The sequence below is a fragment of the Alosa sapidissima genome, chromosome 1 (genome assembly GCF_018492685.1).
Source record: "Alosa sapidissima isolate fAloSap1 chromosome 1, fAloSap1.pri, whole genome shotgun sequence".
NCBI lineage: Eukaryota > Metazoa > Chordata > Actinopteri > Clupeiformes > Clupeidae > Alosa > Alosa sapidissima.
In genome coordinates this window covers 8923442-8992890 of record NC_055957.1, presented here as the reverse complement: position 1 = coordinate 8992890, position 69449 = coordinate 8923442, and the positions used below count along the sequence as shown (strand labels likewise).

General features: G+C 44.9%; 2 protein-coding genes across 24 annotated transcripts in view; both read right to left on the bottom strand.

The window, feature by feature from the left end:
• Positions 1 to 14378: 14378 nt before the first annotated feature.
• LOC121705604 (FERM and PDZ domain-containing protein 1) lies at positions 14379 to 44580 on the bottom strand. Its single transcript, XM_042086678.1, has 16 exons — positions 44452 to 44580; positions 30744 to 30848; positions 29520 to 29683; positions 26739 to 26841; positions 26580 to 26625; positions 25886 to 25990; positions 23627 to 23722; positions 23373 to 23498; positions 23072 to 23191; positions 22347 to 22483; positions 21654 to 21777; positions 21238 to 21330; positions 20903 to 21085; positions 20615 to 20759; positions 19316 to 20389; positions 14379 to 17916 (listed from the first exon to the last, which is right to left on the bottom strand). The coding sequence occupies exons 2-16, from the start codon at positions 30842 to 30844 to the stop codon at positions 15389 to 15391; spliced, it is 5145 nt and encodes a 1714-aa protein (XP_041942612.1). The 5' UTR covers positions 30845 to 30848; positions 44452 to 44580; the 3' UTR covers positions 14379 to 15388.
• Positions 44581 to 47715: 3135 nt separating this feature from the next.
• LOC121705503 (receptor-type tyrosine-protein phosphatase delta-like) overlaps positions 47716 to 69449 on the bottom strand; it is a 98546-nt gene continuing 76812 nt past the window's right edge. For 8 of the 23 annotated variants that reach the window (XM_042086504.1, XM_042086524.1, XM_042086556.1 and 5 more), the window contains 23 exons: positions 69092 to 69112; positions 68889 to 69006; positions 67610 to 68209; positions 67002 to 67099; positions 66640 to 66896; positions 64926 to 65019; positions 64555 to 64764; positions 63899 to 64059; positions 63702 to 63713; positions 63244 to 63356; positions 62858 to 62890; positions 61210 to 61307; positions 59631 to 59754; positions 56815 to 56990; positions 55522 to 55641; positions 54412 to 54566; positions 53651 to 53936; positions 52900 to 53078; positions 52041 to 52167; positions 51755 to 51880; positions 51390 to 51544; positions 51160 to 51295; positions 47716 to 50463 (listed from right to left, as the gene is read on the bottom strand). In XM_042086504.1, the coding sequence (XP_041942438.1) occupies positions 50395 to 50463; positions 51160 to 51295; positions 51390 to 51544; positions 51755 to 51880; positions 52041 to 52167; positions 52900 to 53078; positions 53651 to 53936; positions 54412 to 54566; positions 55522 to 55641; positions 56815 to 56990; positions 59631 to 59754; positions 61210 to 61307; positions 62858 to 62890; positions 63244 to 63356; positions 63702 to 63713; positions 63899 to 64059; positions 64555 to 64764; positions 64926 to 65019; positions 66640 to 66896; positions 67002 to 67099; positions 67610 to 68209; positions 68889 to 69006; positions 69092 to 69112 (3468 nt within the window). In that variant the 3' untranslated portion in view covers positions 47716 to 50394. The remainder of the gene's footprint in view (positions 50464 to 51159; positions 51296 to 51389; positions 51545 to 51754; positions 51881 to 52040; positions 52168 to 52899; positions 53079 to 53650; positions 53937 to 54411; positions 54567 to 55521; positions 55642 to 56814; positions 56991 to 59630; positions 59755 to 61209; positions 61308 to 62857; positions 62891 to 63243; positions 63357 to 63701; positions 63714 to 63898; positions 64060 to 64554; positions 64765 to 64925; positions 65020 to 66639; positions 66897 to 67001; positions 67100 to 67609; positions 68210 to 68888; positions 69007 to 69091; positions 69113 to 69449) is intronic. The other 15 variants (XM_042086595.1, XM_042086603.1, XM_042086663.1 and 12 more) reach the window with 7 other exon arrangements.

Below are 69449 nucleotides of genomic sequence, written 5' to 3'. Positions count from 1 at the left end.
CAACAGTAGTACCAGACACCACTAGTGTGTTTTAATTCTAAGCACAACTGCTGCTACAGGCCAAAAGGCATGTTTCTTAATTACAGCGCCCCCTAGAGGTCAAAGGTCACCAAATTTCTTGAGCGTCCCCCTGATTGGGTCCTGAGTACATGTACTAAGTTTGGTTATGACAGATGAATGGGTTGCTGAGATATGAACTCACTTCCTGTTTGGCGGCTTTGCCGCAAATTTCGATTGGATATTACGGGTGAACGGTCATAGTTCCGAAGACAAACCACCACAACTTTTGTGAGGCTTGGTCTGAAGATCATGTATGTCAAGTTTGGTGACGATCGGACAAAATTTGTGACCTGTGAAAAATTAGTTTCACTTTCACTTAAATCCAATATGGCGGAAAATCCATCATGGCGGAAAATGACGTCATAGGGTGCGTTGAACTCGGCCTGGTCCAAGGATTCCAATGGTACCTCATTTTTCAAAATCGGGCCAACGGGTCAGAAGTTACATGCATGAACGCATGTCCAAATTTGGCCTGTTGGTGGCGCTAGAGCGCTCGTGGTGCGGACTCGAAACTTGGTGAAATTAATTCTGGGACGCAGCCTAATTAGTGTGCCAAATTTCACAACTTTTCACCAGACGGTTCTATGGGCTGCCATAGACTTCAATGGCAGAGGAATAATAATAATAAGAAAACTGACAATAACAATGGGTGCCTTCGCAGCTTCGCTGCTTGGCCCCCAATAAGAAAACTAACAAACACAATGGGTGCCTTCGCAGCTTCGCTGCTTGGCCCCCAAATATAGCTGCAAGCAGCAATGTGGGGGCCAAGCAGAGAGATCAGCAGGCCAGATTTGCCATGCAACTCAATGCTGTGGCATCAGGCATATAGCATTAAGCAGTCACAGCAAGTTCCATGCCAAACAACCCAAGATTGGCTGAGTTACAAGGTCAAGTTTCACATCAAAACATAACTGATTTTGTGGGGCTGAACCAGGGCTGAGTGTCGCCGCCCCCTCCCCCAGCCAGCCCACCGCCGCAACCACCCCTGCCCATCCCACCCCGTCCCACCCTTGCACGCACACATTAGAATGAACTAGATGGAACTTGCTGTCATCAGTTTCACATCAAAAATAAAAGATCGATTGAGATATGATCATGCTTGCTGTGATTTCAATGCCCCCATAGAGGTCAAAGGTCAACAAATTATTTGTGCATCATCAGGATGAACCAGACGGTTTTATGGGCTGCCATTGACCTCCATTGCAGAATAATGCAGCAACTACAGGCCAAAATACATTTTTGCCAATTCCAGAGCCCCCTAGAGGTCAAAGGTCACCAAATTTATTGAGCGTCCTCCTGATGGGTCCTGAGGACCATGTACTAAGTTTGGTTTTGATACATGAAAGCGTTGCTGAGATATGAGCTCACTTCCTGTTTGGCGGCTTTGCCGCAAATTTCGATTGGCTGTTACAGGCGAACGCTTCTATCAATTGTTCCAGAAAAAAATACACTGATAAGGCATGGTCTAAAGATGGTCTCTGCCAATTTTGGTGAGGATCCGCTGAAATTTGTGATCTGCGAAAACTTGTACGTGTTTTTGATTTAATCCAATATGGCGGCCGAATCAATAACGATGATATCACACGTTGGCTTGGGTCGGCCTAAGGACCTCCAACAGTATTACCCGACACCACTAGTGCATTTTAATTCTAAGCACAACAGCAGCTACAGGCCAAAAGGCATGTTTTTAAATTACAGCGCCCCCTAGAGGTCAAAGGTCACCAGATTTCTTGAGCGTCCCCCTGATTGGGTCCTGAGTCCATGTACAAAGTTTGGTTATAATAGATCAATGGGTTGCTGAGATATGAGCTCACTTCCTGTTTGGCGTCTTCGCCGTAAATTTTGATTGGCTGTTACGGGTGAACGGTTTTAGTTCCAAAGACGAAAAGGAGTATCTTTTGTGAGGCTTGGTCTGAAGATCATGTGTGTCAGATTTGGTGTCGATCGGACAAAATTTGTGACCTGTGAAAACTTTTTAGTGTTTTTGATTAAATCCAAAATGGCGGAAAATCCATCATGGCGGAAATTGACGTCATAGGGTGCGTTGGACTCGGATTGGCCCAAGGATTCCAACGATACCTCATTTTTGACAATTGGGCCTACGGGTCAAAAGTTTCGTACGTGAACGCATGTCCAACTTTGGCCTGTTGGTGGCGCTAGAGCGCTCGAGGTGCCGGCATGAAACTTGGTGACATTAATCATGGGACTGTCCCTAATCAGTGTGCCAAATTTCAGAACTTTTCACCAGACGGTTCTATGGGCTGCCATTGACTTCAATGACGGAAGCGTAATAATAAATATAGCTGCAAGCAGCAATGTGGGGGCCAAGCAGAGAGTTCAGCAGTCCAAATTTGTCATGCAACTCAATGCGGTTACATAAGCAGTCACAGCAAGTTCCATGCCAAACAACCCAAGATTGGCTGAGTTACAAGGTAATTTCCTGTTTGGCGGCTTCGCCACCAATTTCGATTGGCTGTTACGGGCGAATGCTTTTGTCAATCGTTGTAGAAAATTAAACACTGATAAGGCATGGTCTGAAGATGGTCTGAGCCAATTTTGGTGAAAATCAGATGAAATTTGTGACCTGCGAAAACTTGTACGTGTTTTTGATTAAATCCAATATGGCGGCCGAATCAATTACGATGACATCACAAGTTGGCTTGGGTCGGCCTAAGGACCTCCAACAGCATTACTAGACACCACTAGTGTGTTTTAATTCTAAGCACAACAGCAGCTACAGGCCAAAAGGCATGTTTCTAAATTACAGCGCCCCCTAGAGGTCAAAGGTCACCAGATTTCTTGAGCGTCCCCCTGATTGGGTCCTGAGTCAATGTACAAAGTTTGGTTATGATAGATTAATGGGTTGCTGAGATATGAGCTCACTTCCTGTTTGGCGGCTTCGCCACAAGTTTTGATTGGCTGTTACGCGCGAACGGTTTTACTTCCGAAGACGAAAAGGAGTATCTTTTGTGAGGCTTGGTCTGAAGATCATGTGTGTCAGGTTTGGTGTCGATTGGACACAATTTGTGACCTCTGAAAACTTTTTAGTGTTTTTGATTAAATCCAAAATGGTGGAAAATCCATCATGGCGGAAAATGACGTCATAGGGTGCGTTGAACTCGGCTTGGTCCAAGGATTCCAACGATATCTCATTTTTGACAATCGGCCATACGGGTCAAAAGTTACGTGCGTGAACGCATGTCCAACTTTGGCCTGATGGTGGCGCTAGAGCGCTCAAGGTGCCAGTATGAAACTTGGTGAAATTATTCATGAGACTGTCCTCAATCAGTGTGCCAAATTTCACAACTTTTCACCAGATGGTTCTATGGGCTGCCATAGACTCCAATGGCGGAGGAAAGATGTTAAATAATAATAAGAAATCATAGAAACACAATGGGTGCCTTCGCAGCTTCGCTGCTTGGCCCCCAATAATAATAAGAAAACATAGAAACACAATGGGTGCCTTCGCAGCTTCGCTGCTTGGCCCCCAACAACATAACAAGTCTATTTCACAGTGTTTTAGTGGCAGTCTACACCACCCTATGCACGCCACCTAAATCTATACCTTCTTCCTCCATCCTCACATGGTCTTCAACATTGTGAGCGCAAGCTCATCAGCAGTCAGCTACCTCTTCAGGCCTGCAACGAGGTCTGTGTAGGTCTTTTTATCCTTCATCTGAAACAGTAAAATCATACAAATGTAATACCTTTATTAATTTACAAAATAAAATCAAAACTACAGATGTATGTGTGTGTTGATTGCCTGGCTGGCATCAAGATAAAGACAGATTACATTTCACCTAGTAACTAACTGCTGAAAATCCAATAATGTAATTTCTGACATAATTATGTGATTTCACATCATGTTTTCTATAACTACATATTGAGAGGACTAGAAAAGCTATCAAGTCATGTCATTTTAGAAAATGTTGAGACAAGCACGTCTGATGTTTGTCATTTAGAAGTTAGCAAGCTAAATCAGTTCACTACAAACTGCCTAGCGAGGTAACAACTCGAGGACAGGCAATAAGTTAATTAGCACTACATTTCTGACAGAATATGTGATTTCACATCTTGTTTTCTACAACTACAGATTGGGAGGAGAACAAATATCGCTCAACTTATTTCATGTAGAACTGACGCAAACAAATGCAGCGCCCATTGATTTATCCAGCTTTGATGTGCTAACGTTATACTGACTTGCCAATAATGCTTACCTAACAAGCAAATTGGTACTAGAAAACAAACTTACTTACAGGTTATATACTAACAGGTTTTTAAATGAAATTGTCAAATAAAAATAACTGACATCAAAAGCAAACGAGAGTACTGCAAGCAGTTCAGAGTAATGCAGCTAGCTAAAGTTACATGACGATACACTTAGCCCCCGCTATGCCATAATGTTGACGTTGATGAGAAAGCATATTTCTGTCAAATAACATGATTTTAGGACTACAAATTAAGATTAACCATAACTACAACCAATGTAAAAACATATATTACCTCAGTTTATCAAGCTGTGTGTTGTAAACTCCAACGAAGTGCAGGTGGCATCTGGCTGTCCATATCAATATATATGACTGAAGTAAAACGTTTTTTTTTTTTTACGACTGATCTTCAAGTATCCAAAACATTTTCCCTTAACCAATCATATCAAATTGAAGCTTATGTTGTCAGCATTACGGGAAAGATTTCAGAAATAAAATCAGTCATTGGACAGAGATATTAAATGATTGGTCATCGTTAAAATTTTAACGAAATTAGAACGTACGGGCTTGTAAGGGTTAAAGATAAGAAGAAAGCACCACTTAAGAAGTATTTTTGTCTTAAGAAGGCTTTGTGAATACGGTCCCTGTAGTCTTAGAGAATGAGATTGTATGCTTAAATCCTGAGAAACTGACAGTTGGTGCAGGTGGCCTGGCCACCTGGGCCAGGATTCTAATTGCTTAATGACCCTATTGTGATGTCATCAGCCCAATGTTAAGTCTATGGGGAAATTTAGAATAGTTTTTAATTAATAGTTTAAAAAGTATAAAAGTTAGATGAAAAGTACAAAGCACACATGTCCTAAGAAAGACCTATGTAACATAGTTTGAATGAAGTTTCTACGTTCTACGTCTAAGCTGTATTAGCTGTGTTAGTAGATAAGAAGACGAAGCCTAGGAAGAACAGTGCAGTGCATTTTCATGCACTGTAATAATAAGAAGCCCAGGAAGAACAGGCACTGTAATTAATTATACACCAATCCGGCGAAACTACCGGAAGTAAGCCGGCGCCATTACTGAGCTGCTGCTGGGTAGCGTTGTGCCAGTGCTTCCTATGGGATTAATTGCGTCCACTGGGATAACAGCCCGCGATATACGACTATCTCACTAATTATTTTATAATGTCGAGTGGGAAAACATGTTCCGTTTTCAATTGTTCGAATAGCACCAAAAAAAGTACTAGTTGGAAGAAGAAACCATGTGAAATACACCAAATACCCCGGGTCGACTGCCCCTGTCTGGTACCATACGGTTTGCACAGATTTCCTGGGCGAGCACAAGATGAGGACATTCGCCAGAAGTGGGTGAAAAATATCAACAGACAGGGATGGGTTCCTAATAACAACAGCAGGGTAAGTTTTGGCTTGTATTGAATCCCATTTCCCTTTCAAATTGTGACAATATAAATGTGGGTAACCTAGCTGGTCAACCTCAGCTTGCTAGCTAGCTAGTGCTAGCTAGCTGCTAACTTGAACTTGGCTCAGATGTTGTTGGAAAGCTAGGCTGTGTTGTCAGTGACAAGAAACACTGTTATTTGTGTAAAATATGGACAGTACTGTTAGATAGTACCCTATTTTTGTGTACTGCTGTATTCATTATACTTCACTGTCCAACTAGGCATGCCCGCTTATTATTTTTATTTGTTATGTTTATGTTTAAGGTGTATGGCATAGCAGCTAAGCTTATGTGTGTGTTTCTAAGATACTTAAGGTAGCTAATGGTAAGCTACTTACCATTATTCTTATCTGAGGGCAAGGAACATTTGTGAGATGGGGGTATTGTAGCTGTATCTTGCAGGGAAGAGGGTGCTAATTGGTGTGAATACCATGGGGTTATCCATCTATGCTGGTAAGAACTATTGCTTTCTGACATTTTATCCTTGTTTTTCATTTATTCTGTGATAATGTTTTGCAGAATAGATCCTAATTAAAAATATTTTCTTATTACCTCTCTGTGTCTAACCATTTCCAATAATACTGTGTATTATATGTTACATAATAATGTGAGCAAATTTTCGTTGTTTTCCTGTCCTTCCACAGGGACTTCTGCCACCTGGTCGAGCCCCCCCAAAAAGAAGATGTGTTGAGCCCCTTACTGTCAACGCCCTGCAAATCAACAGATTTGCTGCTGAACCTGCTGATGTAGAGGTTGATGTGGATAATCTGGAGAACATTCCTCTGCAGAAGTGTGACGTTGGCGTCCAGTGGCCAGAGATTTCAGAGCACAACTATTGTTCAAGCAAGTCAACAAAAGACAGTTCAACACAAACGGATGCTACACCATCAATCTCAGCCTATGACTTGGATGACAAAGACAGTAGGTTTTTCACAGGCATACATATCGCCAGTTTTTGGCAGCTTTTGTTTGCCCTCACAGATTTTTTAACGCTCCCAAGGACCATTAAGTTGGCAGTGCATCACCAATTGTTGCTTGTTCTGATGAGGCTCCGCCTTGGCTTGATGTTCACAGATCTAGGAAAGCGGTTTGGAATAAGTAGGACTACAGCTTGTGAGATCTTTGCGGTCTGGAGACCTATACTCGCAAGGTTTATGAAAGAAAAAATAATAGCTTGGTTGCCTAGAGATACTCTGGAGAGAATAAGGCCTCAGAGCTTCAGTGTACATTATCCCAAAGCAACATGCATTATAGACTGTACAGAGATATTTGTACAAAGGCCAAAGAACTTAAGGAAACGAGCCCAAACATACAGTAATTACAAGCACCATAACACATACAAAGCCCTATATTGCATAGCTCCCAATGGCTTTGTGATGTTTGTGTCCAAATTGTTTGGTGGGAGGGCTAGTGATACTGATCCTGGTGATCAAGTTTTGGCAGACCGTGGATTCACCATCACAGATGTTTTGCCTCCAGGAGTGACGTTGGCCATACCAGCGTTTACACGTGGCTGTAAAGAACTTCCGGAGCATGAAGTTACACGGACACGTCGCTTGGCAAATGTCAGAATTCACGTAGAGCGTGCTATTAGACGATTGAAAGGTTTTAAAATTTTTAGTAATATTATCCCAGGTAGAATACAACATGTTGATGACATTGTAACTATTTGTGCGGGGCTTTGTAACTTGCAACCTCAGTTAATTCGAGGAAATTGAGGGAGAAGCATCTGATCTGGATGAAGATGAGCAACAAGAAGGTGATGAATACTCATGGGACATGGCAGAGGACATTGAGGGAAACCACTTGTTTTAGTATTATTGTGTACTGTATAGTTACATATGTGATGTGAAGAGCTGCCTGCCACACACACACACACACACAGAGATACACACATAGACTCGAGTCTAGACAGTCTCCTACAGTTCTATTTTAATCTTAATCTTTCATTGCTCTGAAAATCATTAATTTCATGTTTATTTCATTTTGTTGTGGCCTCATTTAACAACTTAACAAGAGGCAGTTTTAATCACATACAGTATGTACTATGAATAAATGTATGTACTATGAAAAAGATCGTACCAACATGTGTTGACTTTTGATTCAGTTGATTATTACTAAAATACAGAGTCCACGCACTGTCATTACACCATGTGAAATTCTGGTAGCTATTGCAGGTAAGAGATGCTCGAAGTAAACCTTCTTCAGGTGGGAGATGTGTTCTTCAGTCCACTCTTGGTTGTATGGTACATCTAGGATAATCTGTTCTTTTGGGGTCCATACCAGGAACTTGCATTTATTTTTTTTTGCACAATACATTGCTACTTGAATCTGATAGAAGTAGCCTAATCCTGACGCAGTTTGCCTAAGGGCATACATTCCGTTTACATATTTCACATCATATGTGTTTGATTCAATCATTTTTTTCAGACTGCCATCGTGTGCCTCAAGTTTCTTTGGTGTAGGACACTTAATCTCAAGGATGGTATCTTTGTCAACTACTCCATCTAGACTAGCACCAAGCCAGTTTTCCTTCTCATGTACAATAAGACCTGTGGTCTCAACTGTCTGTCCTGTGGCCTCTTCAAACCATTTTCTAGCTAAAGGCTCAGCTGATTGACCATATCTCGTAGCTGTGCATCCAGCAAACACAGCATTTAATTTTCTTTCCACCCAGTTGCTTGGGTCTGTTTTTTTAGGGACGTCTGATGCCTCACAACTTTTCTCTGGTCTAGCCAAAATTGACAATCCTGGCCCTTTGATTTTGTTTCAATTTTCTCTCTCTGATCTTTCCCACATTTTACATATTTTTCAAACACTACATTGCAGAGGTTACATTTATGTTCAGCACACTGTTCATGCTCTCTGGGTAGCTCATTGGTGGCTTTTTTCTGTGGGTGTGCAGTCAGCACCTGATGCAAAATGCTCCCAGGTATCATGGCTAAGACGGCCAACTCAGGGGATGAGAAGTGTTGAATGACCTCTGCATCAGTCTCAAATGCCATGGAGGTAGCTTTCATACTTTTACCCTGTTCATGGTCTGGCCCTTGAATGTTCTCAATCGTGTCTGGTACTACATTCCTCCAAGTTGATTGGTTCCAGGCACACGGTTGGTCCGTGCAGGCTGTACCTGTGAAGCCTCGAGTCACAGCATCTTTCAGCTTGTAAAGTAGACCTGCTGTATGACTGCAACACTTCCCTCTGTTAGCCATGCAATCACAGTGCACATCTACAACTTTTCCATCCTTCCTCTGCAGAGTTATTTGTACAGTATGAGTGTTGTTAATGGTCTGTGAAAAACGGACAGGTCCTTTTAGAACTATATGTTTATCATCTGGTAGAGTGTGCATTATTTGACCAACCCATCCAGAGCTCAGGTAATTTTGACCCTCTATCAGTGACCTGTAGTTGGCATTTTGTTGATCATCGGATGCCAGGCGATGGAGAAAATACTCTTGAATACCTTTAAAACAACAGAAGGGGCGCGTTGGGGCAGTCGTAACATTACTGTTATGTCTGTTGTTAACGTTTGATTTGCTTGACTCCAACTCTCACTCTGAGAACCAACAACGCTTAGCTGTACCTTACTCTTTCCTTTTGAAATGTGAAAATTAGATAAGCAATGGTCACAAATGAAACACATGAATACGTTTATTTGATATCCATTTATTTATTATTTATTTATTGTTGCCAAATGGACAGATATTTTTATAGTTTCCTCGTTAGCTAGCCTAGCTAGCATAGTTATTGCTAACGTTAGCTAGCTACAGTAGTTAAGTAGATATAATATCAACCTAGTCCCAATTATGTCGTTATTTCCCTATTCTCTACTCTAAGCTATTTTCATAAATAATCTGTAAAATCGCTTGTACCTTCATTTGTGACTGGAGGCCACTGTCTAACATCATCAACCCAAGAAGCCATACTGCCTGGCTGTAGCTGTCATTGAGGGTGCGTTGTCACAGAGGTTTGTTTACATACCAGTGACAGCTCAGTAATGGCGTCGCCACAAGATGGCAGCCTACACAAAACGCTCGCCGGATTCGTGTATAAGAAAAATCTCAATGCAGTGTAAAAAAGAGCATCATGGATGAACAAAGATCTTGCAAAGGAGCTTCCTATATTTTCCAACTGTATTGTCATTGCAACACATTTCTCATCTGAACTAATGCACCTTACATTTACTCATAGGCTTTGGTAAATATTTACCTTTGGTATGACTGGTGAACTGTAACAAAAGGGCATCTGTCTCATTGAAAACAGGATACTCTAATTTACAGTGTTGGGGAGTAACGGAATACATGTACCGGCGTTACGTATTCAGAATACAAATTATGAACTGTATTCCGATACAGTTACAAGTTAAATAGTTGGTATTTAGAATACAGTTACATTGTTGAAATCAATGGATTACATGACGATACTTCTCTGTTTCATAAGTTTATTCACTCTCTAAATAAATTAAGGCAACTCCATTTCCCAGAAGCTCCTGAAAGCAATCAATTAAATCGTTTCCATGTTTAAATCCAAGCCCCGCCGTCTTGCACTAGCCTCAAAACGCAGCGCGCATTATGGATGCGTCATGGGAGACCCTAAAATGACTGTTTGCACAGCAAATTAGGAGTAAAGTAAGTGGAGGTAACTCCTGTTCCTCACTGATCGTGGTTCCTGATGTCTGTTCAAAGGATATTTTCCCAAGTATTAATAGCTCAGGCTACTTCGGCCAATCGGTTACACAGTTTGCTAATCAATAAACAAAGCCTAGTTCACGTGTTGATTTAGACCTACAATAAAACCAATCTCTAAAATAGGCACTGCATTCTAAGTTTTTTATTCTAACTTAAAATAGCTTTATGGATGGATTTTTTTCTAATTAGATCTACATTTAAGTTTTAAAATATATTATATGGTGCAGCCTCTGAAGAATTATTCTTGCGAGTAGGCCTAGCATATTTTAACGTGCGGTTTTTGATTGTCATTACGCGATCACATTCATTTTGAGAGCCCTGATATACAGTAGCCTATAGTGTTTACATTTACATGGTCATTTGCGTTCCACCTGTCATATGCGCCCCTCACTTGTAGGTTGATGCCACCGAAAAATCTCACAGGCACACCTTAATTATAATTTCTGGCTACGCCCTTAAAGTAGCCTATTTATTTTGTTTGTTTTAATTTGCCTAGTCGCCTGCTGTAGTTTTAGTGGTCACCTTGCTATTTTAAAGTTGTATCAGGTAGCTTAGTTGACTTTACATTCTCCTATGTGGGCCTAACACTTCAGCCATTTGGAACAGAAGAACACCAGAACAGGCCTGGGCCCACTTCCCCGAAAGCATCTTAAGAAGAGCGTCGTAAAGTCCCTCTTACGAACGTCTTAAGATTTGCCGACTGTTTCCCGAAACCATCGTAGCTTAAGAGCATCGTGAAAACACTCGTAGATCTACGAGTGCTCCAGAGTACTCGTTACCGGCTAAGAGCGTCTTAACAGTACTTCTCACTGAGGTCACCAACAGGACAGGAATTACAACTTAGAATACATAATCCAATTTACGTTCCCATTCTTTATTGTGTTTACCTGTGATGAATCAGATTTTAGCGTGCAAAATAGCCTAGATTTAATGGTCATAATAATGTGATGAAAAGCGGACAAAAATGCAATCAAGTTATGAAACGAGACGTTGCCAGAATAGTTTGACATTATCTTTGCTAAGTGAATATTTTATTAGGCCTATGAGGTAAAAAGCAGAGAAAGCAACATGTGGTTTAGTCTGTAGCCTACTGCATCAAAATCTAAGTCTACACATTTCCTCTCTTTCTTACTCGACTTCTTTCTTATCTTCAAACGTGTTCTTAAGTGGCACCGCGAAAAATTATTGCATGGTGCAACAATCTAATCTTAAAATAATTACAATTATTTATGTCTCTGTGTGGTATATAACCTACTTGGGATGCTTACATGTAGATGTCAAAGTGTTTCTATTTTCGTATTGATGTGAATTAATGTGTAGATCCGAAGTTTAAATGGTACTGTAGGCCTATAGCTGTGACGTGCAGTCACCTGACATCACCGTCAAATCAGAGGATATTTCAGAACTATTAACGTGGACAGCTCCTCTTAAGAGCAGTGCATGCGCGTTCACGCTACGAGCATGTTCGGGAAACAGTCGGAAAAACCAAACGAACGATCGTAAGATGAATCGTAGAAAACCCTCTTAAGAGCGTGTCTCCGTCGTTATCGGGGAAGTGGGCCCTGTTTAGTAGGCCTAAGCAGGATTTGATGGCCGCATTCCTACACTGCAATTCAATGCGGAAGTAATCTAAGTATTCAGAATACGTTACTCAGATTGAGTAACGTAACGGAATACTTTACAAATTACATTTTTGGGCATGTATTCTGTATTCTGTAACGGAATACGCTTTGAAAGTAACCCTCCTTACACTGCTCATTTATGTATCTCTCGCTGTGTGTAAGACAGAGAAAGAGAGAGAGAGAGAGATTATAAAAGCGTGTCAGTTCTTATATTTTTAACATTCTGTAAAACTGCACTGAAAATGAATGTAAACACATCACAGACGAGAAGCCTATATAATATCTTGCTCTGGAATAGAGCTAGGCTGTGAAGATGCAATATTCTCATTTGACCACCAGAGAGCACTGACAATAGAGTGCTAACAGAGACATGACTGCAAGGATGATCAGGCCTTTGGTGTTTTATGCTTATAAGGGGCAGCCGTGGCGCTTCTGGAGGGTTGCCGGTTCGAACCCCGACCAGAAGGGACGGCTGAAGTGCCCTTGAGCAAGGCACCTAACCCCTCACTGCCCGAGTGCTGCTGTAGCAGGCAGCTCACTGCGTCGGGATTAGTGTGTGCTTCACCTCACTGTGTGTTCACTGTGTGCTGTGTGTGTTTTACTAATTCACGGATTGGGATAAATGCAGAGACCAAATTTCCCTCACAGGATCAAAAGCAAGGATCCCTCACAGGATCAAAAGTTCCCTATCTGAGGCAAAAATTAGGGCGGTAGTTTCCAGGCTGCCCTAGCAGCGTGAATCAAATCGCGCGCAAGGCAGCATGGGAACACCCAGGCTATAATACATGTATAACCAGCTAACTAATCTTAAGTAATTGTATTGTTCTAAATTCTGTAATGATATTATTATTATTATTCAAACAGTAGGCCTATAACTACAAGTCCATCACACCGCATGCAGCCACGTTCTTAGAACGCACCTTTGTTATTGTTCGTTTAATGCTGTTATTTCATTTGAGGGCTTTACAAGTACAGAGCAACACAGTTTTCTTACCGTAGTGTAGCGTATTAGTTTTGAGAAATAACAATCAGTTCTTTTTATGTACTGTGGTGATTACTACATAGGACAACTGGAATAAACTCCTTCCTGTTGATACGGAATTCTGTGGACCTATTTCCTTAACGCTGCACATGAGTGAAGAAATTGCTTCTGTTTAGAAACATCAGCATAGCCCTCACATTAGTATGAAAACTTCCTCCAAGTGGAAGGACTCAACAATACTTATTGTGCATGGATTAATAGACAAAGCACTACTCATCTGCAGACAACTCATTCAAAAGTTCTTTTAATAGTGTGAGTATACCATTGTCAAGCATTAACTGCTCATCATTCATACTGTACATCCATCCCTTCATTCATACGCACACAAGGAGACAACACTGCAGACATTACATGGCTTTCCCACATGCCTGATAACAATTCTGTGCACAGCCGCTCAGCCTTGCCTGTATTTAAATAACATAAATATACTGAACATACTCAAGCAGTGTCAGTTATGTCACCCCAGGAAAGTGATGCAGTTGAAATACAAATGTAGTTCTCTCAAAGCAGCACTGGTTCATGTCCACCAGCAAGGTGGGTTTGGAGTGGCTTGTGGTGTCACTAGTCTTCCTGTAAAACACGGTTGTACCTCCAGCAGCTTTGATGGACATGCAGAGAGAGACAGCGAGAGAAAGAAAGAGAAATGGACAGTGGCAGGTGATCTTGATCAGTGTATTGTTTTTGGTGGGCAGTGTCTTTTTGGGTGAAGGCAGTCAAAGGTGTTCTTATGTAAATGATTCAAAAGATGAATGTTTATCATGTGCTCTGTCAGTGTTGGGAATAGAGGGCGTCACATTTTCCATTGATACCCCTAAAATTAAATACATAAATTAAATAACATCAATGGTGTTTTCCAGTTTCTTGACCAGGTGAATCATCTCTGAGGCCTGAGCCCTTTCATATGATAGATGCACATTACATAACTCAGGGACTTCCCAAGTCCCGTCAGTGGACACCATTCGGCCTCCATTTCCATAGCGAAGCAGCACTGAAGTAACCTGACTCTCGCCAGATGAATTTCGTTCTGCCTAGCTCCACTCATCCATCTGGGATCGATCCATTGGAGTGGTGCTTCAGAAGGCTGGGCCTTATCAAAAAATCCTTGCATATGATTGGATAAGCCACTTGTCCGTCATCTATTGACGTGCTACTTCAACCACTCACATCGAAGCCAACCCGTGACGCTGAGAACAGTCTCACAATCGCTTCTATGCTACGTCACATCTATGAAACTCCCACCCTGCATCCTGATTGGCTCTACCATACAATCTGGTGCCGAAATCACTCTCAACGGAACCGATCCCAGATGGATGTGAGTGGAGCTAGGCGGAACGAAATTCATCTGGCGAGAGTCAGGTTAGCACTGAAGTGATTCTGCATAACATGGACTTGAATCAAACGCATTCCATGTTCAGTGGGTATGCTTCAGTCTGCCTCCAGGTCATATTTACACAAGCCCAACCATGACCTTTGGTACCATTATGCCAGTATAAATAACAAAATTACACAAGTTTAGATAAACAGTTGTAAACAGTTATTCAAACTTGTGTTCAGAACCATATGAAAAATAAAATTATAATCAAATCATTACGATAAGTATGTGTTTCTAAATTATGCTTAAAAATGTGTGTTTGGAATGACCCAAAGCATCTGTGCATCTCTCAGCATCTGTTCACAGAACAATAGTTGTTGATGAGACTGGGAATGTAATCTCTGTGAAGCAAACTCATGAATAAATGAATACATTCGAATATGAGAACTAACACATAAACATGAATATTCTAGGACGAGCAGGTACTGTATGCTTTCAGTTGTCATTGTCACTGAGTGTGTAATACTGCACTCATGGCCTGCTTGGTAGCCATGCATTTGACCTGTCTTTGGTGTGTGTGTGTGTGTATGCATGCTCACTGTTTGTAAACCTGTGCTTGGGCACAACAGGTGTAAAGCACATTCACTATAGTCTCTAGGCAGGAAATCATTGGGAGGGGGTTGAAGAGTGTGGTCCTTCCCCTTCCCCCTACAGGCTCAAGAGGAACCATCTTCTCCTCTGTTCCACGTAGCCAATACTGAAAGCCAGCATTAAGACGTCCAAACAGACCCCCACCTTCCTGAAGAACAAGAGTTCTCAAACGCCCTTAATCCTCAACCTCAGAAAAAGCTTTCTTTGTCTCCAGCACCGTTGACTCAAAGTGCTTCGCCATGGAGTGCCGGCCCTGCCACAGGTGTGGATGGCATGGCCACTGAGAGGGGTTTGCTCTGCTCATGGATTCTTGAGTGGAGATCAGAGGGCAGCTCAGGTCGTGGGGTTAAAGGTCAGAGTGCGGTGAGTGTGCGGAAGAGCTGCGTGAGGCAGAAGACGGAGGTGGTGAGGGCGGTGCACTGGCGTGCCAGCAGCTTGATGCTGAGGTCGTGGCAGCTGCTGCGCTTGCCCGTGGCCGCTGCCGCGCTGCCCACGCACTCGGCGGTGCGGGCGAACTCCCGGTAGGTCCGCGCCACGTCGGCCAGCCCCGCTAGCGCTTGGCCGTGCCGCTGACGGCAACGCGGGCAGCTGGAGAAGCACAGGCAGACGGAGGCCAGCTGCACCAGCGCGCGGAAGCTGAGCGCCAGCGCCTGCAGGGTGTCCTCGGCCGTCTGGCCGGCGCGCACCACACGCTGGCAGCCCGCCAGCAGACCCCGCGCCTCCTCGTGCAGCCGCCGCTTGTTCTCGGAGAAGTGGGCCGCGCACGAGTCCCGGTGGTGCTCCGGGCTCTCGCACTCGCTCCGAGACTTGGCCGCGCCCGCCAGCACAGAAAGGAGCGTCTCTGTGTCCCGCTGCAGCGCAGCGAAGCCCGCGGGCGGCGACGGATAGCGGCGGGCCAGCAAAGTGGCGATGGCCTCCTCTTCTGGGTCAGACAGGAAGCAGTTGACCGGTTCGAAAGGGGAGAGAAGAGGACTGAGCTCAGTGGAGGAAGAGGGGGGCAGAATTGGGCAGGGGAAAGAAGGAAGAGGAGAGGAAGAAGAGGAGGAGGATGAGGGAGAGAATGGGGAGGATGACAGTGGTTGAGGGATAGCTGACACCGGACTGACCACAAGAGTGTCCGGCTTTGTGCGGCAGGAGAACTCGTAGACGGTCAGCTCATCGTCGAAGCTGCTCCCATCCAAGACTCCACTGAAGCAGTTGGTGTAGACGGCCTGGCAGTCGCACACCTCCAGAGGGGCCTGGGCGGTGTCCAGCAGCACCTCACAACCCAGCGCCAGCGCACTGCGGCAGCCCAGCTCGGGTTTCCCGTGGGGGCAGGGACTGGGCAGGGCCTGGGGTTGAGTGTCCGTGGGCTGGGACTCACAGTTTCTGAAGAGGCCGCAGCCCGTGAGGGCAGGGTGGGTGTGTGTGTGGTTGCCCATGTGGGGGCCTGTGTTGGGCAGGTTCTGGGTGGTCACCACCACCGAGGGCGGACCTGTGCTGACCGGTTGCTCAGCCCTCGTGGCAGAGAGGGTTTCCTGCTCTGAACTCATGGGGAACGAGTCAACTTTGGTCTCGGCTCGTTGTTGGGCCCCTGGACTGCGGTGGCTGACCTCCACCATCTCCTCGATCACCTCGGTCACCTCCTCAGACACTATGGTCACCACTTTGACCTCCGTGACCTCTGGAGTGCCTTCCTCCCAGCCCAGCTGTGTGCACGGCGACCTGTCCGCTCTCCGGCAGCGGCTGGCCTCGGAGAACCTCCTCCTCTGAGGGGTGCCGCTATCGGGGCGGTTCTCGCTCAGGGCCTCCTGCGAGCGGGACAGGTAGAGGGGCAGGCTCTGGATCTTGCCCCGCAGTGTGGACGCCGACAGTCGGCCGATCATGCTGCCCGAGGAGCAGGGACTCAGCAGGAAGCCGGAGGTGGGCTCCATCGAGGACTTGGGTGGCTCCTGAAAGGAGTAGTCGCTGTCCAGCTCGTTTGCCTCTCCAGCGTGAGTCAGGCTCTCACGGCTCACTGATAGCCCCCTCCTGAAGGCCTCGGTCAGGCTGGGGCTATTGCTGACTTGGGCTGCTTCCCCAATTGACCCCGCTTCCTCCTCCTCATCAGGGCTGGGGGTGTAGGATATGGTGGGGATGACGGGTGAGTGCCGGGTGGTGGGGGAGTCCACGTGACCCACGGTGAAGGAGCGAGGCCTAGGCAAAGAACAGTGGCCCTCCCCCTCCCCCTCCTCTAGGGGAACCTCAGCGGTTCGCCTGAAGAAGAGGTGGCCAGCGAATGCCCCCTCCGACAACCTGTCCAGCAAACCCTCTGCCGATGCCACCTCGCCTCTCCTGCTGGCCCTCAGGTCTGCCGCTGGGAGGGTGGCACTCCGCCTCACGGCACTGATGGAGGATGCCAGCAGCTCGGTGACGGCTTTCGTCTCCATGGCATCTGGCTCCACCTCCATCTCCACCTGAGTGGACAGGTGCCGGCGGTGGTGACCTCGCGGCTCCGCCAGGGCGTTGGTCAGTGGCCGGCTGCAGAAGCTGGTGATGGGCTTGTTCTCCAGCTGAGCGGGCTCGGGCTCAGTGCTGGTCAGAGGTGACACCGTGGGGCAGGGCGCCTGGCTCAGGTCCTCTGCTGGCTCTTGGCCGCTGGCTGAGATCAGGGCATCATAGTGGTTCTTGGGCCTGTGGTTCTGTTCTGGATAGGACACCAGTGACGTGTAGTCTGTCTCCAGATAGGAGCGCCGCTGCTTTCCAGACTTCCTCCTGGTCCAGGAGAGGGCGCTGTCTCTGTCCTCCAGCTCAGCCTCCTCGCTGCACTCCCCTCCCCCCTCTCTGCCGGATTCGCTCACACAGATGCCGATGTCACTGAGGCTCAGGGTCCGCTTCATGGCGCTGGATTCTGTTGAATTCTCTGTTCAATACAAATGATTATTAGAATGCCATGAATGCAATGTGCAAAGGAAATATCATTGTATTTCAATTCATCAATCAAACATCAATATAGTAGTTCAAATGATTTTAGTCCTCCCTGTGCAAGCCTCCAGCACACCTTATGTTTTTTTGCCAAATGGTACATGAGAACCTCCACTGTGTGAAAAGACCACACTAATAGCAAATAGATGAAGACAGCAGGGTGTGATGACATCAGCATCAGTGACATTAGCAGTGCCATTAAACTACAGCTCGTAATTTGCCATCATTGGCTAATTGACTAATGCAAATTACACACATACAACTTATTATTTAATAATTTTACAATTCTTTTGTAAATACAGCAAAGACAACTGATTTAGAAGTCATCACTTCAAGGAACACATCAATATTTTGGGGAAATTAGCTTAATCACTATAGTCAAAGTCCTTTTAGGCAAGTCCCTCCACTCGGCGGCCATATACCAACGTTTTATGGGCACTCATCGGGCACAGTCTTTGGGTCGAACTGCGCGTGCGCAAGGCTTCACGACACCAATCTTGCTCCAGCGGCGAGATCACAACACATGATTGGCACGATGTCTTCACAACACACCATATGATTGGCTCAATGTATTCACATCACACCACATGATTGGCTCAATGTATTCACATGTCGACGTTTTGCCGAGGAAGGGGTGGGATATGTGTAGACAACGGCCATATTGGCGTGACAAACTATCCCCATGCATTTCTATGGAGTATTTTTTGAGCGCTGTGTCTCCTCATTAGAAAGTCTCTGCTATAGTTCACTGAGGTGGGCAGTTCCAACTAGCCTATAGCACCCAAAAGTCCTTATTATTCCTTACAACATACAGGCTAGAAATATGCAAACATGGAACTATGTTCTCATTCAGGAAAAGGAATTTGCACGCAGCACCTGAAAAGCTGCAGTAGCAGTGCTTCGCCTGAATGCATTAGCTGCAGTAGCAGTGCAGTAGCAGTGCTTCGCTGTGCATTTTACACTGAAATGTGTACACATTGTAATCAGTGTTGGGTGTAACACGTTACAAAAGTAATGTAATTACTATGGCATCAGTTAGCTGCCTTATTATTGGGGGATATGCTAGTTGGAACTGCCCACTTCAATTAGCTATGCTAACGGTGGGTGCTTCAGACTGAGTTACTGCACAGACAGAGATGAGAAGGGTATGCATTATCTTATCTAACTCAGGGGGAGATGGTGAATAAGCTAATTTCCCAAAATGTTGCATGTAGATGCCCATATTTCACTCCCATAAATACTTTCTATGATCTTGACCATGGTCTTTCACTGTGCAGAAACCACAGGCTAATTAATAAGCTCCAGTAAGTGAGCTAATGTGCAGTATGTGACCTCACCTCTGGTCATGTTGGCTGACGACGGCTGTTCTGGGGAGGTGAGTCTCTCCTGCGCATCAAAGAACTCGTCATCGGAGCTGCTGTCTCCGAAGCCTGGCGGAGGCTGGAGGATGGGCACGGGCTCCATCTCCGCCACCTCCTCTTCCTCCTCCTCCTCCTTCTCTTCCTCCGGTCTGTCTGGCAGGGCTCGTGGCAGACTCCTGGCACTGTCGGGGGTCACGTTGGAGCAGATGTTGTAGTAATGGCGTGCATCACACTGCTCGAACGTGAACACGCAACCCCCTTTTGCAGACAAGGGGGTTAGTTTCGAGAGGTCCAGGCCTCGATAACTGAGGCTCCGCTCTTCCTCCTCCTCATCCTCGCTCGCCTCAGGAGGGCTGGGCAGACAGTCCACCATGTTGGACAGGGCCGCGTAACACAGGAAGGGGTCGCCCTCGCCGACGCCGTAGAGATCGGTGGCAGTGTGCGGTGTCCGTGGCGACAGCGGCGGGTTGTTGTGGGCGTGGCCTACGCTGAGGTGGCATGGCCGAAGGGTGGAGCAGAGGGTCAGGAGGTCGTCCTCCTCCAGAGCATCCATGGAGTCGCTGGACAGGCTGGCCAGAAAGCGGGAGTCTGTCCGGCCGGAGTCGGACGCCTCGGAGGCGGGCTCCTCCAGCATGATGTAGCAGCGCTGCTCCTCTCCTCCGCCCCCCTCCGTCTGTCCCTCTGCTCCACCCTCCACCTCCACCTCCTGCGCCTCCCCATCAGCCCCCTCCACACCCCCAACCACCTCTCTAGTCCTCTGCTCCTCCATCTTCTCACTCACCTCCTCTGTGGGTTCTGTTTCCATGTCCTGCTCCTCCCCTCCCCCCTCCTCTTGCTCTGTGTGCTCCTCTGTCTCCTCCTGCTGTGGGCTCTGGCTCGTCTCCTCCTCCTCCTCCTCCTCCTCTCCTCCCTCTCGGCTCGCCGTCTGCTCAGAGCTGGACCCGTCTGCCGTCTGCTTGCTGCTCCGGGTGGCGCTGGCCACGTGGGCCAGCAAAGCGTCCACGTCAGTGTCCGAATCATCAGAATCACTTCCACAATGAGACACGTAACCTATACACACACACACACACACACACACATAGATAGACATAAAGTCACATTATGTTTCATACAGCTGGGGAGGTGTGGACTAGTATAATGATGTGTGTGGATATGAGTGTGTATAGCATGTATGCACTTGTCTGTGCGCTGGAAATGGGTTCAGAATTATAAATGCAGCAGTGGTTAATGTCTCAATGTTAATATGGTTTGTGTGTGTGTGTGTTCAATACGTACCTTCCTCTGTTGATATGCGAGGGCTCTTGCGATGGGCATTCCATGGAAACACACAGATGTTGGGGTTGACCAAAGCTCTGCAGTATCCAGCCACCAGACAAGACAAGTCTTTGGCTGCCACCGACTCCAGCAGAAGGGTGATGGGCTACAGACAAAACACATCCACTGAACATCTGTTCAACTGCAATGCTGAGAGTGTGTGAGGATGTGTCCTCACTGCATTGGTGTGTGTGTATGTGTGGTGTGTTTGTGTGTCTGTGTGCGTGTGTGTCTGTGTGCGCGTGCTACCTTGATGTCCTGCAGGTAGATCTTCACCAGGCTGACACGCTCGGACTCAGGAATAAGCTCCACTCTGGTGATGCTGCTGAACTCCGTCAGTGTGTTGATGACACTCAGCTTGTGGTTGACCACCTGGCTCACGCCATACTGGAGCCCCACCAGAAGGCTGACCATCGACTCTCTGTCCTGTAGCTGGGGAGGGACACCACAAGCCTCTTCTTTGGTTTTATCGTTGTGGTAACATGACACATTCACAGACTTTGATTCCTGTGCTGACCAACACAATCTCAGCCATTTTCATATGACTTGCACTAAATGCAGTACATGAAGAATCCAGCTCTCACCAACATCGTGGCACTGAAAGACTTCCCTCCGTAAGATTTAAGCTCTGCCATCTCGTACAGGTAGTTCAGCCTGGCCTGGTTGACGGATATCAGCTAGAGCCAGAAGGGTAGTGGGAACGGAAATCACAGGGCTTTACATGACTGGAGTCGGAGTGGGAAAATGTTACGACACTACTTGCACAATCAATGTTCATGGAGGCAGTGAATATTGCGCTCGAAGTCTGAGTACAGTACACAACAATGCATACAAACTAGGAAGGAGGTTTAGAGAACTTTAAGGGGAAGGGAGGCTTGATGAATGGAGGTGGGTTCAGCCACACTTGTTACTCGCACACAGGGAGTGATAGCCAGTGTGAACATCACTGATATGTAATGTTTTCTTTAAAAGTGAAAATTTCTCTCTCTCCGTTTGTCACCTTTTGTTTGGGCTCCAGGTAGATGCACTTCTTCATGTGGTAGCTGATGGCCTTCCTCAGGTCCTTCTCCCTCATGTTCTTCAGCAGGGTGTTGGAGACAAAACTCTCAATGCCCCACTCCCTCCTATCCACACACCAACCCAGGTCACCACCACAACACAACACAACACAACAGCAACAGCAACACACACACCACAACAGCAACATCAAACAGACAACAGATCATTGACGCACAACTCCACAGCACACACATAATAACAACATTCAGCACATAAACATGTGTATGTTTATGTGTGTGTATGTGTGTATACATCCACACTATCCCGTTTTGTTTTAAAACACAGCTTTAAAACTAATACGATCTCCATCCAGACGCACATTTGCAATTCTGAAGCGTCCCTGAAATGTGGCCATTCATCATATGACCATTCACACAGCCTTGTGAAATGCAGGATTTAACTGCACTACAGATGCTACCAAAGACAGCAAGGCCCAGTCAGAAAGTGAACTTGGGTTTCTACATCATCGTTTTCAGATGTTTGCAGATTATGCTGTTCACATTAAAATGTCAATTCAGAGTTTTAAGATGAAAACGGGGAGGACAGCACTTTCAAATCATTCAATTTCAGGAGTTTGAAAATGCCTGTGTGTGTGTGTGTGTGTGTGTGTGTGTGTGTGTGTGTGTGTTCTCACGTAATGGTCTTCAGGTGTGTTTTTGGGGATTGTCCAGTGCTAGCCAGTCTCTCCTGTATGTGCAGTGCTGCCAAGCGGAGAGCAGTGTTGCACTTCATCTCCACTGCAAACCTCTCCTGCAACACATCACTCACACACTACACACACACGCACGCACACACGCACATATACAAACCACAAACACATAAATACCTACAGACACATTCAGAGGGTTAAGAGGTACAATATATTATACCAACATACTGCTGACATACAGTCAGGGTTCCCACTCTAAGTCAAATGTGAAATTCCATGACCTACTATATAATGGATGGTACAATATACCGACAAGATTTCAGAGCAGCCGCAGAGCGTTCAAGAATCTTTTACTTTTTTAGAGTGGGAGATGAATAAATGGGCATTGAATAAACAAAGTTAGGCTAACCACAACTACTCAAACAAGCAGTAAAGCTAATAACTAGATATCTGCGGGGAAATATATCTGTATTAATGTATTTTGGCAAGTAAATTAAACTGCTACAACAAAATTCCCTGATATTCCACGACTTTGCCCCAAGAATGATCAAATTCCTTGATCCATGATATTCCAGAAATTCCATGACCCGTGGGAACCCTGTACATGGTGGTCTACTTTTTGCTCTGTCGCCTTGAGCAAGCTTGAGCCTTGACCCCCCCCCCCCCCCCCCCCCACACACACACACACACACACACACACATACACACACCTGTAGATAGAGGTATTCAAAGGCCACTGGGTCTTCATCCAGGAGGTCCTGGGGGTCTCTGGGCATGAAACAAACTCTGAACAAACACCTATAGTCATGAGTCTCCTTCTTCTCCACCACCTACAGAAACACAAGCCACCACACACTCTAATTGCAATACATGGCATCAGTACAGGGCTGGATCATTTACAGGACATGTGTGTCTACATGTGAGAATGTGTGGGTGTGTGTGAGACCCCCATGTGATGTGTGTCCGTGTGAGTGTGTCCATTTGATGTTATCCCTGTGTGAGGAGCCCTACCTGCTGTATGAGCTCATCCTCGTGAAGCAGCAGTAGTTTGGTGATGCTGTATTGTTGTTCCAGCAGCAAGGAGAAGTGCTCGATGCGCGTGATTGACAGCTTCTCCTTCAGAGTCATCACAATGTCCTGAAGAAGGCAACATTCAGGACAATTATCAACAACTGAGCCGACCAATACCAAAGTACATCACTGTACAACTGTACTATGAACCTATGTACTTCACATCAGCATCACATTTAGCCGACAGCAGATACCTTGACTCTGGTCTTGGGCTCAAACTTGAAGGCCTTGGTCTGGCCGTTCTCCAGGTAAACCTTCAGAACATTTGGCAAGAAAAGCAAGGAGTTGCCCTGGAAATGCAAAGGCAAAGAGAATTGCACAATAAGAAGTAATCAGTACACAAGCTAATTCAAAAACTAAAGTTTTAGACCTTTGCTTCTGTGCATGTACTGCAATCTCCTATCCACACCAGAGTTCAATTATAATAGAGACGTATAGGTTAATGAGGGTCCTTTTATCAGCAACCAGCGTCTCTATTCAACACACACATACTCACACTCTGTCTTTCTGTCTCTCTCTCTCTCTGTATCTCTCTCACACAGAGAAACACATGCACACACAGACACAGACATAGATCTATGCACAGAAGGGGTATGTTTTAGTTTACCATTTCAGTATTCACAGTATTGAACTCAATGAAAATACAACCTTGATTGACAAGGTAACATGATCCTGAACAGTTTTACAACATGGAAAAATATAAATTGACTAGTTTCTCTGTCTCTCGCTCTCTCGCTCATCTCTCCATATTCGGGTCATTGACAAATAAGGCTCTTAAAAATGTGTTTTAATCTTTAAAAATGGACAGAATGCATTTTTTTGAAGTTGGAAGACTGTGTTTCAACATGTATTAATGACTGTGCAACATTTACAAGGGTTTTAATACATTTTAGACTGTATTTGCAATTTCACCACCCAAAAAAACTGTAGAGTGTCTACAGTGCTTAACACATTATTATTTTGTAGTTGACCTTGATATTGAAAGTAACTTATATGTTCATTTAGTTTTCCAATGTCCAACTTTACATTTAACATGTGAATAAATACAAATTAATCTACACATTAAAAAAGTATATCGTTTAATAGAATAATTAGTTACAACACATTTTTCAACCATTTCTTCACTTATATAATATATAATCTACTATTTCTTGGTTTAAATGAATATTTTACCTAATTGCACCATCTGACAATGCAGTTGCACCACCAGACTTTTGCTACTAATTTCAAATTATACAGGCATCTTCTTGGACACCTATATAACCTTTTTAATTTCCTTTCCTTTTAAATTCTATATTTAATACTTTTCACATAGTGTTTATTTGCTCGGACGGTTGCACCACCTAACATTTTGACATTTAGTTATGCTGCTATAGCATAGTGCTGCCAAGGACTTTTCATGTGCCACGCCATACAACCCCCCATCTCTCCTCTCTCCCCATCCCTCTCTCAACTCTCCCTCTCTTGCCTATTCTCACTATGGTATAACACTACATAGTACCATTGATATACTGTACTTATTGATATTAACCATTTTGATTTATAGTAATATTAACCCACTCTACATCTCTCTTTCTTCCTCCTTACCTCACTTGTGAGGTATACCGTCATCAGCCATCCGTGTGTTTGACCCTCATCTCACCTGAAGTCCCATCCTTACGACTGCCCTATCATCGCCTATTACTGTCCCCCCTACCTGGATTCCTGGCCCGTACAGCCTAGCGACCCACCACTTGCCCTATGACAACTCCTAATCCCCCTGGACAATTCCATTTCCTATACTGGACTATTTGAACTTTCTGACACTAAATAGGATTAATGCATTATCATACCAGATATGTAACCATCCCACCTCTTATAACATACACCTCAGGTAGCTTTAACACCATGTTCTATTCTCTACATCTGACTAACTTATGGATTTATCATGTATACAGACCTTACTGTTCTGTAACTGACCCTAGGCAGATGGGTCAGGCCCTTGAGTCGTGGATCTGCTCGAGGTTTCTTCCTATATGTATCTCCAATTCTAGGGAGTTTCCTTGCCCCTGTTACCTGTTCTTTTCTTTTCTCTGATTGTCTAACATTCTGAAAAGCGCCATGAGATATGTGTAATGTTTTGGCACTCTATAAGTGAAATTAAATTGAAATTGAATTGAAATTTTGAGGATTTGAGATGACAAAACATAATATATATATACTGTATATATATATATATATATATCAGTGGCGGCCGGTGGTTAAAAACATAATGGAGGAAGGAATGTCCGCTTGATTGTTGTTAGTGGCAAATGTGAGGTTGTCATATGTGAACAATAGAATATGTAGGTCGCCTACCCAGACACATTTAACACTTACATTTAAAACCACATCCTACCCCCAACAAAAAAAAATGTCATACATGTAGATTGAAAATATATGAAAGACAGTGAGGATGACGGGCAGGAACCCACCTGAGAGTGGCCGTTGACCACCACCTCCTCTGCAAAGCGCACCTTCACTGGGTTGGACCTCAGCTGGGCTCTCTTCTCCGGAGTTATAAACGATGACTTCGGCCCCTACAATTTACATGTAGATTAAGACGCATTAAGGACAAGTGTACACCCTTGATAGAGAAAGTCCATTTGGTCTATTACTCTAAATGTAAATGTAGCAGATTAAGCAATGTTCGACATCATTGATAGATAAAGTCCATTTAATGTATTACTCCAAATCTAGAGATGTTGCATCTTGAAAATGGATCATCTTGGATGTAAAGTGGATCAGTAAGAAACACCTACAATATCATAATTCCTAAAGCCCGATAATGCTAAACATTAACCACACTCCATTATAATAACTCACAGAGTGACAGCCCTAAACTAAGACGATGGAGCAGAGCAGCAGCACAGGAGCAGAGTGGCAGGAGACTATTGGAGAGACTATTAGACAGAGCCAGTGTGTGGGCACAGCAGGAGACTATTGGAGAGACTATTAGACAGAGCCATTGTGTGGGCACAGCAGGATTTGGAGAGACTATTAGACAGAGCCAGTGTGTGGGCACAGCAGGCATGCCAGGGCCAGGGCCACACCACCACCACACACAGATCCATTACAATCCTTCTGAGAGGCCACACAAGCCCAGTAGTTGTGCTTGAGCGTACTCACCACTGTAATCCTGAGGACTGTGATTGTTAAGGTCTCCTCGCACTCCCTGCAAGACAAACACATACAAATTCACAAACAAATTCCACATCATGAACCACTGACTCTCCTCAGTCTAGCATGTTATGCATGGAGTATAGCAGGACAGAAGCACATACGCACCTGATGAGGTCAGCAGCTTGCTCTGCAGAGAGGTCATCAACTGCTACATTGTTGATCTTGAGAGGCTGATCTCCAGGCATGAGCTTCCCATCGGCCGGGCCTCCTACAACAGCATCACAGGAGATCAACATCGCCCCTCACTCATCTACCGTATATTATGCCATGACAAGTGAATGTCGTCACTTGTGACCTGATTGGCAACTCTGAGAAAGGTGTTTCCGCTACTTTAATGGCATTAAGGGTTGTGACTGGGCTTGCCTAGAGCTTATTAGCAATGTATAAACGGTAACAGTGAAAGCATCAATCCAAGTCGCAGACTGGAATGAGCCAAATAATCTTCCTGTCTCTCTCTCCATTTGTGTGTGTGAAGGTACAGTATGTGTGTGTGTGTGTGTGTGTGTGTGTGTGTGTGTGTGTGTGAGGGATTCTGCAGGTTTAGGGGAGGTCCTGTCCTGGCCAACTGAGCTGTCTGAAGACCTTATAATCACTCTCTAGCTAAACTGCCCTTTCCCCCACAATGGAAAGAACAGCTGCCTCGCAGTGCTTCAGCTCAGAGCTCCCTTAGCTGCCTCGCAGTGCTTCAGCTCAGAGCTCCCTTAGCTGCCTCGCAGTGCTTCAGCTCAGAGCTCCCTTAGCTGCCTCGCAGTGCTTCAGCTCAGAGCTCCCTTAGCTGCCTCGCAGTGCTTCAGCTCAGAGCTCCCTCAGGCAGGTCTGATGAAGATCACTGTCTCCACTCTTACTCTGAGCTGCTTCCAATACGGATTTGGGCTGAGTTTCACCACTGCACCACAATCCTTTTTTTCATACAAATATAATGCATGATAATTCATAGAATTCAACAATCACAGCGGTAATTTACTCACTTAAAACACACAGCTCTGATTACTTGGGTAGCCATGCGCTAATTACAGTATATGTGGATATATAACTGTGCACATGCATAAAGTATTTTGAAGTGACAATGTTTGTAGAACATGTGTGAGTTTGTGTGTGTGTGTGTGTGGAGCGAGGGGTGTGTAGTATGCGGGGTGTGTGAGAGTCTACGCGTATGTGTGGGAGAGTGAGAGTGTGTGTGTGACTGTGTGTATGGTGTGCTAAATGTGGGTAGTGAAAACAGATGGCATTACGCTCCACTTCCTGGAGTGCCATCCTTCTTGTCTGCCTTACAAGAGGAGCACGGCTCACGTGTGCCAACCTACAGCCAGCACACTCACTCACTCACTCACTATCCACCAGAGACCAATTGCAGCACACTGTAGAGGAGATGGCACCATAATATTTCCACTTTTTCTGTCAGAACAAACCGAGCTGTTTCAATACCTTCTGCTTTTCCATTACATTTTCTGGAAAACAGTGTTTTTTTCCCCTGAAGGAGCAGTGAGGTAAAACACAAGAGTCACATTTTCCTCTATGGGAAAACAGCTATTCTTCAGCTGCAATATTGATTTCCATTTTTATCTCCCTTGGATGGCAATCACCTTTGTTCTGCTCTCACAACTCAGTACAGCATTTTCTCCCTCAAACAGCATCATAATGGGCCAGAGAAAGCCAACAACTCAACGCAGAGATGCACACAAATCAATGGTCTGTCTGGCTACTGCCATTACATCACAAAGGGTTCACAGGGTCTGTCTTCAGCAGATGGGTGTGTTCTATTTTAGAACCTTAGAAGGGATTAAAATCCCAAAGATTACACCAGATGTAATGTTGCTATGATAATCTGCTCAGGACAACATTGAGTGCCTTCTCTCTACATGATTGTTTCTGCATTTTTCAGAGCCATGCCAACTGTCTCCAAGATTGTAAGAGCTGCTGCTCCAGCATCCATAACCTCCTGCAAATCTCCCAAAGCTTACTGTGTCTGAAGCCTCCTAAGCAGACCATGGAGGTGACAGTTGGTGCTTGTGCAGGTCTGGCAGGTCTGGAAGTTCTGTACAGTGCACACTGCTGGCTCCAGCACATCTCCCCAGCCAAGAGGACAAGGTCTAAGACAAGAGGTAGTAGGGGCCGCAGGTACGGAGCCAGACTCCATCGCAAGTCTGTCACAGTGGACCTTTCCCAGGTCAGCCCTCAGATCCAAGACATCCTGGGACTGGATGCAGCGGTGGCTCCCCTAACACTTCGGGCTCTTGCTCATAAAATACGGCAGGTTAGCCACCCTCCCAACTACAGGCTCATCAGCTACCAGCAGCTAGACCCCTGGAGTTCAGACCTGTTGCCCATAGATGACCAACCCGAGGACAGTGATCCTAGTGTGAGGCTGACGGACAGCATGAGCAGGGTCCTGAACTCAAACCAGCGCTGCACTGACTGAGACGCACAACCCAGAGAGGCAGCATCCAACTCCGAGACCCCACAGATGAGTCATTTATTTGTATTCGAACTATAGGCTACTGTTTTTGTTAGCTGATTCAATTTAATCCTGCCATTAAATGTGCTTCATTGTTAAGGATTTCCGTAACATAGCTCATTTTGTCTTATTCTTTCTTTTCTTTCATTAACTGCTAAGTTCAACATCTCTTATGAGTTGAAGGTCAGGTTCTAGGCCCATTGATCACATTTACTTGCTTGCCAACTGGCTAATGCTGATGGTTGACTGATTCAAGGACACAATAAATGGAGACATTTTTCTCCTGTCAAATATGTAGTTAATGACAGCAGAAAAGAGCAGGGTGCAAACATTTCAAAATTACTAGTCTTTTGTGTGTGTGTGTGTGTGTGTGTGCGTGCGTGCGTGCGTGCATGCGTGCGTGCATGCGTGCGTGTGTGTGTGGGCATTACCTGGGATGACCTCGTGCACCAGTAGGGGCGTGTCTGTGGTCACGGTGAAGCCATGTGATTGGAGGTTGGGGTCTCGGGGCAGCTGCACTGTCGCCCTGATAGGGAAACTCCTCTGCTCTGATGAGCCGTTGTCAACAACACGACTCTCCTCCAAAACACGCTCTCTATGGCAGCCAGAGGCAGAGACATCACCAACACACTTAAGTACAGACAGATTTACAGAGACATCACCAACACACTTAAGTACAGACACATTTACAGAGACATCACCAACACACTTAAAGGAACCATATGTAAGATTGTGGCCAAAACTGGTACTGCAATCACTTTCAAAATACTGAAGAGCGGTGTATCCCCTCCCCCTCCCCCCTGACTCGAGGTTGCACACGCGGATGGCGAAACACTACTCACTTTGTGATTAGTAGATAGGTGGAGGGTGGCGCATCAGGCCAAAACACAACATGACATGACAAAACACAACATCAACAACAGTTGAGGGCTGCAACTTCACTTTTTAAATGACAATATCCTGGCTGGACTACTGTTGTCAGTGATATAAGTATTTGAAATTAACATGATTTCTTAATGTCTAGTGACATATCAGGGCCATTTTATGATTAGTTGAAATATTTTTCTTACATACGGTTCCTTTAAGTACAGACACATTTACAGAGACATCACCAACACACTTAAGTACAGACACATTTACAGAGAGACTTCTTGACATAATGTGACAGTGTCCGAGAATTATTTTCAAAACCTCTTGACAACAAAAACATCAATGTGGGTGTGGGATGATACTTTGATTTAGTTTGATGGATGCATAACATAAGCTATCACATGACCGTGTCTATAGAACGCTTATAGAAACATTCTTCCTGGCCCTCACTGACCGAAGAGCAGAGCTACTTTGTGACTGACTGGAGGGATGGATGTTGAGCCTGGCTCATATCAATCCACATGGTACAGTACTGATTGCTCTGGTAATATGCTCTCCTTTGTTAGCAGGGTTTAGTTAGCAACCCTCTTCTGAACTTTGTGTCACTCAATAATAACAAATTTGAGAATAACTGAGTTATTAGTACCAGCGTCTTATATACTGCAGCCATACTTCAAGTCTATCTGAGTAGTAAACTTCACTGTATTCAGAGTCATAGTTCGACTTTTCATCTGTGTTCACTCCATACTGTAGGTCTTCTCTGAGTGGTTGCTAGGACGCCTCACCTGCTGGTGGAGTCTCGTGAGCGCCGTAACCAGCGCCCCACCACCTGCTCCACACGGCTGGTCTTTCGGGACGGAGACCGGCTTCTGTCCCGTTCCTCCATTTAACTACAGGTCAAAGGGCAGATGTCAAGATTCCAAAGCCGCACAGCTCCAGACATTAGACACATTAATCATACATAGTTAATTTATTCACTAAAAAAGGCCATGGTCAATACAGGGGTAAGGCAGGGGCTTCTGTTGAGTTATGATCCTGTTTATCATTGGCTGACTCACCACAGAACAGTACATAAGTACTTTATGCAAAACATTAACTTCGGAAACAAAAACCCTACAATTCCTCATCATTAGTTGTTGAATTATCTTCATCTTTAAGGTAAAAGGACAAAATGATAAATAACCCTTCATATCCATAATAATGAATAAAATAGCAGTTTCATGTAGTGTTGTCACGATACCAAAATTAATGTTTCAATACCGATACCAAGTCAAGAATTGCGATTTCGATACTTTTTTAAAAATTGTGCACCGTACAACACTAGTTTCATGTAAAGTGCCTCAAACCTAATGAAAAGAATGAGCATGAAGCACCAAAAAGATAATAACAAATGACAAAGAAATATTAATTTTGATCATCCCCGTGTAAGAGAAGAAAGACATGTTTCAGGCAGATCTCTCCTGCTTTGTTTCTTATGCATGTGCTATTATTTTGTCTAGGGGCTACACATGCTTTTTGCTTTTTGAGTGGAGAAATAAGGATTGTTTGAAAAGAACAGTATGTGCCATAAATGACACTATGTTAGACGTGAGGCCCCATGTTTCCTTATTCATCAAGACAGCAGGCTGACTGGTGCATACTGTAATAACCTACCTTCTCTAACGTTAGCATAAAAAAGGACTGCTAGCATTCCCATGGAGTTGGGCCTGTAAACGCTTCAAAGTTTGTAGAACACTTTTCCACAGTATTACCCTACATCACACAGAAAAGCTGCTGAATAAAGCATGAGGGGGGATTGTGCAGCATGCGCAAGGAAGTGCTTTCAATGCCTCATTACATTTAGCGTAATGTCAGTTGTGACACTTATAGGCAAGGTCAATTGGATTTGTTCTTGATGTGTGTGTGTGTGTGTGTGTGTTGATGTGTTGTTTGTCTGAAAGACGGAGGATGTTGAGTGTGGTAAACCTATGTGAATTATGGGTGAGGTTAACTGCTTCCCCCTGGATGTCATTTCTGAGGGTCTGGCACGGAAATGGTTCCTGAATAGTTTTTTTGTTTGTTTTCTGTGGTGCCACCATATTGGTCCAGTGAGAGTACATGGTGTGATAATATGTTCCCTTATGGATACTGTGGTCTACTCTTTAAGATAGCTCCACTAACAGAGAGAACAAGAGAGAGAGAGAGGGGGGGGGGGGGACTCACTTACTACCATCATCATTATCAGATCATTCAACATTAGCTCAACTTCTATCTTAAAGTCCATCATATCTTACAGTACAAACTAGTAAATAAAAGACCTCTACTTTAAATTGTGTTTCACTGGGCTTTGGACCTTTACCCTTCAAGTCAGGTATCAACAAGGACAACTATTACTAGATGATAGAGATAGATAGATAGATAGATAGATACTTTATTGATCCCCAGGGGGAAATTCAAGGTGTGGAACTAATATAGTATACCAACCACAGTCCAAAATTGTGGACAGGAAAGCTCATAGCGCGCAAGAAACTTCTGTGCTTTAGCCTGCACCCACCCGCCACGAGGGTCAGGAGTGATTCTCAGGAAGGAGCCTGGCTCCATTTAATGAACCACAGCTGAGTGCTGTCATCACATTATTTTGCTTAGGGTAATCACTTTTATTTGTAAGTGCTTTTAAGCAGAGTGGCCAATTTACTATAACCAGTGCCTTCACTCCACCTCCATGGGCTGGAGAACAACAAGGATGTCGCCCCCTTACACAACAACAGATGGACCGCCAGATTGGTCACTGGAATTTATTCACTAGAAAGAAAACATACAAACATCAATCTTTCTCTCTCCCTCTCCCTTTGTAAGAAATTACATTAGAAACCACTCTGTGTGCGCATTGGGTTTCCGGAACTGCTTCTAATGAACAACACCACTGAAAGCAATAACCTCGGTTAATGGCTAAAGCTACATGAAAGCATTTTCTGAAGAAAAGCTAAGGCAAAGAGCAACTAGTAAATGATTAATGATAATATATCATAAGTGATATTTCCTCCTGCAAAGCACATTACACACATGCACACACAAACACACGCACACACACATCTTTATAATGAATGTCATGACAATGCCACATGCTGAAACTTCATATCACGATATGTGCACAACACACCCATTCACAACATGCATCTAAATCCTAAATGAACAGGGCTCAAACACACACACACACACACAAAAGCACAAACACACACACATGCACAGGGTCCAGTCACACATACAGTATACACACACTCCAGACAGTGACAGACAGACAGCTGACCCCAGGGTTATAGAAGGTCACAGTAATGGGATTAAGGGTGAGGAGCTTCAGGAGGCTGGAACAAGAGTTACTGCGTCACACTACTGAGCTGATCAGAGCCAACCGTGCTCACAAGCACACACAATGGACACACGCATGAAGAACACTCTCTCTCTCACACACACACACACACACACACACACACACAATGGGAACATACATGAAGAACTCTCTCTCTCTCACACACACACACACACAATGGACACACACATGAAGAAGACTCTCTCTCTCTCTCACACACACACACACACACACACACATGCACATACACACGCACACACACGCACACACACGCACACACACACACACACACACACACACGCACACACACACACACACACACACACGCGCATTAGACATCTGTAGCCATTTTACAATTTCAAAAGGAGGAGCCAATCCATTTAGAACTCATTCACACTGTTACAATAATGCCTACTACTGAGGAAATTGTTACAACAAAGTACATGAATGCATTAGCATTTTGTGAGCACCGTAGACAAAATGTCAGTCTCCTCTGCCAGTGTTTGTGTGTGCATGTTTGTGTTGGTGTGTCTGTGAGGTGGATAATGGCTTCTTAAGGAGTCTTAATCTAATAGTCAATCTAAATGTAATCTAATAGTCAATCTAAAACTGTAGAGTGTCTACAGTGCTTAACACATTATTATTTTGTAGTTGACCTTGATATTAAAAGTAACTTATATGTCTTACATTTAGTTTTCCAATGTCCAACTTTACATTTAACATGTGAATAAATACAAATTAATCTACACATTAAAAAAGTATATCGTTTAATAGAATAATTAGTTCTCAAAGCTTGTCTCTGAATCAGCTTGTTATTTTCATAAAACCATCTACAATTGAAATGCAATTAAATTGGCATTGATATCCAACAAAAAAGTATTTGCATGTGTGTGTTAGAGACAGAGAGAGACAGAGAGAGAGAAAGCTTGTGTATATGTTAGAGTGTGTGTGAGAGAGAGAGAGAGAGAGAGAGAGAGCAAGCTTGTGTATATGTTAGAGTGTGTGTGAGAGAGAGAGAGAGAGAGAGAGAGAGAGAGAGCAAGCTTGTGTATATGTTAGAGTGTGTGTGAGAGAGAGAGAGAGAAAAGCTACAAAAACTACAGCCCAGAAAAGCCTGTGGTTTAGATGGCATCCTGAATAAGATGCTCATACATTCAGACGTAAAGTTTAAATTGGCTATTCTAAAACTCTTCAATCTTATATTAGATATTGGTTACTTCCCTGATTCCTGGAATGAAGGACTTATCACACCCATATATAAGAGTGGTGACAAGCTGGACCCAAACAATTACAGGGGCATCTGTGTCAACAGCAACCTTGGTAAAGTGCTCTGCAGCATAATTAACACTAGAATAATTGATCACCTCACAGAACACAACGTCTTGCATAAAAATCAAATTGGATTCCTCCCAGACCATCGAACATCAGACCACATCTTCACCCTTAACACCCTCATTGATAAACATGTAAACCAAAATAAAGGAAAAATATTTGCTTGTTTCGTGGACTTCCAAAAGGCATTTGACTCCATATGGCATAAAGGCCTATTATATAGACTCATCCAGAGTGGCGTGGGAGGCAAACTGTATGACATAATTAAATCTATGTATTCAAGCAGCAAGTGTGCTGTTAAAATAGGATGTAGCAGGACTGATTTCTTCCATCAAAGGAGGGGAGTACGACAGGGCTGTAGCTTAAGCCCTACACTATTTAACATCTATATAGACGAGCTGGAAAACACATTGCAGAACTCTGCAGGTCCAGGACTCATGCTACAGGACACTGAAGTCAAGTGCTTGCTCTTTGCAGACGATTTGGTTTTGCTGTCACCGACGAAAGAAGGCCTCCAACATCACATGGATGTACTGGCAAAATTCTGCCAGACATGGGCCCTGAAAATAAACCCTCAAAAGACCAAGGTACTTATCTTCCAAAAACGTTCCAGGCTACAGGGAAATGCAAACAACTTTAAAATAGGCAACATCAAAATTGATCGTACAAACAACTATACCTATTTAGGTATAACCCTAACTTCAACAGGACACTTTGGCTTGGCTGTGAAGGAACTAAAAGAAAAGGCAAAAAGAGCATTTTATGCTTTGGGCTATGATTTTTCAAGCTGGGATAAACATCCAACCGAAACCCTGCATACAGAGTTCTGCAGAAGTATCCTCCGGCTACAGAGGAGGACGCCGAACAACGCATGCAGGGCAGAATTAGGCCAATACCCCCTATTAATCAACATTCAAAAAAGAGCCCTTAAATTCTGGCAACACATTAAAATGAGCCACCCCGACTCACTCCACCATCTAGCTCTGAGAAGCCAAGAGCAAAACATGGGGAGGAGCCCACTTAGCCAACTTGTCCTGAGACTCAGTGACCTCACACCCTCCCACGTCACTGAGGCCCAGGACAATGTTACAGTAGCAAGAACAATTAGACCCAACCAAATTACAAACAATGAAAAGGAAAATGACATCACCTATTGGAAAGAAGTCACTAAAACACAACCTAAATTACAATGTTATTTGGCCCTAAAACGGGAATACACAACAGCTACTTACCTGAGTACATTAATAGACCCAAAATTTAGGAAAACCATGACAATGTACAGACTCAGTGAGCACAGTCTCTCCATAGAAAAAGGCAGACACAGGCAGACCTGGCTGCCCAGAGAGGAGAGGCTATGCTCACACTGCAGCTTGGGGGCTGTGGAGACAGAACTGCACATCTTGACAGAATGTCCGAAATATGATGAAATTCGAACATTGTCATTCAGTAAACTAAATTCAATCCTCCCTGAGTTTCGAACTTTGACAAATGAGGGTAAATTGCCTTACATCCTCGGAGAGAACGAGGATGTGGCCATTGTGGCTGCAACATTTGTAGTGGCCTGCCACAACCTGAGGGACAGCCAGTGAGGCCACAGCCATACACAATAGTAGGATTGTTATTATTATTAGAATTGTCTCTTAACTTTTATGTCTTACTTAATTTACAGTTCTGTTAAACATTATTTTATTTATATTTTTGTGTACATGTAATTGAGCTTTGGCAATAATGTTATTGAAACGTTCATGCCAATAAAGCTTTCTTGAATTGAATTGAATTGAAAGAGAGAGAGAGAGAGAGAGCAAGCTTGTGTATGTTAGAGTGTGTGTGTGAGAGAGAGAGAGAGAGAGAGCAAGCTTGTGTATATGTTAGAGTGTGTGTGCCAGCTCACTAGAGTCTCCTCTCTGCCCATTTTCAGCTCGGCGTCTCTGAATTATTAATGAGACCTGAGCGGAAACAGAGGCAGCATGGCTTAGAGGAGCAGCGAGATGCTGGGATGCTCTCCTTATCACTCCCCTCTCGCTCTGGCTCTCACTCATGGACCCTTATTCTCACTCCTGCTCCTCCTCTGCACATCTCCACCTCTTCCTTCGGCACTTCATCACTCTTGTTACAATGAGAAAAAAGCTCCTCTTTTTCTTGTATGTTCTCTCTCTGCCACTAAATGAAGAAATGAAATGATGTGCTTTGCTGGGAAAATACACTGAGGAAATGAGCACCATTATCTCACTGTGAGTGTTTGTAGTTCAAATATGGTTGGTGCAGATCTGCCCCCATGTTAATTTTGTGTAAATATAGTTTAGAATGGAAGAGACAAATGTTGAAAAATTCATCTGATTTCAGTCTCATTCCCTCTTGTGAGCTCCACAAAGAGGAAGGGCTGCTTTTCAAACACCAGACTGTGTGTTACTGACGCGTGCATGCTTGCTCACGTGACTCAACAGCTCTGGGCCTCTTTCTGTGCATGGGACAGGATACATACCTCCCTGTCATTTCTGTCCTCCTCTCTTCTTGTTTTTGATGCTCTGTTCATCATTGTCCTGTCATCTGTCCTCCTATCTATCTATCTATCTATCTATCTATCTATCTATCTATCTGTCTGTCTGTCTGTCTGTCTGTGTATATATCTGTCAGTCCAGCCACTGCCCCACCTCCCCATTCTCTCCATCTCCTTGTGTCCTGTCAGAGGGGGAATTGCCAGCTAATGCAGTTGAGAGTTGGGTTGACCCACGAAGTGCAGCCCCATCAATAATACATGCAGATAATGCAACCACACACACACACACACACACACACACACATACATACACAGAGAGAGAGAGAGAAAGAGAGAGATAGCAACATAGCAACATCCATGTTTCAGCATGTTGAAGAACACAATGTAATGCACGGCTACACATGTATGCGAATAAACATGATAGGTAATATGATAGGTAATATGAATGGTACAGGAGAGGGGTGTAATTGTCTTGTTAGCGACTCGCTACGTCAATGGAACGTCAATGATCTGACTGAACATGAGGCATGTTTGTATTGTAAGATTCAGCCAGATCTGCGCAGCGCTGCAAGATCGAACGCACCCACTGATTTGACGCTACGCTACACAAAGTCAGAAGATTCCCTTCCTCCAGAAACAGGTCTTGTTATAACCTCTCTGTACACTTTCAAAGTTTACAATACTTCGGTTTGTCTGTAGGGACATTCACCACACTACCACAGAAGTGTAATTATATTTTGAGCGTTGTCAATGGTATAAAATTGTGTTTGTTTTCTGACGTGCTAGCTTGACCCACAGACTTCCATTGTAGACCATTTCATTGCTAAAGCAAACAACGGTCTTGCTCAAAACTCTTAAAACTTGCCAATTAACATAATTTTGCTCTCAAATAAAAGTTTGAACTTGGTATCTACCATAAATAAAGCCTAGGTTGTTTTTACTCCGGAGTATTCTTAGAGATAATAGAGATTTTCTTATATGAAGAGATCACAATCATGGCAGTTTTTCCATTGAGAAAAACATGGGAAAACTTGCTTTAGATTGTATCATTCTGAACCAATAATAGCAATTATCCAATGACACTGAACAGTTGCTAACCTTAGCTTAGCATAGATTATTCTCATTCACTTTTATGGAGAAAAACTGTCACTTGTTTCACAAAAATATTTTTCATTTTAGACTTTAGCAGGTGCAGTCATAGGCTGTGGGAAAGATGTTAAAGACAGCAGCGGTAGTCTAACTGAAACAGACCCAAGTGGTTTCACAAAATAGGAGTGTTGTTCGGGCTATTAGTCACTTCTCCTGTAGGATTCCATTTTTAAAAAACTAGCTTACGTTGCTAAAGTCCTTGACCCACTGCCATTAAAGGTGCTCTAAGAGATGCCACGCGTTTTTTTAAGCTAAAACATTTTATGTCACTTACTGCAAACATCACCTAACCAACTGCTAGCTGTCCTGAATAGGCCTACACTGTAAAAAAAACGCGATCTCTGTGGACAGCCCAGGCTCCAAAAACAGCAACAAAAGGCAACAAAATAGCCTAGAAATCTAGACACGCCCCTAGCGGCAACAAATTACATTTGCTGCCAGGGCTAGTCTAGCAACTCTCCGTTGGCTTGTGAGCTCCAGAAATCGAAACTTAATCAGGCCAATGAAATCGTGTATAGAGTCGTTAGGTGGGCTTAACATAATGATTGATGGCAGAGATGCAACGGTTTGGCTTGAATTCCTTGCGACTTGAAAACAAATAAGATGGATGTTGCTGCTGGCGAACAGTGTGACACGAGTTAAGCTTTTATTAAGTTGGCAAACGTTTGAACTAGCCAACTAGCTCCGCTGGTGGGAAATGCATGGGACTCATAGCGCTGCCGCTGTCCTATTGCGTGCAGAGGGAATTTGAAAGACAACTGATTATCCCGCCCCTCGGACTGAGCACTGCGAACGATGAGTGCCCAGACCCTACATTTTAATGTGGGTCTGGCTCGTCAGGCTAGCAACAAAAGGCAACAGGCAACAAAAACAACCTGGGCAAACCTAGCCCATAAAAACATAACAAACTGTTCCAGCAAATCACAGACGAGATGTTTAGGAGAGTTTCAATTGCATGGGAACAGGACGGGAGGGAGGGGGAGGAAGTAGCGAGCTAGCTCTCTGTTTTGTTTGAAAGTCAACAGAAGTGACATTACTCAGCATCGCTTAGAGCACCTTTAAGAACAGCCATAGAATAAGGGCAAGATGGGAGGGTGATAAAGCAAAGAGAATCGAGAGGCTGGTACATAAATTCGGCAAACATCATAAAATTCCTGATTGCTCACATATTCATAATCACAGACGTGAGTGTGGCGCACTCCGCTTTCAACGTTTAAGTACTTTAGATGGCATTTTTTTTAATACAATCCTGCACACCAACGTTGAACTCCATGTCGATTACGATTCAGATCTATTTTTGTAACAATATAATCCATTGTTTATCAAATCGTCAGTTAAAAATGTTGGTGCTGGTGTGTGTGACCAAGCAAGGCTTTGAACCGGTTACGGAACGAAAACGAAAACCAGAAACTTTTGATGTTTTGCTATGAGCTGAAACGAAACCAGAAACTTTACATTTTTTAATGTTCCGGAACAGAATCGTTTATCTAAACTAATGGTAACTGGTTAATACCGTTATTTTTCCGTTCTTTGACAAGATTTCTATGCAATATGACTTGGTGAGGTCCACTTCCAGCTGTTCACTCATCGGGAGAAATGTAGGCCTAATAGAGAAGTTTGCCGGCCAGCTGTACAGGCAGAATCTTTTTTCATTTCCCTCTGGGCCCTGACAACGTTATTGACGTTTGTTTAAAACTCTATATTCACAATGGCAGCTATGTACACACCATTGTGGTTTTGTATTGTCTGATGACATAAGAGAGACAAAAATGCACTGATTGGGCCCTGACCAGGTTTGTAGCCTACCATATTTAGCCCACCTAGCCTACCATATTTCAGTTATTTTCATAGATTTAGCTATGTGAGTTGCATAGGCTTTTGGATGGATGTAAGAATACAGTGATGCTTCTGTAATGCTTTGTGGTTTTGTACTGTTGGATGACAAGAGAAACAAATGCACTGATTGGGCCCTGACCAGGTATGGTCAATTGAAGTTCTCAATGACAGCTATGTAGCCTGCCCTATTTGTCATTTGAGCTATGTTAGAAGTATAATGGATATGTGTTCAGTTGTCTGCCAATAAACGACAAGGCAGACATTTTCCTTGTCTTAATTAATGTATAATACTGAAAAAAATGTAGGCATGTCAGAATTACAGTTATGCCGCTTACATGATAGTGCTTTTTTAATGTTTGATGACAGGATAGAGACTTAAGGAAAATGATGTAGACTAACAATATAATAATAACAAATAATAATAACAAACTCCTAATGATCAGCCTACTTATTTGTATGTGCCACAGCTGAAATGGAACATTATTAACCATTTCGAGAACTTATTTTTTCGTTCTAACCGGTTCAGGAACATCAATTTTAGTGTTGAACCGAAAACCGGAAACGTTAAAATACTGTTTCCGTTCGGAACAAACCAATTGGGATTAAATTCTGGTTCAAAGCCCTGGACCAAGTGACAGAAAGGGTGGGCACACTCATGTCGGCGCCTACATGTATATGTGGAGAGTATTTGGAGATTTAGATACTTTATTGATCCCCAAGGGGAAATTCAAGGTCTCAGTAGCATACAGACATCACACACAACATGCACTAACAGCAGAAAAAGTAATAAAAATATATAATATAAAAAACACAGGACAGTAGAAGATAAAGAATATACTAAAATACAAATTATACTAAATAACACTAAATCTAAATCAAGTCTAAAACAGTATCCACATAGTGTGCTTAGGGGTGATTAAGCATGAGGCGCTTGCAATGACTGAATGACTCAATGATTATAGCCTAGCATATAGCCACATCGACATAGACACATAGACAGTGCATCGATTATACAGTCATTGGTTTGATTGACGTGTTCTATTGGCAACTTTTCCCAGCTGCTTTTGTGCATTCATGTGGACGGAGTTATTTTAAAATTCGAAAGATTTCAGAGGAAAATATCCGTTTATACTGTATATATATATATTTTTCTTTTTTATATCCGCCTGCTCACTCAACTCTTAATGGGGAGGGGTTATGCTAAGTAAGGAATCATTGCATTATTAATACAATACCCCTTTTTAGGACCAGCCCCCAAAAAACTAAGAAAAAAAATGATTTAGGCTAGTCCATTTTAATAGTCTAATTTCACAATTCAGTATGACACAGTTCACTCCTGCTTTCAGGAAAGTGTTTCCAAAGAAATCTCTGATTCTCCCACAGAATGAACTTACATCTGTCCATCACATCTTAATTAACAATGTAAGGCACAGCATGTACAGAAAAGCTTCCTTGAACAACACCCTAATTTTAAGGGGCATGATAAGGAGACATCATTTGTCATTTGTGTGTATGTCTGTATGAGTATGTTTTGCATGGTTATTATAGAAGAAGAATCTACCTGTTCTACCATGACTTTAACAAGTTTAATATAAGCGAATTAACTATGTGTGCAGTCTGTTAGTTTCATTCTCTATATGTGTATAGTCTATACTCTACCACCATTTTTTCTTGTGTTGTGGTGCTATAAAGTTGGTATCTAATCCAATCCACTTTGTCTCTCTCCCTCTATCTCTTTTACACACACACACACACTCTATGTGTCACTCAATTGCTCAGCCACAAATAAAATTGTAGCTTATCAGGAATTATCCACTGTCTAGCAGCTATTTAGCATAGTCCCAGTGACGAGGACTTCACCTTGTTATGGTCCATTAAGACTAGATTAATCCACTTAACACAAAGGCAAATACACTCATTCTCCCTCTCTAAAATAATAATGTCTGGTTGTGCAACATAGTTTTATAGGTTAGCCACAATAGGGCTGCAACTGATGTTTTTTTCTGTCGATTATTTTCTTGGTTAGTTGTTTGATCGTTAAAATTTTCGAAAATTGTGAAATAGATGTCAGTGTTTCCCAATATTATGTTCTCAAGTGTCTTGTTTTGTCCGCATCCCAAAAGTTATTTAATTTGTTGTAATAAAGAAGTTAAAGCTGAAAACGTAAAATTTAAGAAGCTGCAATCAGAGAATTTTGAGGTATTTTGCTTATAAAGATGTCAAACTGTATTTCCCAAAGCCCAAGATTATGTACTCAAGTGTCTTGTTTTGTCCACACACCTAATATATGTAGTTTACTTACTGTAATAGGGGAGTTATGTAAAGCTAAAAAGTTGAAGAAGCTGCAATCAGAGAATGTTTAGGTATTTTCCTTAAAAAAGGACCTTTAACCAATTAATCAATAACCAAAACAGACTCATTTAATAGTTGTCAACTATTCAATTAATTGTTGCAGCCCCAAAAAATAATAGTTTAGACCTCTAAGAATAAGCTTTTTGTATAGGTAGTTCCTCTGAGATACTGACTGATATAGGCGAGAATGTTACAAGACTTGAAGCAAATGCACTTTAATAAACTCCATAAACTTACAACTGAAGCTATACCCTGGGAGGGATTACTGAATGGGCCTATTGGGCCCAGGCCTAGGGGCCCTGAAGCTCAAGCCTCTGCCTGAAGTCACTATGTTCTCCACCCCTGATATCTGAATAGAGCCCCTCAGTCAAATCACATGGGTTATGTTATTCACTCCTGATATCTGAATGGGGCCCCTCAGTCAAATAACACGGGCCACGCTATGTGTGATAATCATGCTTTGTTATTGGCATCTTTTTTCACAGCAAGATGCATTAAATCCATTTCCATTTAAGGGGTTATTTTTCAAAATGTTCTTCCCGAGAGGGCATGCCCCCAGACCCCTCTACTATTACTGAGTTACTAACTTTCTAAGGTGTGAAGGGGGGCCCTTTTCATGTCTTTGCCCAGGGGCCCAGTGGTTCATAATCAGTCCATGGCTATACCTGCTGCCATCTAGTCTACCTAGTCAGGGTTTCCAAGAGGTCAGATCCTAAAGCCTTTGCATACTTGTATGTGCATGATTTCCTGTATGTGTGTGGTAAAGTGAACGCTTACTGTGATGGCTAACAGTGTTAGATATTGTTACAGATGTTCTACACTGCAAGGGAATTATTTGGGTTAGTTGACAACTACACAAGCTCAAATATGCAGCGGCAGCTAAAAATAGCTGCATAAAGGTTTGATGATGAGGAGTACTTCAGAGGTCTCTCCCTCTCCCATTCTATCAGGCTTTTGTCTCTCTCCAATTACAGTTTGCTCACTGAGTCAATTTATTTCTCAAAACGTGTCTTAATTAGAATACATGAATGCATTTGGTGAAATGTACTCACACATACACACAATCAATTGTCCCTCCATGTGTAACCTACACTCAAACAGTTTGTGTATGTACTCTCACTTTCCATCAGTCAGCAGATTCATTCATTGGTGTTCTGACCATTCTGAGACCTGTCAAAAGCGTGCTGTCTCTCTTTCTCACTCCCCCCTCTGTGTGTGTGTGTGTGTGTGTGAACCGTCTGTGAATAATTGTCTGATGTGTTGTCATTGTCCATGACTCTGCAATTCAGCAATGGTGAACGGAGACCCATGTTGACCATAGCTCAGTGCCCCACCTCCAAATAAAAAGACAGTCTGATTTTGAGTAGATGTTACAACTAATTTTATACTGACAACTCAACCAACTGAAGTGTGTCTGGGTGTGTGTGTCTAGTGCCGGACATTTTTTTTATACACAAACTAGCATCCCCTCTCTGAGGTTCCACATCAGCTAAATGCAGACAAGTCCTACAGCTTCTTCAAATGGCTCAAGATATTAGTGTGAGTGGCTATATGTTTGGGTGCCCACGCCTTTCACAAATGAAATGCTGTTTGTTGCTAGTTTTTTCCTGCAGAGAGGGAGTCGAGATAATCATTGCAATTTTGCAGTTACACTAAGAAGACTAGACAAACATAAATGCATCTTGATGCACACAGATATGCCCGATGTCCATGTAGTTTGTTGACATGTTGACACACAAGGGCGAGGTGTCTTAACTTGGTGACCAGTATTGTCTTCAGAGAGCTTCCACTTGATTTTCAACCACAGCTCATACTTGAATACATATAGTTGTCTAGTCTGTTGAAGGCGAGTGCATAGCATTATAGCAAATGACTTAATAGAAAGTGACGCCTAATTCCTTGTTAATCTAGAGCCATTTTGCCATTAAAGAATGTAACAATATTAAAATGCTATATTTCGCGGTAAACTATTGACACTTACCCTCAGCATAGAAGGACGACTGTAAGGTTAATATTCCATTGCGATAAAATCCCAGTAAAATGTTGCCAGCCGGATAAATCCCGAGCAGAGGGGTGGTGGCGCGCGCCGGAGATGCTGTCAATTCAACAGCTACACATAGCTGCTTAATCTGCTTTGAGCGCAAACCCAAGTCGCCGTCTCTCCTGCCTCCCTCCCCCTTCTGCCTCGCGGCCCTACTTCACGCGCGCGCGCGCGCGCGATGGGCTCATTCAGCAGGCAGTAGGTAGTAGCCTGATGATGCACATGAAACCCACAGCAGGCCTACCTCAGACAGACAAGTCTTGGTCGTTTGAATCTCTTTGGGTGCGTCGTGTGTGTGATGAATAGAGGGGATAACAGGATTCGCTATGCCGATCTACGTTACAGAAGTGGACCCATTAAAAACGTAAAAGATCTATTCATTCAGAGGTTCAGCAACGTGTGCTCTGGACACAGACGGTAGGAGCAGACGTCGCTCAGAATGACTTTCACCAACGTTTCTCTGGCTTCATAGATCTTTTTAGCTCTTTTCTACATAATACAATAAGATGAACTCAGAATCGGAATAACTGCTCAATCGGAATAGAAATTACACACATCGGTCGGAATAAAACTGCCGATATCATAATTTTAATCGGAATAAAAAGAGGTGACGTATTCCGTTCCTATTCCAAACAAGAACTCACGAAAAACACATGGAATTAGATCTAATCTAGCCCCTTTTTAAATTTACCATCACAAAAAGATAACCAGCTCCTAAATACAAAAGCACAGGGTGAAAATGGTGGTTAATACAAAATATCACAGTTCCCTTGTTCCCCCTGTTGGACGCATTGAGGAAAGTCAGTTCCAACACAATGAACAACGTAGCCTAGTGGACTATACACGCCTAGATGCATTCTTCAATAAAGAAAACCAACACTTTGATTTGTCAAATGCATGACATCGAGTTCACAATAGCCTAGGCCACTACATTGGTGTGAGGTATTGCCAAAAAGGCACACATTAGGCCTACTGGTTGTTTACCTGTAGGGCCTAAACTAACCCCCGGTAGGCCTACTAATACAGTTAAACCAAACAGCCACTGCCTAAACTAACCCCCAGTAGGCCTACTAATATATCAGTTAAACCAAACAGCCACTGCCTAAAACGTGTGGTACAAAATATTGCTGTTTTAAAAGGAAATAAGCAATGGCAGGATCAACCTTGTAATAGACCAGGTTTCTGCTATCCAATACATGCCCAAAAATGTAATTTGTAACATATTCCGTTACATTAGGCTACTCAATCTGAGTAACGTATTCTGAACACTTGGATTACTTCCACATTGAATTGCATTTTATAGGATTAGGAATGCGGCCATCAAATTCTGCTCACTAAAGAAGCTTATTCTGGTGTGTTCTTCTACCTGATACAACTATAAAATAGCAAGGTGACCAGTAAAACTACAGCAGGCGACTACCCCAGGCTAATTAAAAACAAAACAAACATTTTAGGCTACTTTAAGATGCTTCTTCAGGTTGGATTATGGATGGATTAAGTCTACCCTAGCTCCACAATAGAGGATCTCAGAAATGAGAATGTGAAAAGGAGAGGGGTAGTCATTTTGTGATTGAATAAGTAAAATAGAGACAGAGTGAGAGTAGGAGTACTCTGAATTCTAGAATTCTACATCTAATCTGAAAGGTGTCTGTAAACATTACTGCAATGAGACCAAACAAGATGCCACAAGACAGTCACAACTGCTGTATAAAGGCGTATGTGGCAAGGCTTTAGGCCTCATAACTTCAGTTCTTCTTTTCTTTATCATTTCTTACTTTTGAAAAGGATGACTTGTGATGGAAGTTCATCACCATACAAGGCAGGACAATCTCTGCTCACTGTTGGGGTAATAAACTCCAGTCATCCCTATATGATGTCGAGCTGTGTTTTAATGGGATAACAAGGTGTACTGAAGACACTGTAAACATAAAAACTCATGTCATGGACTTAAACAGGAGTCTTGAAAAAGTCTGTGCAACATGAATGTGTAGAAAGTGGACCCTCTTACTTTTTGTAGTTTTGCACTGCCATCTAGTGGCAGAAGCACCACACTTGCCCAGTAGTTTTGCACTGCCATCTAGTGGCAGAAGCACCACACTCGCCCAGTAGTTTTGCACTGGTAGTGTTTATTTCTTTCCGTTGGCTATTCTTCTGTTCTTTATGTCGTATGTCCTATACACACTATCCTAATAATAATCTTTAGGGATTGGTATTAAACTGATGTTGTCTGAATCAAACTGCTGTTGTCTGTATACATTATAATTTTACATAATGCAATAAAGTTTGCTTAGATAGGTCCCTGATTTTTCAAGCTACAGCCTTGTGCAAATGGTCCATTTCTTCAAAATGCAAAGGGTATTGTGACCATAAGTGGAAAACAACACCCAAAGATGACAAGGTTTAACATCTAGGAGAGTCAAAGACCCCTGCAAGACACTTAAATGGGGATTTAAAGGGGAAAGGATTGGGGATCAGTTCTTTCCCCAGTCTCAGATGGTTGCAAGTAGCCTGGAAAAATCCAGACTCATTCACAAAGTGAATAGAGTCTGGTGACTCTTGATTGGGAAAAGTTTGACACTTGCATCGTGACGGGCACTAACTTTGAAATCATTAGTCCAGCCTTACCAATCACATTGATCAGAGATTCCTAACATTACTTCCTACTTCGCCTAAATGTTACAAACTGTCAATAAACAGCATGAACAGTCAGGAAACAATATACGTGGATCTACCTTTGCTGTAAATGAATTTCTGCATTTTTGTAATTGAATTTTTTGACTTTTGCAGGTGTTGTTGCTTCTGTTTATCACAATAAGTTTAGGTTTCGTCTTCCCTCTCGTCGCTGATTGGCCTGACATTTTTCTTGTCTGAGGGAAACGGTTGTGAACTATGGTGATCCAGACTAGATCTCCCTGAAAGAAGGTGGGTGGGGCCAGGCTAGGTTGCAAGCTTTTTTCAATTAATTTGCACAAGATCTAGGTTATGATTAGTAACAGAGCAATATAGAATATTATATATTCATATATGTATATGTGTGTGTGTGTGTATATATATATAGATTGCAATATAGAATAGATATATAGATTGCAATATAGAATGTATATATATAGAATAGATTGCAACTAATTCCAGTGATTACCTTGTAATCACACCTCCATACCATACCAGAATTACTTGATAGTGACATACCACAAAAAGGCACAATTCCTTCCATACTTTATTTGTACGAAACAAAATGTGTGTCAACAAACGAAACAGAACATTCATACAGACTTTCATCAGGACCCACATGACCCAGTTAACAATAATAATAATAATAATAAAAAAACGTGTTTCACTTGAAAAAGAACAGACCTTTTCTCATACTCAAACACATAGAGGTATAGATTCTTCAATGAGCAGTGTGTCAATAAGTATTCTTATTACGTTTTTATTACGTTTTTATTTTTTTTTATTTGTACAATTATCAGTTACAGGGAACAGACATATCTTATTGTGAATCCACTCCAAGAAAAGGTGACTTCTTGTGCACTGTGTAGACAGAGCAAATCTCATGTTTGCCAGAGTGCAATTTCATCACACCATAAATGATTATTAAATTCAATAAGTTTATATCTATTTTATTTAAATAAGCTTTGCCTCCTGTGTTCATTTACATATACACAACGTGAGCAATTTTAGTCAGTCCACACCAAGGGGTTCAAGTAACATTGTTAGGTTGGTAATCTATTAGGTGGGCCAGTGCATAGTACAGCTATTTAGAAAGTGCAAATTTCATAGAATGGGCCTCTCTGGCCATGTCCAATGTGTAACCATGCCGTAGTAAAGGGGTGATGATGTTAACATGTTTTCAGTGATTAATACATGTGAGGCCAAGACTGAACAACAGTGCACAAGTCTGGAAGGAGAGAGACATTAGCACCTTACTGGCGTGGAGTTGGGAATGAGAGATTAAATACTCTTTTGAGATCTGAGCAAAATAAATTCTCTCATAATGTTCTGATTTCTTAAACTGTTTGCATGACTTAACATCAATTGATGTTTTATTTGTAACATAATTCTGATATAAATCCATTTTACACTGTTAAAAAAGTTCTTGGCAACTGTTTATCTCTGACAAAAATGGAAAATGTCACCTTGATAACTGTAGATGAATAAAGAATAATATGACAAGGGTTTATGGTCCTCCTGTCACTGACAAAATCATATTACGACCTAAACATAGACTATGAAAAAACAAGATATATACACATCTTAAACAAATGAGCATGTACATGGCAAATAAAAAAGTAACTATCAAAATAGGTTTGTGGTATAAGGCACTAGAAACTTCAAATGAAACCCAAAGTACTGTCAAGCAGGGGAGTGTGTGTGTGTGTGTGTGTGTGTGAGTGCGCTGTGCGTGCACTTAGTACCCCGCTATTCTCTACTCGAGTGGGTGAATGGTGTCGTGGACCACGTGCAGAAAGGTGTGATACACCAAGAGATATCTTGCGGGTAACTCGGGGAGTTACTGGTGCAAATCCTACTCTGGCATTAATGAACTCACTCATGATACAGAAGATAAGTGACACGTCCTGTATTAATCAGATGAGTCTTTCTGTGTGTGTGTGTGGGGGGGGGGGGGGTTCTCTAACCCTTTCCTGTTCAGAGTGGGCTCAACGTACTCCTACTTAGAAATCATTATTCAAGAATAAAATACCTCTATTTTATTGCACAACAGGAGAGTGGTGGCATCAGTTGGCCTGATCTCTGTATTGTATTAAAGTCACTAATCCATCAAACATACCAGTCAATCATATTCTGCATGTATGCAGGTCAAGAAGAAGCCTATTGTTAAATAGAAACTGCCAGGTATGCACAAGACTGTACTAGTCTCCACATACACTTTAAAATACAGTTTACATCATATTAGGTTGAATCACTGTGCTTAAGCGGATGATTTCTCTTGAATGCTTTTCAAAAACTGGTACCCTCGTACATAGTAACACTGTATCAAAAGCAAAGGGTCCCAACAATGCCAAACAAACCAACAACTGAGTACTGATTCAAATACACCAGCAAACAGTGTAGACCACAGCAGTCCAGCAAAAAAAATGATGCCCACCCCTGACAGATGCCTGTTAGGCTGAGACAAACCCTCCCTAGGCTGGAGTTAGATCTAATTCTGAGTGTGAGGAAAGCAAAGGAGTCAGACTGAGAGAGACAGCAGATCTGTCAGTATACAGAGCTTTCACAAACATGGCCAGGCAAGCCAAATTCATTGGGTTTCACCCTCTTAAAAAATAAACCTACCCATATCTACCCATACCCATAAGAAAGTAGTATTACTTAAACTTACTCTGTGGTAAGTCTGTGTTATAAAAGAAAGCGTTCACCGATGAAAAACAAAACAAAACTATATCAGTAAAATAAACGGAAGCAGAAGTGAGATTTGTTGGACTGGTCAGAATACAGACGTGAAAAAAGACGACTGTTGGCACCTCATGCGGGTGTCTTTTTAAATGTCCTAACTGTCAAAGTGCACCTCCTCTTCCAGTGAGAACAGAACGCTCTGTGTGTGCATGGGTCAGCTCTTCCCTCGGCAGCTCTCGGACAGTGGTGCCACGGCGGGCAGTGGTGACTGTTATTACTGTTGTTGTTGTTGTTGTTGTTGTTGTTGCTGCTGTAAACAAGACTGAGGTGAGCAGCCAGGGATTAGTATTGTCTTGGTCGGAGTTGGTTGGTCAGGTTCTCTGGGTGCAGCAGGGAGATTCATGCTGTTTGCTTTGCACATTGTCCTGCCACCTGGGGGGGGGGCCATGCTCCAGGGTGGGGGCGTGTGCGTGGCTACAAGTGACTACCCAAACAGCTGCCCTGGCGGTGAGGTGGGAGGAGAGGCTATTATGTTGCATAGTGATCAAAGCTCCCCAGGTACTCCAGAGCCGCCCTGTAACAGAACTGGTACTGATCCTGGAACACAAATACAAGCAGGCTGTCAGTGGACACTCTACACAAGGCTAACTGTCAGTGGACACTACACAAGGCTAACTGTCAGTGGACACACTACACAAGGCTAACTGTCAATGGACACTCTACACAAGGCTAACTGTCAGAGGACATTCTCTATGAGGCTAACTCTGTCAGTGGACACTCTACATTAGGCTAACTCTGTCAGTGGACACTGTACAGGTAAGTGACAATGGCAATTGTTACTGAAATCATTTCTGTTGAATACCTCAAAGATCAGTGGGTAAATAGCATACTTTTCCAAACAGTTCTGCTTTCCCCCTTTGGACTGTTATTAGATGAGTATTGGTCATAGCGACTGCTGTAGAGCTCTAGCCTGTCTTTAGCTGGATTAAATCTCAGTTTAGTTTCCAGTGGGATTAGGCCTACAGTCAGAAATTCCCAGTGCATTATAGGAAGATGTGTGAGACCATGTTTATCATGTAGCCAGGAAGTAAGGTTTACGATTATGAAGTTATGGCTCATCCTTAGCCTACTGAAATGTATAAAGTTATTTTATTAAGATGACAGTCTCTATTCAGTCTTAAACTGCCATGAATTTTGTATGATGTGAGCTATAAAGCTCCATTTATGTGAGCTATAAATTGAGTGCTTTGCTAATATAATTACCATCAATATTCATTTCAATGTAGTACTCACCTCTGTCTGCACCATGGCCGGCCTCTGGGTGCGTAGCATCTTCACTGTCTGGAAGATATCCACTACTCCCTCATAGCGCATGCGCTCCAGCACAATACTCAGCGTGATGAACACTCCTGTCCTGCCCACTCCAGCACTGCAACACACACACACACACACAGCATGTTCACACTGTTAGACATCAATCTAGCAACATCTTTACCAACAGCTTTAATGGTGCACCAGCCCACCTGCAGTGCACTGTAATTGGTCCATCCTGACCAAACTGCTCTTTCGTTTTGTGAACTTGACCAATGAAATCGATGAATCCCTCTCCTGACTTTGGCACGCCTTGTTCAGGCCAATCTGTGAACTGGAACTGGCGGACCGTGCGAGACTGTCCATCCTAAGGCACAGATCAGAGATCAGAACAAATATAGACACCGAGCGTTTTCATCCAACATTCGTTAGTCAGCTCTATGGTAGTTTGCTTTTCTTTATAAGCAGATGATAATAATAGCAGATGGTATAATACATAAGATTATATGATAATAAGCAGATGATAATAATAATACAATGTGACAAACTGAGGTGTCTGATGTTAGTGTGTACATACTCTGGCGTCAGTCACTTTAAACTCTCGAAGGATGTACTGAGGCATGTTGTACTCAGCCATGGGGTCCACCACAAAGTACTGGTAACGGGCAGAGCGCTCGGCTGGCCAGTACTGATGGCACTTCTCCTACAGGTCAGAAACAGAGAGCACAGGGGAGTCATGGTACATTCAACTCTCTTCACCACATATCGACAGCACAACATCTGAACTTCTGAAAGACTGATGCCATGTTTATTTGGTTGAGATGTGAAAGTGTCCGAGAGAAGTGGGAAGTTGCGGGCCTCACCCTGCCCATCTCTCTGAGCTTGGTGAGCATGACCACGATGGTGGAGTTGTGTTCCCACAGCATCCTCCAGTAGTCTTCTGTGGTCTCGGCCAGAGGACCCTGAGTGGCCATGTAGGCCCTCTGCTGCCTGTGGAGCCACGGGAGCACACACACACCAGATCATGGATACTGTCACCACTGATCCACCCCATACCAACACGTACCAGTGAACAGTAAGGCAAGAACCCATCGCCTCATTTATTGAGACTTCTAGAACGGATAGTTCCTGTCCTTGATTATGATTGGCTGAATCACAACTGATACCATTGTAGAGTCGAAAGCAGCCCTTGAATGTTGACTATAATTCTATAATACTGCGCCACAAATTACTATACAAATGTTACAGTTATACATGTATGGGATAACAGAGGCAGTATAGACCCTTTCAACAATAAAAACAAAAACAATGCTTGAACGTTCTATTTGGTTCCCAATCTACTTCCTCTGCATTAAGTAAGGGATAATGGACGACACGGTGGTCTGTTCACAGAAGTTAATGCACGGTCGAGGTTGTAAAACGGCCCAGACGCCGTTGGCCCCACAAGGCTTCCGTTTTAGCATTCTATATGTTATCTTAATGCAGAGGAAGTAGATTGGGGCCCAAATAGAACGTTCAAGCATTGTTTTTGTTTTTATTGTTGAAAGGGTCTATACTGCCTCTGTTATCCCATACATTAAATCCTCATTCACAATATTTTGTCTCCCGAGTCTTTCTGGTAGAAATATATTTCTTGGAGGGGGAATGATATGATTATCTGAATAAATCGTTACATTTCTCTACAGGGTCAGCAGGAGGCAGACAGTGGCATCTCTCTCTCACCTGTACCCATCGATGAAGCTGGCGTTGATGTAGTCGGAGCCCTCCACACCTCTGATGGGCTGCAGACACACGCGGGTCGACTCAAAGGGCATGATGTTCACCAGCCGGTTCTTGAACTTATTGCAGGGCAAGTTGGCGCTGACGAAGCGTGATGTGTGGGCCTTGGCTCCAGCCAGACGCTACGCAGGACAAATACACGAGTTAGAAACCACACTCCGCTTTAAAAACACAGACTGTATCTGTCCTGGCAGCCAACGGCGCACATTGCACAAAGCCAAAGTTGGGAGGCTGCTCAGGGCTGGGGCAGAGAGAGGTCTCAGCTTCAGTTTTCAACCACTGCCCTGAGAATCAGCTTGTGGCGTTAGATAGTAAGTCATGACTAGAGCCAGGGCAGTCACTAGGGGCACTTGAGTCTTTGCTGCTGTTGTTCTTGTGAGATTGTGCTTTCCTTAAAACTAACAATCATCTTTGTTGTATCAGGGGTTGGAAAAATTTATTCATTTGTATATCATGATATTTTTGTACGATGAGTTTAAAGATAGATCTACTTCCATATGATGGTCTTTTTATTATTACATGTATACTCACTAAAACAATTAAGTCAGTCACTTCATTAGTATAGAGTTTAAATGTCACCTTCTACAATTTAGTAAAGAAGCAATTCTATCCTGACCATAACAGTTGAGACTCCAGCTGCATTGCCAGGTGATTCCCATCCCCAGTAGGGACTAGCTCGTCCTCAGGCCCTCACCTTGAACTCCAGCTCCATGGCGGGCACGTTGTCAGGGCCGTCGCTCTGAGTCAGCCGCTGGATGTAGACGTACAGGTTGCGGGCGGGCACCTCTGTGTTCCCGCAGGTGATGGCCTCCTGAATGGCGTCGTGGATGAAGACGTACTGGTCCTCCGTCTGCACCATGTAGTTGCGCTGCGAGCGCATGAGTGTCACATGGCCGTAGATGTCCACCGTCTTCTCCTGCTTGATGCGCTCCACCATGGCGTCGATCACGATGAAGCAGCCGCTGCGCCCCACGCCAGCACTGGGACACCACCAGCACAGCAGCTCTCAGACACACATCCACACAACCAACCCCCAGCCCCACACCAGCACTGGGACACCACCAGCACAGCAGCTCTCAGACACACATCCACACAACCAACCCCCAGCTCCAACCACAGGCACCGCTCACTCACTCACTCACTCACTCACTCACTCACAACTTACCCCAAGCACGCCACACTCCCCTCTGAACACTACAAACGTGCACAACACTGTGCCAGCCCTGCTACATGACTCAGGCAACACAAGCAACCTACAGTGGAATGGTCCATGCACTGCAGAATCAGATCTATCATCACACAACGTTGACTTCTATTCAATTAATATGGCATTATTTGGACTAGCCCATTATGCATGTATCTTGTGCAGACTGCCTTCCAGAGAGTAGGCCACTATCCAAAAGGGTGCAGTATACGATCTGTGCACAAGCCCTGGAGTTGTCAGGTGCAGCTTACCTGCAGTGAACAATCATGGGCCCAGCATCAGGAGGATTACATGCCTTAACACGCCGCAGGAAGGCCAGGAAGGGAGTGGGGTGCTCGGGGACGCCATGATCCGGCCAGGCAGTGAACTGGAACTGCCTCACCTCCCTCTTCTCACTGCAGCCATTCTAACACATACACAAACGTCAGAACGTTACTTTAACATTATATGGGATTAGACATCCCATCTACGAGACAGTTCAGTGTAAAAGTGCCAGAAAGCCATTAGCCTCTTTTTACAGTAACCAGTAGGCTACTTACAAGGGAGAAAAAAAATCCTGACTTAAACCCACTTTATTCTACATAGCCCTCTTCATTTCACATAACCTTCAATGAACTGTAATATTAATTAAAATATTAAAATATTAAAATATTATTTTGTTGATTGCTTGATTTCTCAATATCTGGCTAAAATGGCTTATGAGTATATTGAAATTATATTAACTACCTAAAAATGTGGACATTTCCCCCAATGTATAAGACATATTATCATTCTATTGAATCTAATATACAAAATAGTTAATCTATGGCAGTGGTTCTTAACTGATCTGGCTTTGAGACAATTTCCCATGTTCATTAAGTCACAACCCATATATTTCTTTAGCGATTAAGCCAATGGATACGGTGATCATGGTAAGATTCACCAAGTGCCTGAAGGCCTACTTGTTTGGAACAAGGTCTCAGTAGCATACAGACATCACACACAACATGCACTTACAGCAGAAAAAGTAATATACATATACAAAAAAAAAGGTCCCGACCCACCAGTTAAGAACCACTGCCCTATGGTACTGGCACTGCAGTTTACTGTTACTGTAACACTATTACTGTAACCTCCAGCACTACCACCACTAGATGTCACCAGTGAGTTGGTTCCAGCTACCCACAGCACACCAACTCCAGACAGGCCTTGGGCTAAATCAGCTCTGACTACTGACTCAGGATCAGTTAAGAAAGCTGAGTGCAGTATTTACCCTGAAGGCGAGTTCTGTTAGAGGAAATCTGCCCACATTTAATCGTGCAAAAGGCTTTGACATGAAGCGTGACATAGTACAGCAGTGTAGCAAAAGGTATTAGCATTACCTTGAACATTGCAAAGGTTCTGACACAGTATGTGGCTAACTCCAGGGTGTCCACTAAAGTGACTTGGATGAGTCCATATGTCTCTGTACCTCTACTGGGCCAATACTGGTCACATTTCACCTGTGATACACCAAAACACAACACAAGACACAACCACACACACACACACACACACACACACACACACACACACAGACAACATATTCAAACACACACGCAAACATACACAAACACATACACACACACACACACACACACACAGTGGTTGAATCAGAGAGAGGCAGCCATTTTTACAATCACAAATGAGTTCAAATGTGCCATGCTGTGTCATGTGTTTGTGTGTCCTCGGTGTGGTGTGAGGTGGAGTGAGGAGTCAGTTCTTCCTATAATAACTAGCATCCAGCCCTCTGCTCCTCTGCTGGGAGTCAGTCCACAAAATAGACTGCTCTCTCTCTGCTGCCTCTCCTGCTGTCATTACAGTCTTTAGAGAGGCTCCCTGCCATGCTCAGTGGTGGCAGTGCTGGTGGCGGGGGTGGGGGGCTGGGCTGTGTGTGTGAGTGTCTCCTACTTTTAAGACAGACAGATATGTAGCTCTGTCCATTGGGTAGAGAAATAGAGAGAGAGAGAGAGATATTTCATAATATCAGGATTACAGATTACAGTTGCCTTGTAGCGAATATACACTAACATCAGCTTTCATTTAGGTGCAACGTGAGCATAGCAAAGATGGGTGATTTTCATGCTGAATAAAGCAGAATTAGCCAGTGTATGGCTTGAAGGAAGTCAACATTTAGTCATCTAATCTTAAAAATCCAACAGCATGAAACTGACCATGTGCTGAGTCAGAGAGGTCACTCTCAGATCAGCTCTGTAATCTAGTCAAGGGGTGGGAGGGGTGGGAGGGACACTGAGTGAGTGATTGACAGCTCATTTGGTGACAGGTTAGAAAGAGTAGGTGGGAGAGAGAGAATGAAAGAGAGATCTTGCCTTGGAGTAGAAATAGGAAGGCATCTGAAGATTGAACAACAGACAGAGTGGTTGGAGAGCACAGTTAAGATTACAGCATCACAATTCACACAGAGAGAGAAGAGGAACATGGACATTAGAACTGCTGGGTTAGTGTCAGAGGAACACGGACATATGGGCTCACTGTAGCACACAGCAGAGAGAACAGACAGGCAGAGAGAGAGAGAGAAGAAGAGAGGAGAGCAGGCCAGAAGAGGGGATAGAGGAGAAAGGAGAGAGGAGAGGAGAGGAGAGATGGTGACACAGGAGTGGAGAGGAGAGGGTTACCCTGGACTTCTCCTCCAGCTTGGTCATCATGACGATGTTGGCCGTGTGCTGCTCCCACACCATGCGCCAGAAGTCGCAGAAGGTCTCGGGCAGCGGCCCTTGGGTGGCGATGTAGGCGTTCTGCCTCCTGTAGCCGTCCACGTAGTTGGCATTGATGTAGTCGCTGCCTGGCAACCCTGGAGCACACACACACACACACACACACACACACACACACATAAAGCCACTAGCAGCAGTGCAATCAATGGCCCCCAAGCTTATCTGACAGAAGGAAAGTCTCCACGGGATCAGGCCTGCTTGTCTGCACCCATAATCCAAAGAGAAAAACCAAATCATTCAATCAAAATTTCTCCTGAATGAAGAGACTCTATGTATGGGCAGGGTGCAATTTGTAGGGGGGGATGGTGAGGATTCCCCCCCCTCTGGTTTTCCTATCCCTACCTCTGCTAAATTATTTTTATCCCCGGTGGGGACAACATTTATCCCCCTCTGCCCCTCATATTGATTAATGCTACTTCATATAAGTAAAGTGCTGCAACGTGAGAACAGTCTAGTAGGCTAGCCTACATAATAATCTGACATCAGAAATGCACCGTCACCGTCAGCACTCATGCTGCTGACACAGTGGCTGCGTGATAACTTAATTTGGCCTTGATCGTGCAGGACATTTCAGAATGTCGAGTGTGTAATCCATCATAAATGGCTAGTTTCAATGGAAAAGTTAGCTGGACAAATGAATGAAAACGAGAAGGATTCAGTGAAGCATAATAATGTTTTAGAACCTTCAAAATTAGAAAACTGATGCAACTGACATAGAGGACAACTGCAGGTAGAGTAGAACGTAGGCCTATTGTCCGAAGGAACGTACATTAAATGAGGAGATATTTGCTGAATGTCACAAAAAGTGCTACAGAAATTGCTTGGCATCGCTTATTCAATGGCTCTCTATCGAAACACCTGTAGTTTGCGGAGGACGGACGAGAAAGCACTCGTTTGATAAATCAGCCAGTAGGCTAGGCCTAGTAGACAAATAACTTTTAGAAATAATCTGTACTGCAAAAACGAATGTTGGTGGGTATTTAAACTATCTAGCGGGTGTTTTAATAGCTGCAAGAAATAGAAGCTTCATGGTCTTTATGTTCTGGTTCGTAAATGATTTTCATAAAACTTCAAGTTGCCCTATAACTTTACTCTCCAAACTCTTCACTGCACTGTAGGCAATTAACTGACAGTATGATAGGCTATTTATTTTCTGTAGGCTACAATAAACACATTTATTTTTTCAACTTTTGCAATATACGCACTTGGCTACTGAACGCAAATCAGCAGGAGAGAGAATGCACATAGCCTACGCAGCGTGTATTTGGTTACCAACTAACACTGTTAGCCAATTCACTAACTTAAGACTTCAGTGCCATCATATACAACGTTTTTTTACACAACAAATACAGAAAGGATGGAGGCAGCAAAAGTAGAGGAGTCATTTCAGATGGGGCAAGAACAAGGTGAATTTGTATGCTTGTCAAAACGTAGTCCTACACTGCATTAGAGGAGCTGATCATCATACCAAGCACACTCGCTGTTTAAAGTCATACACCACGGTAAACTAAAACTAAAATGTTACAAAGGTGGCAAAAATAATATAGGGTATTATTAGCCATGACATTACTAGGCTATGAATCGTTCGTTCATTTTTTATTTATTTATTTTTTGGGGGGCGGGGGGTTACAAACTTATTCAAAATCATCCCCCCCTCTGGTTTTTACACAAATCGCACCCTGTGTATGGGTACACACACACACACACACACACACACACACACATGTATCAGAGTTCTAACCTCAGTCTGCCCTCAAGCTTTTCCATTCCCATATTTATTATCTTCTTCCCCATCAAAGTAGATTGAAGCAGACATTCTGAGTAATGTGCGCATTGATGTCTGCTTCAACAAATGTCGTTGTCTCTCAGTATGCCTCAGTGAATGTCCAGAGATTGATTTGTGTGTGGTTCAGTGGGTGTGCTGTATTTAGAAATATGTATTATCTACATTTATAGTAAATGTGCAATTTTCAGAAAAAGCAAGAGCGTGATTTAAAAATGTGTGTGCATGTTTGTGTGTGTGTGTGCGCGTGTGTGTGTGTGTGTGTGTGTGTGTGTGTGTGTTTGTGTGTGTGTGTGTGCGTGTGAACACATTAGTGTCTTAGAGTCTGTATGTCAATGTCTATTTGAGTATGTGCTTGTATGTGTGGGAGTGTGTCTGCGTTCACACATTGGTGTTGCTCAATGATTGTGTGTGCATAAGGGTTTGTGTGTGTGCATGTGTGAATGGTTATGTCTGGTTCAGTGATTAGGCATATTCCCGAGTCTTATTCCAGTCTGCAGTGGTTAGTCTCAGTGGGGAAGCCCTTTGATGCAGTCTTCCCTGACTCCAGCAGACTTGTTCAGGCTAATAGAAGCCGAGCTGACTGGCAGAGATACCCTGGAGCTCAGTGGCCAGAGGCTGAGCTCACACGTGCGCTGCCCAGATAAGCCTCATCTGCCTGGGATTCTCCTCCCACTAACTCCCCCTCTATTCTGGAGCCTCACTACGGCCCAGCTCAAAGGCATATGTATTCAATGCACACTCCTTAAAAAAACACAAAGCCATCCACACACACACACACACACACACCCCTGCATGTGTAACACTCTTTTTGTCTATTCCTCCCTCTGTAGTCCTCAAACACACACACACACACACACACACACCACACACACACACACACACACACACACACACACACACACACACACACACACACACAAGCTGGTTTTACCATCAATGCCGGACAGCAGCACTCGAGAGTGGTCGTAGGCGATGACGTTGGCGTATCTGTTCTTGGGCTTGTTCACCTCCAGATTGGAGTGCTCCCAACTGAACTGCTGTCCTGGATCAACAGACTTCCCACACAAAGAGAAGAAGGGGAGGGGGGGGGAGAGAAAGGCAGATGCAAAATGAATACGTTCTTTTACAATTGGGGACTACAATTTTTTCCCTTCCTCAAATTTAAAAAAAGTATTTTTAAAAAGCTAGCCCTAAGACTGCTTATCTAACTTGGGGAAAAAGTGAGTGTTAGAAAACTTTCGGACAACAAAAATTAGCATATAAAGCGCTCCTTACTGCATGCCTTCACAGAATTACAGCCGTGCTCATCACATTGTGGCGACGGGAGAGCAGCTCTGGAGTCTGGGTCGCGGTTGCACCCACATCACAAAGGAGCTCCAGTCTCCGAGTTGCCTGTTGTGAGCTTGTGGCTTTTCCACACAGAGCGCCGAGGCTTGACTTCAGACTGTAATGTAATTTCAGGGTTTTGAGGCCCGAATGTGCTGACTGGCACTTTTCCTGCCTGAGCCAGAGTGAACTCTGTAAACCCACACTTAGACCGCAGCCTCCGTCACAAAAGCCCACACACCCTCTCCAACACAAAGCTGTGGATTAAGATAGGCCCGGCAGCCCAGGCACAGCCACTGAGGGAGATAACGCTGCAGGCTTACGCCATGTCTGCCCCAGTAATAACAGCCCGATGAGATGGGGAGGGGAGCTGGAAAGAGAGAACTTGAGGGAGGAGAGGGGCCGAGGGGTGGAGAGAGGAGCAGGCTGAGTGGGTCGCTGGGCTCTTAACTGGCCTGGCGATAAACTCCCTATCTCCTGTCTGCTACGGTGTCTCTTAAATGGGAACGTCGATATGCATCAGCCTTTTAGCATAAACCTCTCCGACTCACCAAATTCATTTAGTCGCACAGCAGGAGACCTCAACTCAGCAGAGAGTGCACATTACACACACACACACACACACACAAACATATACACACACACACACAAGTATACACATCCCTGCAGAGCCGAATTACTGATGTGAACCTCCTCAACCACAAATTGTTTCTTTTGTGCTGCAGTGTGCAGTGTCAGCTGCCTCGGTAAAACTGAGACTAGGTTGAGATGGGGATGAGGGTGTGATTGATGCTGTCTGATCTGAGACTAGGTTGAGACGGGGATGAGGGTGTGATTGATGCTGTCTGATCTGAGACTAGGTTACCGTAAGATGGGGATGAGGGTGTGATTGATGCTGTCTGATCTGAGACTAGGTTATTGTAAGATGGGGATGAGGGTGTGATTGATGCTGTCTGATCTGAGACTAGGTTGAGATGGGGATGAGGGTGTGATTGATGCTGTCTGATCTGAGACTAGGTTACTGTAAGATGGGGATGAGGGCTCACAGTCAAATCAGCTGTGAGTATGCAGCATGTCCAGCATGTCCAGCGCTTCATCATATTCATGCCACAAATGAACAGACAATAATGAACTCAATGAGAGAGGAGAGAGAGAAGGATGTGAGAGGTGAAGCGGAGGTTTACCTCGTACTCCTGAGAGAACCTGAGGTTATCGTTGGCCTTCAGCCTCTCCAGCTGCTCTGGCAGTTCGCTGACTGGGATGGGAGGATGGCTGGCCATGCCTATCAGTCAGAAAAGAGGACAAGAAAAGATGAGTGCGCTGGCCTTGTGTCTGCAGTGTCTGCAGTGATAGGAGAGAGTAAGTGTGTATGTGGGCGGCTGAGATGGAGAGGCTGCCAGGGTTAGTGGAAGCCCACTCGGCCTGCGGACTGGGACAGGATGGCAGGCATGTGTGTGTGTGTGTGTGTGTGTGTGTGTGTGTGTGTGTGTGAAAGCCACCTGCTCCCTCCTGTCAGGAGAGAAGGGGTTATTCCACTGCGGCCCAAGCAGGAGAGGAGTTACACATGGGGCATGGGGCTAGATGGCATGGGGTTGGATATGGGATGGCATGGGGTTGGATGGCATGGGGCTAGATGGCATGGGGTTGGATGGCATGGGGCTAGATGGCATGGGGTTGGATGGCATGGGGTTGGATGGCATGGGGCTAGATGGCATGGGGTTGGATGGCATGGGGCTAGATGGCATGGGGTTGGATGGCATGGGGTTGGATGGCATGGGGCTAGATGGCATGGGGTTGGATGGCATGGGGTTGGATGGCATGGGGCTAGATGGCATGGGGTTGGATGGCATGGGGTTAGATATGGGATGGCATGGGGTTAGATGGCATGGGGTTGGATGGCATGGGGCTGGATATGGGGTTGGATGGCATGGGGCTGGATATGGGGCTGGATGGCATGGGGCTGGATGGCATGGGGCTGGATATGGGGCTGGATATGGGGCTGGATGGCATGGGGCTGGATATGGGGCTGGATGGCATGGGGCTGGATGGCATGGGGTTAGATATGGGATGGCATGGGGCTAGATGGCATGGGGTTGGATGGCATGGGGTTAGATATGGGATGGCATGGGGTTAGATGGCATGGGGTTGGATGGCATGGGGCTGGATGGCATGGGGCTGGATGGCATGGGGCTGGATATGGGGTTGGATGGCATGGGGATATGGGGCTGGATGGCATGGGGCTGGATATGGGGCTGGATGGCATGGGGCTGGATATGGGGCTGGATGGCATGGGGCTGGATATGGGGCTGGATGGCATGGGGCTGGATATGGGGCTGGATATGGGGCTGGATGGCATGGGGCTGGATATGGGCCTGGATGGCATGGGGCTGGATATGGGGCTGGATATGGGGCTGGATGGCATGGGGCTGGATATGGGGCTGGATGGCATGGGGCTGGATATGGGGCTGGATATGGGGCTGGATATGGGGCTGGATATGGGGCTGGATGGCATGGGGCTGGATATGGGGCTGGATGGCATGGGGCTGGATATGGGGCTGGATATGGGGCTGGATATGGGGCTGGATATGGGGCTGGATGGCATGGGGCTGGATATGGGGCTGGATATGGGGCTGGATGGGAGGATGGAACAGCAGGTTACATGGACAAACAGAACTGACACGTATTAAGGCCTCGAGAAGAAAAGAGTGCGACGCAAAATGAGACAGTGATGAAAATAGATAGATAGATAGATAGATAGATAGATAGATAGATAGATAGATAGATAGACAAATGGAGGAAGAGCGAGAGTGTGAGAGAAAGACAGAGACTAACTTGACAAGCGTCGGTAGCCGGCAGCTCGGGGCCCTGGAGGAAAAGTGATGGGATAACTCAATCACTCAATTACTCATCACACAGAGAGGACATACTGCCTGGAGAAAGGCTTTCCACTAGATGAACATATTCCATATTCAACATGTTCAATGCATGTACTGTACTTCAGTAAGCTACAATAGCATCGAATTGAGCTCTACTTTCCCAAAGAGACTCCTGCTGTGCTTTGTAGTGTGATTTGAAGTGAAAATCGAGAGTCGATGGAAGTCAAGCCTTCCCAGTGTTCCCTTTGGAGAGCTCTCTCAGGAGCGTTCTGAGAGCAGCCTCAGTGGCTGGCTGGGTCCACTGAGCTGTGTGTGTGTGTGTGTGTGTGGGGGGGCTCTTACCAGGGGTCTGGAAGTTGATGCGGCGCAGCTCCACAGGGTCAGTGGGGTGGTGGGAGCTCATGGCCTTGCTGCTGGGGAAGCTGCACTTCCTGCCCTCCACCTCAGCACGCTTCCTACAGCGCACAACAGCACAGCACACAACTTAACAGTGCTGACACACACACACACACACACACACACACACACACACACACACACACACACACTCCACAGAACACAGGACGCACAAAACACACCACCCACCCAACTCAAGCTGAGACACCAATCACAAGCTCAGTCACTTGAACACAGCACAGAGCACTTGAACACAAAACACAACACTTGAACACAAAACACAGCACACAACACTTAGAACACAGCACAGAGCAGAGCAAAGCACAGAACACAGGGTACTCTTCATCACTACTCCTCCCATTATCATCATCATCATCATCATCATTCGGTCTCAGGTGTCTTACCTGTCAGGTTTGCTGGATGGCCCAGAGTGAGGGAGAGGGAGAACCAGAGTAGAGAGGAGAGAAAGAGAGAGAGAACAGCAGCACACACATCAACCAACATCCAACTGGTCTCAGGTCAGCAGACACAGCACGCTGATCAACAGTCATGTCATGTAGAGGTCATCAGAGGTCATCTGCTTCATCCTGCCCAGTCTTACCTCTTGAACATGAGGATGGCGATGACGATGCAGACGATGAAGATGACGGCCAGCACGGGGCCCACCACCCACAGCAGGCCCTCCTCCTCGTCCACGATGGGCTGCGGGTCCAGGTCCGAGGTGGCCACTGGGTCCGAGAAGGGGCTAGTTGCGTACACGGTCTGCAGACGGAGACAAAGACAAACCATCACACACACACACACACACACACACACACACACACACACACACACACACACACACACACACACACAGACACTGCGGCAGCCAAACGCCACTCACACAGAACAAACTCCGTCGCACAAGGATGGACCGCCCCCCCCCAGCCCTCCAGTCACGGCGGTCACTCAGCCAGTCCCATTAATCTGATTACTGACCCAGATTCATAAAGCCGGCTCACACCCAGGGCTACGGCTCGCAATATGCTCTGATGACATGTCATGACTGCTTCCTGTCACCGCAACGTCAACCGCTGCCATCCGCTGCCATCCACTGCTTCTCACATGATGTGACACTTTGGCAGCTGACTCTGACATACAGCTGTGCCACATCGGGGGCTAACGATGGGAGAGCTGCCGCCACTACATGTCGGTCCAGATGGCAGACGAGGATGGACGTGCGTCGCGCACTGCGTGCGGCCGGGGCCCGTGACTTACGTTCTCCGAGAGCTCCAGGAGGGCCAGCACGAAGCAGGCGTACTCGTGTCCGCTGAGCAGCGCGCGGTTCAGGAAGTGGCTGTAGGTGCGGCCGTCGCCCAGGGTGAACTCGGACGGAAGCTTCTGGAAGTGGGCGGCGATGTAAGGCCGAGGCTCTGCCTGACGCCGGAGCCGCAAACCCTTACTGCTGCCGTTGATCTCCTTTAGGAGCTGCACAATGACATGTACCCACACACACACACACACACACACACACACACACACACACACAAGATAATAATGCTAAATATCTTCAAAATCTCCATACAGCTTGAACAGATGTATTGAGTATGCTGCTGTGAGCTCCTGGTCCCTTCGGCCGGCGCTCATACCTCCTCCAGGTCCATGTCATCTGGGCTGCTCCAGGGGTTCTGGAACTTTCCCCCTCTCTGTCTCTTCAGAGGCACCACCACAATATAGAAGCCTCTGGTGACACACGGACATAACACACTGTGAGTATCACTCAGAGGAAACACACGCACACACACACACGTGCACGCGCACCCGCACACGCACCCGCACACGCACCCGCACACCCACACACAGACACAGACACGCACGCACACACACACACACACCCGCACACGCACACGCACACACAGGCAGGGCTCCCCAAAACCAGCAGACAGAGAGCAAGCCAGTGCAAGCTGCCTCCGTCCTGCCTCTGCTGTGCGGCAGATGGGCCAGGCCTGTGCCTGTGGAGAGCCGCTCCTCCAGAGCAGCCGAGTGGCGGCAGGGCCGGGCCACCAGCTCAGCAGGCCGGGCGGCTCAGCCAATGGGGTGTGGGTGGGCCACGCGCTCCTCCAGAATGAATTCAATTAGGCCTAGTGGCCCCTGACTGCCTTTTGTAGTTTGTGGCTGTGATGAGGCTGAGTGTGTGGCAGTGTTACTGTAATCAGAGGACTGAAGTGTGTGTATGTGTGTGTGTGTGTGCGTGTGTATGTATGTGTGTGTGTGTGTGTGTGTGTGTGTGTGTGTGTGTGTGTGTGCATGTGCATGTGTGTGTGTGCATGTGTGTGTGTGTGTATGTGCATGTGCGTGTGTGTGTGTGTGTATGTGCATGTGCGTGTGTGTGTGTGTGTATGTGCATGTGTGGGTGTATGTGCATGTGTGTGTGTGCATGTGTGTGTGTGTATGTGCATGTGTGTGTGTGTGTGTGTGCTACTGGTGAGTGCCTCTGTGATTATCTCATCAGTGAGTGAGGAGAGAGCAATGGCCAGCTGCCTGCCTTATTGCACACACACACACACACACACACACACACACACACACACACACACCAGGAGAACTCATTACACACTCAGTGTGCTGCTAATCACCTATTAGAGCCACCTCCATACAGAGTGAGAGAAAAAGTTTATGTGTATGTGTGTATGAGTGCATGCGTGAGTGCATGCCTGTGTGTGTGTGTGTGTGTGTGTGTGTGTGTCTGTGTGTGTGTGTGTGTGTGTGTGAGAAAAAGAGAGAGAGAGAAGCAGAGGTTATGTGTGTGTTTGCTGTAAGCACTTAATGAGAGATTACTGAGGTTAAGTCTGCATGATGCTGATTAGCCACAGCACAGCCAATCCATTTCCATAAGACTGAGTGAGTTCTGGCTGTGCTAACGGGCTTATTTGGGAGGACGCGACGCGAGTGGTGCGTATCACAACACAATCACAACACTGAGCTGGAGCAGCAGTGATGCTGTCACTAATGGATGTGCATCTCTTTGCTCTCCTTTGGAGCTGCCGTCAACAAAGAGCCAGCGCGGCCTGTGTACCTGTGTACTAATCACCACACCACACCACACACACCACACACACACCACACACACACACACACACACACACACACCACACACAGCACAGCACAGCACAGCACAGCACAGCGCAGTACACCACACCACACCACACCACACCTACTGTGTTATACTATAGTATGTGTGTGTGTATGTGTTGTGTGTGTGTGTGTGCGTGTTGTGTGTGTGCGTGTGTGTGTGTGTTGTGTGTGTGTGTGTGTGTGTTGTGTGTGTGTGTGCGTATGTGTGTGTGTGGTTGAGTGTCTCACCTGACTTTGGCATTGCCCTGCGGTGTGGGCAGTTTGACGGTGACGGTGCTTGTGGTGTCGGTGCGTCCGACGAGCAGGGGTTTGGTGCGGAGGAGGTCGGGAGCGGTGACGGCGCTCACGCGGTGCTGCAGGCCCCCGGCACTGGGCCCACGACTGGTCAGCAGGAACGAGTACTGAGTCTCGGGACGCAGGCTGGAGATCAGCTTCTTATTCAGACGGCCGTCCACTTCCACACTCTGACTGTTCCCATAAAGGATCTGGAACACACACACGCACACACACACACACAGGCATAATGCACACATGCTTGCACATACACAGACACACGGGAAGCCCAAAGAAACACAAATAAACACACATACCGTGAAAGGCTGGGCTTTGTTGAGCTTCTCTCTGGTCTCCCAACTGAGCAGCACAGAGGACTTCATGGCAGCTTTCACCCGGAAGTTTGTGGCAAACACTGATCAGAGAACAGTCCTGTTAGTAAGTTTACTGAGAAACGCTACTCGGTGTAGACACAAACAACTTACCTGCAGTAAACCCCAGAGGCAGTTCTCCATAAGAGATGGGTTAGATTTGATCACACTAAGCAAGCCAGAATAGCTCTTACCTCTGCTGATCTGCTGTTGTCACTTAACTCACTTGTTTCTCTCTTTCCCTCTCTTTCTCTCACTCACTCACACACACACACACTCACACACACACACACACACACACACACACACACACACACACACACACACACATAGTAGACAACTGTGATGAGACATTCTGACACCCAGAGGGTCCATCATGAGTGAGTAAGTGAGTGAAGGTGAGAACTGCTTTTCTAATCCCCTTTCACGGTCTGTTTTGAGAAGGAGGGGGTGGGGGGGGGGCACACATGGGTTCTCTTTCAGCCGGAGTGGCGGGTCATGGCTGGGCAGTGGGGAGCGGGCAGGGGCAGGTGCGGGGGAGGGGGCAGTCCTACCTTCCTCCTCCAGTGACCCTGTCCTGACCTGGACAGGTGGGCTGTAGGGCCCGGGGCCCTTGCTGGTGTGAGCACACACTCTGACGTCGTAAACACTGTCCGCCTGCAGGCCTGTCAGAGTGACCGTGCGCTCCTCCACAGACACACACACCTCGCCCCCCGAGTCATTCCCCGTCGCGCTCCCGTTGCCCTGGTAGCACACCAGGTAGCTCAGCACGACGCCGTTGCGATCGCCGAGCGGGACCTCGCCCCAGGCGAGGGCGACGGCGGTGGCGTTGGCCTCCACCACCTGGGCATCGGGCGGGTAGGCGGCGGGAGGCCCCTCGGGCGTGGTCAGCTCCAGAACTGCCTCCGGGCCAAAGCCCATCTTGTTGCGGGCGGCCAGGCGGAAGCGGTAGGTGGCGCCCTGCTGCAGGTCCGAGACGGAGAAACGGCGGTCCTGCTCGGGCAGGTCCAGCGTGGGCGGCGGGGGGCTGTCGGCGCGGCCGAAGGCCAGACGGTAACCCAGCACGGGGCTCAGGGGGTTCAGAGGGGGGTGCCACTGAAGCAGGGCGGTGCCCGGCCGGGGCTGGCTGACCGCCAGACGAGGCTTCTCCGGCACTACGGCAGAGACATTACATTACATTACATTACATTACATTACATTTGGCTGACGCATTTTTAGCCAAAGCGACTAACAACATGGTAAACAGTTTAAGTTTTAAAGCAATTCTCAACAATTTTAGGACAATTTAAAAAACGGTAGAGTACAGTAAGAATAAGTGCATCAGTGAGTGCCGTTTTTAAACAGTTGAGTGTCAGTTCAAGACGGCTGGTAAGTGCTAGCATCAGCAAGACTTGTTGTAAGTGGTGCTACTGTATGAGAGGAGATGTTCTCTAAAGAGCTGGGTCTTCAGGAGTTTTTTGAAAATGGAGAGGGATGTCCCTCCCCACAGGAGGCAATGATTCACTGAGGGCTCACTGACTGGGCGCACTGCTGTGATGCACAGATAAAGAAGCCCCTGTCCATTTAATGGTGCATGCTGTGGTGCATTTTATGCATTGTGATAAGTACAGGTTTGGTCACTATGATGTCTATCAAGGTCAGTGTAAAGGCAGGAGAGGCTTTATACAACTGTGCATCTTAATCAGAGATATGTGAGTGTATGCGTCTTGAATGAATTATAGGTTTTGGATCTGCACTGACTGTAAATATGAGTGTGGGTGATGATGTGTGTGTACACGGTGGTGCTAGCGTGTGTGAGTGTGTGAGGTGAGGTGAGGTGAGGTGAGGACGTACGTGGGGCAGGTGTGGTGATGATGATGGCTTTGCTGCGAGCCCCGTCTCCCTTGGTGGTGTAAGCACCCACAGAGACAGCGTAGGATGTCTCAGGCACCATCTCAGAGATCAGCAACTCCTGCAAACACAAGTGCACTCATCAGCTCACTACTAGGGCACAGAGCAGGAATCCACATGCAAATGCAGGAATCATATGCACTTACATATTCCCCAGAATCATTCCCCTGTCCGCAGGAAAAGGCCAGCAGCAAGAGAAGAGGTGCAGGAGAGAGGAGAGACAAGTGGTCAGTGAGAACATGAGTGCTTCATCTGCTAATTAGATGGCACAATTAGGTTCAAGGTTCAAGGTGTCTTCAATATACCCAAGTGGCTGGCAAGAGAGAGTGTTTAAAATGCTGGTGACAGTGGGTATAAAAGAGTTCTTCTATCTATTTGTCTTACATGTCTTGGACACAAATCTACGGCCAGGCAGAAGCAATGTAAACTCTGAGAACAAGGGGTGACTGGGATCATCCAGGATCGACCAGGCTTTTTTGAGTGCTCTGTTCTTGTGCAGGGAAG

Bases quoted from the DNA above. Each gene is read 5' to 3' on its own strand.
- LOC121705604 (XM_042086678.1), bottom strand. From the start codon at position 30,844: ATGGAGGAACGGGACAGAAGCCGGTCTCCGTCCCGAAAGACCAGCCGT. The intron at 21,086-21,237 runs GTGAGAGCTGGA...GTCCCTCCCCAG, and splicing joins CTTTCAGTGCCACGATGTTG to CTACAGGACAGAGAGTCGAT. The intron at 17,917-19,315 runs GTGAGGTCACAT...TGTATTGAACAG, and splicing joins GTCAGCCAACATGACCAGAG to AGAATTCAACAGAATCCAGC.